Source organism: Gouania willdenowi, chromosome 2, assembly GCF_900634775.1.
Source record: "Gouania willdenowi chromosome 2, fGouWil2.1, whole genome shotgun sequence".
NCBI classification, from domain to species: Eukaryota; Metazoa; Chordata; class Actinopteri; order Blenniiformes; family Gobiesocidae; genus Gouania; species Gouania willdenowi.
The window spans coordinates 1,997,949-2,066,967 of NC_041045.1; the positions used below are offsets into that span (position 1 = coordinate 1,997,949).

General features: G+C 38.5%; 8 protein-coding genes across 16 annotated transcripts in view; 3 read left to right on the forward strand and 5 right to left on the reverse strand.

Moving 5' to 3' along the window:
- gtf3c3 (general transcription factor IIIC, polypeptide 3) overlaps positions 1-1,534 on the reverse strand; it is a 9,814-nt gene extending 8,280 nt beyond the window's left edge. For both annotated transcript variants that reach the window (XM_028465025.1, XM_028465019.1), the window contains exons 1-4: positions 1,258-1,534; positions 534-609; positions 100-458; positions 1-19 (exon numbers count right to left, since the gene is read on the reverse strand). The exon at positions 1-19 is cut by the window's left edge and continues 105 nt beyond it. In XM_028465025.1, coding sequence (XP_028320826.1) covers positions 1-19; positions 100-458; positions 534-609; positions 1,258-1,350 — 547 coding nt within the window. In that variant the 5' untranslated portion in view covers positions 1,351-1,534. The remainder of the gene's footprint in view (positions 20-99; positions 459-533; positions 610-1,257) is intronic.
- A 3,228-nt stretch (positions 1,535-4,762) lies between these two features.
- Positions 4,763-16,634, reverse strand: arhgap1 (Rho GTPase activating protein 1). Of its 4 annotated transcripts, none has more exons than XM_028465322.1 (13): positions 16,541-16,634; positions 11,512-11,699; positions 11,072-11,170; positions 10,869-10,956; positions 10,641-10,772; positions 10,474-10,560; positions 9,201-9,299; positions 9,019-9,126; positions 8,867-8,943; positions 8,685-8,762; positions 8,484-8,612; positions 7,779-7,882; positions 4,763-7,070 (listed from the first exon to the last, which is right to left on the reverse strand). In XM_028465322.1, the coding sequence occupies exons 2-13, from the start codon at positions 11,633-11,635 to the stop codon at positions 6,903-6,905; spliced, it is 1,293 nt and encodes a 430-aa protein (XP_028321123.1). In that variant the 5' UTR covers positions 11,636-11,699; positions 16,541-16,634; the 3' UTR covers positions 4,763-6,902. The 4 variants fall into 4 exon arrangements, with proteins under 4 accessions (XP_028321123.1, XP_028321131.1, XP_028321139.1 ...); XM_028465330.1 differs by having other exon boundaries at positions 11,512-12,065; positions 16,541-16,620; XM_028465338.1 differs by having other exon boundaries at positions 16,481-16,588.
- A 1,357-nt stretch (positions 16,635-17,991) lies between these two features.
- Positions 17,992-20,300, forward strand: arl6ip6 (ADP-ribosylation factor-like 6 interacting protein 6). Its single transcript, XM_028465708.1, has 4 exons — positions 17,992-18,388; positions 19,264-19,317; positions 19,380-19,524; positions 20,022-20,300. The coding sequence occupies exons 1-4, from the start codon at positions 18,235-18,237 to the stop codon at positions 20,113-20,115; spliced, it is 447 nt and encodes a 148-aa protein (XP_028321509.1). The 5' UTR covers positions 17,992-18,234; the 3' UTR covers positions 20,116-20,300.
- A 708-nt stretch (positions 20,301-21,008) lies between these two features.
- Positions 21,009-26,927, reverse strand: slc19a2 (solute carrier family 19 member 2). The gene is made up of 6 exons (XM_028465287.1): positions 26,725-26,927; positions 24,878-25,429; positions 24,038-24,284; positions 22,962-23,154; positions 21,847-21,988; positions 21,009-21,777 (listed from the first exon to the last, which is right to left on the reverse strand). The coding sequence occupies exons 1-6, from the start codon at positions 26,845-26,847 to the stop codon at positions 21,613-21,615; spliced, it is 1,422 nt and encodes a 473-aa protein (XP_028321088.1). The 5' UTR covers positions 26,848-26,927; the 3' UTR covers positions 21,009-21,612.
- A 1,666-nt stretch (positions 26,928-28,593) lies between these two features.
- On the reverse strand, positions 28,594-34,822 carry atg3 (autophagy related 3). Its single transcript, XM_028465539.1, has 12 exons — positions 34,598-34,822; positions 34,468-34,509; positions 34,328-34,377; positions 32,766-32,836; positions 32,566-32,673; positions 31,452-31,504; positions 31,292-31,370; positions 31,176-31,210; positions 30,944-31,096; positions 29,993-30,120; positions 29,861-29,929; positions 28,594-29,769 (listed from the first exon to the last, which is right to left on the reverse strand). The coding sequence occupies exons 1-12, from the start codon at positions 34,667-34,669 to the stop codon at positions 29,688-29,690; spliced, it is 942 nt and encodes a 313-aa protein (XP_028321340.1). The 5' UTR covers positions 34,670-34,822; the 3' UTR covers positions 28,594-29,687.
- On the forward strand, positions 34,227-41,608 carry cars2 (cysteinyl-tRNA synthetase 2, mitochondrial). 4 transcript variants are annotated; one of them, XM_028465200.1, is made up of 15 exons: positions 34,227-34,544; positions 36,067-36,117; positions 36,271-36,388; positions 36,464-36,535; positions 36,837-36,942; positions 37,093-37,176; positions 37,603-37,732; positions 37,805-37,938; positions 38,805-38,872; positions 38,945-39,011; positions 39,091-39,229; positions 39,325-39,448; positions 39,709-39,807; positions 39,890-40,105; positions 40,176-41,608. In XM_028465200.1, the coding sequence occupies exons 3-15, from the start codon at positions 36,341-36,343 to the stop codon at positions 40,275-40,277; spliced, it is 1,389 nt and encodes a 462-aa protein (XP_028321001.1). In that variant the 5' UTR covers positions 34,227-34,544; positions 36,067-36,117; positions 36,271-36,340; the 3' UTR covers positions 40,278-41,608. The 4 variants fall into 4 exon arrangements, with proteins under 4 accessions (XP_028321001.1, XP_028320993.1, XP_028320975.1 ...); XM_028465192.1 differs by lacking the exon at positions 34,227-34,544 and adding an exon at positions 34,788-35,396 and having other exon boundaries at positions 36,073-36,117; positions 40,176-41,606; XM_028465174.1 differs by lacking the exon at positions 34,227-34,544 and adding an exon at positions 34,788-35,396 and having other exon boundaries at positions 40,176-41,603.
- On the reverse strand, positions 41,071-46,236 carry ddrgk1 (DDRGK domain containing 1). Of its 2 annotated transcripts, none has more exons than XM_028465570.1 (8): positions 46,103-46,236; positions 43,756-43,905; positions 43,461-43,591; positions 43,284-43,385; positions 42,511-42,633; positions 42,405-42,443; positions 42,227-42,332; positions 41,071-41,944 (listed from the first exon to the last, which is right to left on the reverse strand). In XM_028465570.1, the coding sequence occupies exons 2-8, from the start codon at positions 43,826-43,828 to the stop codon at positions 41,784-41,786; spliced, it is 735 nt and encodes a 244-aa protein (XP_028321371.1). In that variant the 5' UTR covers positions 43,829-43,905; positions 46,103-46,236; the 3' UTR covers positions 41,071-41,783. The 2 variants fall into 2 exon arrangements, with proteins under 2 accessions (XP_028321371.1, XP_028321364.1); XM_028465563.1 differs by lacking the exon at positions 46,103-46,236 and adding an exon at positions 44,561-44,773.
- A 14,546-nt stretch (positions 46,237-60,782) lies between these two features.
- atp1b1b (ATPase Na+/K+ transporting subunit beta 1b) lies at positions 60,783-67,527 on the forward strand. Its single transcript, XM_028465551.1, has 6 exons — positions 60,783-60,978; positions 63,630-63,758; positions 65,365-65,520; positions 65,599-65,780; positions 65,857-65,940; positions 66,028-67,527. Exons 1-6 carry the CDS (start codon positions 60,888-60,890, stop codon positions 66,286-66,288), a joined length of 903 nt encoding a protein of 300 aa, XP_028321352.1. The 5' UTR covers positions 60,783-60,887; the 3' UTR covers positions 66,289-67,527.
- The last annotated feature ends 1,492 nt before the right edge of the window (positions 67,528-69,019 follow it).

The window sequence follows — 69,019 nt, forward strand, 5'->3', positions numbered from 1 at the left end:
TGCTGCCTTGGCGACGCCCCTGTAAACACCCAACACGTCATCATTAAATCATTAAATCCACGTCAGAGGTGGATGGAGGATGTTTGTATTCCTGCTCACCCGCATCATTTTCTTGCTTTCTCGGTCCAGCTCCATCTCCAGCGCAAACACGTCTCCCACCGTCACATCCCCTTCTTCTGCTTCTTCCTCTTCATCCTCATCTTCGTCGTCGTCTTTTTCTCTGTCCTTCAACTTCTTCTTCGTCTTTCCTTCTCGTTTCCCCCGTCGCTTTTTTCCTGCCAGTTTGACCTTCTTCTCCTCATTCCCTTCCACTACGTAGTCTTCATCATCTTTATCGTCAACATAGCTTAAAGTGTCCTCTTCCTTCTCCTCGTCCTCTTCCTCCGAAGATGGAGTTTGAGGGCGTTCCCCCAACATGGAGGCGAAGGCTAGTTGCACTCCGGGGCTGATGCCGTCGTCTGTAAAGAGTAAATTATGGTTTATACTCGAGTATAGTGAGGATTGTTCACCATGACGATAGACTTTAGTCGTACCTGATTGTACCGGCTGCTGTTCAGAGGTGGAGGGCTGAGCGTCATCCTCCACGATGTCAGCCCCGCCTCCTTCCTCCTGATAACAGACCAATCAAATTTACAAACATTGTAATGATCCTGACCTTAAACACATGGCGGGTTCTTTAAACCTACCTGAAAAGTGTCTTTAATTTACTATTATATTTTATATTACTAAGAATATTAGTATTACTGGACAGTTAAAATCCTCCAGTGTCCATACCGCTGCTGAAAAATGTTTTTGTACATATAGTTTATTATTAACCATAGTAATATACATATCTCATAACTCACTCATTGGTTTATTGTATATTGTTAAAATATTTAGTTGATATATAAACTGTAACAATTACAATTCCCATTAAATTTGAATTCTTTACAGGCGAAAAATGGGCTTTGACCCTAAAAGGCCACCGTAGGAACCTAAGGCCTTAGCAAAATGTGTCAAAAACCAACATTTTATAGTATTTTATGTTTAGGTTACTTAAAACTGTACTATTTGAATTTAATTATTAAAAATTAAGATTTTAAAAGTGTCGTTAAAAGCAAAAAATAAATTAAAAATATCTCGTCTCGTGAACATTAATGTCAACTAGTATCGAGTATTGCGTTTTACCTGCTTTTTTTTTTTTTTTTTTTAATCAAAGAGTAACAGACTTGGTTTAAATATGATGTTTAAAGATGTAAAGTTGAAATAAAATCCAACCTTTGTTTCCGACTGGTCTCGTCTTCGGTCAAACTCTTCGAAGGTAATTCTACCTTCAAGGTAGTCCAGGAGCTCCGCGCTGAAGGCAGACATGTTGCTTTTTCTGACGTTGACCGACTAAAGTCACTAAGATACACTTTGCATCCTGTTACTGCTGTTAAAAGAGCACAAAGAAGCACTAAAGTAACAATAAATACTCATGCTTTTATGCCTATGAAGGAACGAGTCTTTCTTCTTCGCTGTGAGATTTTAGGCAGTTGGTAAACAAGTTGTTGCGTTATCGCCACCCACTGGCCGCTAATGATAACTGCTACGTGTTTATATAAGAGCCCACTCAAATGAATATATTAAAATAAAAAATAAAAGAACTAATAAAAATTAATTTCAGATAAATTCAGAGTGAATACAATTATATATTTAAAATAGAAATAGTCTATTATTTGTTCGAGAAAAAAAACTATAAACAGTTGACAAAATAAAATGTATACACTATAGTAAAAGTCACTTAACAAAATAAGATAATATAGCAATACATATTAACAAAGCAGATTAGGCACAAGATATCTATTGATATACTGTATATACTTTTAAAAACAGAGACCTCTAGTAGTCTATTATTATTTTTCAAGGATTTGCAATGTAGAGTAGTTCAAATAATGTGCCCTTGATTTTTCATTATAATAATATAATAATAATATACATTAGTTATCAATTTTTTTTTTTTTTTGAGCCCCCTTTGAAGAATAAAACATTTTCAGGGCTACAAATTACAATAAAATATAGGTAAAAAATGTAAGTTGTGCAGAAAAAGAAAAAAAAAAAAAAAAAACTCATTAAACAAATGTGTAATTACATATTTTAGAACAGTAATAATAAATATTGTAGAAAAAATACAAATTGCGTCGTCCCCCTTTTATGAGGTCACGCCCCACACTATGAGAAAGTAAACAATGACACTATGACAAAACTGTGGGTTTCATTCTTTAATTCTTTGTTTTTTCACACTGATCATACTTCACCGTTGTACATTTAGAAGACTGAGATCCACAACATATCAAAAGTAGCCTAAATGATGAAAAATAGAGTTAAGAAAATAAGATCACTAACTATAAGACATCAAATCAATTCTCTCATGGAGAAATATGGTTCACTGTTACCATGACAACAGTTACAGTACAAAGATCCATAGATTAGAGGCTGTAACATCTAGAATGTTCTCATATTGATGAATCATCATTAAATGACGAGGGGAGGAGGGGTGGTATGTTCTTCTGACGAGGGTTTCTCCCCAAGCCTGCCGACGTGCCTTACAGCCAGGGCAGGTGGGAGGGTTTAACACCTACAGCCCTTAATACACGTGGAACACAGTCACCCACGACACCGAGTGGTTTTTAATCTATGGCAGAATGGGCACTTTGATGGCTGATCACACAGGGGGTGGATAAGGCACGCACGCACAACAAAGCCTCACTAACATGGTGCAGAATCCAAAATATCATCACGTCATCAATGAAGTGTTATGTTGAAAAGCTGTTGATGCTTTAACTTTTTTTTTACTATTTATTTATCTTTGCTTTTTAATGTTTAAATTCTAAACTCTCACCAACGCCCAAACTTAATCCAAAGTTTAATTAAATAATGTATTTATTTATTTATCTAGTTTCCCACGGGTTTTGCTTTTTTGCTGGAAACCGTCAGTTTTGTAATTGTATCGTTAAACTGTAAATAATAGGAAAAAAGCAAGCGCAGGGGCACCGACATTTTGGTTTCAAACTACCCACCTGTGGGGACAATATTAAGATTAATATTAATATTAATATGTGATCTTATATGGAAAACACAATGAATTAAAATGTACTTTGGGTATGGAACGCCAAAGGGATGATATTTTGCTTCTTTTATTTCAGTGGGTTACACACGTTTGTATAAGTTTTTTTTTTCACGTATGTGCGTACAATTATAGAGTAGAATTTGCGTGGTTTCGTAAAACTTTAAGTGAGCACCTAAAATGGAAGTAAAAGTTTTACGCACTTGCATAAAAGTTTCACGCACTAAAAACATTTTTGTGCGTTCTCATATTATTATTATATAACGCTATTGCGTGAGGGCGAAAAAGTTTTCAGTGTGTAAAGGTTACGTGAGCACGTAAAACTTTTAGTGAGCGTGTGGAAGTGTTTTGTGAGCAGCTAAAACGGAAGTCAAAATTTTATGCACTCGCATAAAAGTATTACGCACTTGCGTAAAAGTTTCATGCACTAAAAACTTACGTGACCGCGCAAACGTTTTTAGCGCATAAAAGTTACATGAGCGCATAAAACTCAAGTTAAAGTTTTACGCATTGAGTGTGAGTTTTTGCACTCACGTAAAAGTTTAACGCAGTAAAAACTTTTGTGCACTCACTTAATATTGTATAACGCTATTATGTGAGCGCACAAAAGTTTTTAGTGCATATAACGTGAGTGCTTAAATCTTTAGTTTGCGTGTGAAACTTTTAGTGAGCGTGTAAAGTTTTACGTACTCGATTAAAAGTTTTTGCACTCTCACGTACAAACTTCTGTGCGCTCACATAATATTGTATAACGTTATGTGCTTAAAACTTTTACTTAAGTGCGTAAAACTGTTACGCGAGTGCTTAAAACTTTCATACGAGTTTGCTAATCTATTAAGTGAAAGTGTAAAACGTTTTCGTGAGTGCGTAAAACTTTTATTCACGTTTACGTGAGCGCGTGAAACTAATTGAGTAAAAAAATAAAATCATGTCCCAGGAGCTCGAGTATTTTTTCCTGAATGAGGCCCTAATGTGTCACCTTACACACAAAATCACACTTTAAAAAGAAAACATATATACATACATATCTATATTTATGTGATTTGAGCAGAGTTAACACTTCTACATAAACACATTTTTCATCACTAATGTATTGACATGACTGTTACACTATTTTCTCTCTTTTTTTGTTTCAGTCAAACTGAATTTGGGATTTTTCTTTGTTTTTCAGTCACATAAAAAACTATCTACGATATAGCTACATTATACTAACACTTCATAAGTTCATCTCTTTTTTGGGGGTCAAATACAGAAAAATAAAATATCCGATTCGGCTAAAAGACTTTACAGAAAATGTTACTTACAGACGACAAAGCACATGTTAGCAAACTGATCAGTTTGTGTTGATGGACGGATATTTACTCAAACACTTTGGTGAGAGCTGATATTAGAGATGGTGGTGACAAAAAGTAGCATTTAGATATCAACAGGCAAAGCCGTTTCTGGCTATATGCGGACTAAATAAATAAGGAAAATGAACTCTACCTGTCTTTATCTTTAATATGCTTTTTTTTTTTTTTTAAAGTAGAATTTTAACAGGAACAAAAAGAAGGAATAGGAAACGTTTTTTAGCCTAAAGCAGCCTAAAACACAGGAAGCAATTAAAAAAAAAAAAAAAAAAATTAAAGAAAAAAAAAAACGTTGAGTGAGAGAAAGGTTAAAATGAGGAAAAAGTGACACATTTTACAGAAAATTATATATTTAAAGTCAAAGGGACTAAAATGTATTTCAAAGTACAAACATTTATTATTAATAATATTATTGATAAATAAAGATTAAAGAAAATGTATAAAAAGTGAGCAAAAGACCAAACGGGAAAGCTTTACAAATGAGTGAATAAGGCTAAAAGCAAAACAAACACTCTTAACAAACTTAGTTATGTTATCATTAAGACAAATCATGATTTTCAGCAACAAAAAAAAAAAAAATCAGCATGACACAATACCAAAGTGTGTACATGTAGCTCTGATAAGAAAGGTTGATTTTATGCACTACCTTTAACGCTTTTTTTTCCTTTTCAAATTGCTTTTGTTGATTCATTCATTTGGAATTTGATAAAAAAATTAAAAAAACTGGGTTTGGATTAATTTCCATGTCTGTGGTTGAAAAAAAAAAAAAAAAATCACAGGGTTCGGACGACTTGAAATTCGTGGTTGTGTTATGAATTAACTGGCCACCATTTTATCTAGTGACGGCTTTCCGTTAGCGTAGCAAGTTGCTGTAGTTGTCACATGTACAAACAGTGTGTGTGTGTTTACCTAAATACATATAGAATGTACGAGCAGTGACAAAGATGTTTAACTGACAAATCAACATGATGACTAAAACTCTCAGAGCAGCTGAGTACACAGATCAGAGTACTAAATATTGGGACGTCCCAATTTTTATTTTTTAAACAAAAAATAACCTCAAACTTCCTCTAATTTTCTATATAAATTTGGCAGATTTTTTAATAATAGTGTTTTTTTTTTTGTATTTTTTTTAAATGGTAAAAGGGTTAAAATAAAATAAGATCCTAATATCAATCCAACTTTATATTTTAATACTAACATATATACTGCCTCATTCTTTCCAGCTCTAAAATTACCCCTAAATATTTCACTGATTTATAAACTAAAGCGTATAACTATTACAGGGTATTTATAGTTCAACTTTTTAACAGTAGCCGATTAATCAGATTTTATACTCTTCACTAAGCATATTAATGGATGGAAGCTGACCATACAAAACCTTAATTTGGTCACTTTACTGACTTTAAACGATATAACAAATTAATCACAAAAAAAAAAAAAAAACATAAGCTGCCACCCAAACAAATAATAAAAACAACTTGAACAAACTCCATTAAAAGCAGCACAAAACTTAGAATAAAGGCCACTGCAGACATAAACAGATATAGAAACAGTTCATCTGAGCTACATTAAACCAGTAATATTACAAGGAGAGAAACGTGTTTAAATAAAGATAATTGTGATTTATCTCATCTTTAGTGTTACTTCAAATCATAAATGTCTTAGTGTTAAAAAAAGCTGTTGTAACTACGACAAGGTGAAGGGAATTAAATGCAAAGAAAGTCATTTAACTGAAAAAAATCAAAATACAGGCACTAAAGACGCAATTTCGCAAAAGCTCCGAAAGATCAAAGTGAAGGGCAGAGAAAACGTTACTTTAGCAAATACACATTTACAATTTGTAGGGCTTTAAAAGAAAATATATAAAAATAAATGTAGGAGAAAAAAAAAGACGAATCAATATCAATAATATTAATAATAATGCTAATATAAACAGCTACTGTACTTTTTTGTTTTTTTTTGTGTGTGTTTGTACTTTTAAGTATGAAAGAAAGAAAAGGTGGGATGAACAAAAACTAAAGAAAATATGGGATAATTCGCAAACTATTGAGGATGAAAAACATGGGAAAAGATGGATGCAACACAGAATATTCCCCATTAAATTAATCCTAGAGCTGCAGTGAACCTAATCCTACTGAAGTTACAGCGTTTCAGAGATTGTCTGCAACATTTGGTACCAAGTTCACTGTTTTTGTTTTTTTTTTTTACAGTTAACCTGAGTCTTTCACTTCATCCGTCCACAAAGCTCCAGAGTGTGTCATTTTTTCTCTTTTGGCACGACATAAAGAACATGACGGATACACGACAAAATAACACTAGAGACGGGGGCGTCCATGCAGGCGAGGCTGTAATGAGTTGAAATGAAAGTGCATGGTGGTGGTGGAGCAGTACTGCAGTACCTTACTGTGGCCCCTGATCAGTCAGGGGCCAACCACTGAATGTTCAGGGAACAAGGGGGACCACAGTTAGGGGAAGACCAGATGCTGCTGGTCCAGCAGCGTTCTGGTGAAGTTGTTGATGGGTCCGATGGCGCTGAGTGACATGGCGTTGTCCCGCCCCCACAGCAGGTTGGGGCCAAACACCACGGCCAGGTTGCCGTTGGTCATCTTATTCACCTCGCTGTTAGCGGACACCTGGATGTGATGGTGGCGTTTTGGTTACAGAGAAAGATCAAAGTGAGAAACAATAAAAGTTGGTGGGTTTTTTTAGGCAGATTAAAGGCTTTTTAATTCATTTCAATATGAAAAATGTATCCAACATAAGTGATTATGTGCTGCATCACAGAACAAATCCATCCATCAGTTTCTCCTCATCCATCCATCCATTCATTATTCCTCCTCATGCATTAATCCATTCAGTCATCCAATCATTCAGTCGTCCATCCATCCAGCATTCCTCCTCATGCATCCATCTATCCAATCATTCAGGTATCCATCCATCCATCCATTCATTATTGCTCCTCGTGCATCCATCCATTATCTCTCCTCATCCATCCATCGTTTCTCCTGAATCACCCATCCATCCATCTCTCTTCATCCATCCATTATTTCTCCACATGCATCATTCATCCATCCATCCCTCCGCATCCATCATTTCTCATCATACACCCATCCATTGTGCATCCATCCATTATCTCTCCTCATCCATCCATCGTTTCTCCTGAATCACCCATCCATCCATCTCTCTTCATCCATCCATTATTTCTCCACATGCATCATTCATCCATGCATCCCTCCGCATCCATCATTTCTCATCATACACCCATCCATTAATCATTGCTCCTCATGCATGCATCCATCCATTATTCATCCATCCATAATCTCTCATCCATCCATCATCACCTGTGCCAGGAATGTGATGAGGTATCGCAGTGATGCGTAGTTTTCCTCGGGCAGCGACTCCACCAGGGTCTTCATCGCGGTCACCTGACTCTCACTGGGGATAGCTGGAACGCACACGCACAGTGTAGATAAGAACAACAGCAGAGAGGATTGGCTCTGGATAACTTATGTTGTGGCAACTCTGACATTCATCTTAAAAACATTTTCACCAAACCAAAAAAAAAAAAAAAAAAAAAAACACAAACTAAATGTGAATGCATTTCTACAACTTGAACAAAACTGAATCACAACTTTGTATTTAAACAAAGCTGAATTGTCCGTTTGTTTTGATCATTTAAAGCAGCGGTTCTCAACTGGTGGGTCGGGGAAAGCTGGTGAAAAATAAATACTTTATGTCTCTCGTGTTGGACTTGTCTTTTATTTTGAAAAATAAACTTCTTTTGACAGGCACGCTGTGAAATGCATGTTGCACAGGAAAACATATACAGTTGATTTATGTTTTAAAAAAGATTATAGATGTGTGTTTTCAACAGCTATTTTTGAAAAACTAAATTTGGTTGGTTGAACTCTTGAACCCTGATTTAAAGGGCGGGGCATGATGGTGACTCAGCCAATCATAAGCGATTTCTGTGTGAGGAGAACTTAGGCTTGAAAAGAAAAGGTTGTGAGTCTTTTTTTAAAACTCAGCGCTTGTTCTAAACATACTGGCGAAGTTGACAATGTCGTTGTAAAGCTGGTAGGTCAGCAGAGGCTCGGGAAGCTCCCTCAGGAACGTCTTGAGAATGACGGCGGCCAAGTGGACGTCCTCCATCCCTCTGAAGTCCACTGACATGCCTGTGGACAAAGTTGTTTTAAGTTTTGCTCCTCCCACCAGATCATGCAGTGTAAGGCTCTAAAGAAACATACCTGAGTTGTACCTCAGCTGGACCTCCTTCACTAGAGTCACGTTAGCGGAGCGTCTGAAGATCCCCTCAATGTCCAAACCTGACACACAATCACACAAAGATCTATTTTAGTTCATCTACCAAGAGCCGATCAGACACTTTATTTATTGATTGTGTTTTTATCCTCAATGATTAGACGAGTACCTTGCTCTGAAAGAAAGCCAATGGTGTCCCTCATCACCACCGGCACCAGATCATCATTCACACTCCTCTGTCTGAGCCTGACACACAGATAACAAACATTAGCAGGCACCTTGCCACTGGTTAGCCTTTAGCTCCTCCACTAACACACTCACAGATCCAGTGGCACCCCAAACATCTGGTTAGGAAGGGGCGGGCTGCGAGGGGGTGACATGGGAGGGTGGGCTGACGGTTTCAGGGAGGCTCTCAGTTTGTTGTCGTACCTTCAACAAAAACAACAGCGCACTCATCAAAGAGTGCGTCCGATGTGTGCTTTTCAAAATCTGGAGAAACGCACTCTTTGACCAGCGCTGGAATCAGTAGCTGCTCGCACTTCACCACGTCCTCCAGCTCACTCAGATAGCTCACGTAGTTGATCTTCCTGCCAAACTTAAAGCTGGAAAACAGGTGGAAACTTCATTAAACGCTTACTTTACACCAGTGGATCTCACAAAACGAATGGAACCACTGAAGAAATGAAAGAAGCATCCCTCTATGAGATACAGGCTTATAGCCTAATCTGATCTGTCTGAAGATCTGTTTTGCAAAACCATCAGTCAACAATGTTGGGCCTCTGATTTTCCATGATTTTGGAAAACAGCTGGGAATTACAGAATTTACTGTCTGAAAAATAAATAGAAAAATCAATAAACGGCTCAACAAACCGTCCTTTGTGCCAAAAGATGGTAGTCACATGAGGTTTACCATTTGAGAGTGGTGTGGGGCCTGTCTCTCAGATATTGGAAATTTGGGATGAATAATCAGTCGTATTCTTTTGAATCAGGGGGTGTTTTGGTCTTTTAAACACCCAAGACCCTCATCAAAGGTGGCCAGCAACAGAGTGATTAAGCTTACATCCTATAACTGTTTCCTATTCTCTCCTTTAGGCCACATCACATTCTGTCTGTGCCCTATGTTCTTCTTTTTCTCCCGAGAAGTGTTTGCTCTTTGATATCTTCCTTTGATCTCTTCTTTTGATGTTCTGCTGTTTAATCTCTTTCTTTGATGTTGCAGGGTAGAGTCCTCTACTGGCATTTCTGCGGTTCTACCAACCTCTCTAGTGCTGATGTTCCACGAACTGTGGTTTTGTACCCGTCGCTAATGCTTCAATCGCCTTAAGTGACTGGTTGCTACATAAGTACTGGTCAATAAATTATTATCTTTTCTCTTATTCTTATTATTATCTTACACAAAATCCAGCAGAACTTGCAATATATACACAGTCTAAACCCTCATTTACATATTACATATTGATATTTTTTGCCGTAAAACGAACGCTGAAAGTCTAGCAGGTGTAGCAAAAACAAACGGACAGGTTAAAATTCACGCTACGTGAATCTTGCGTGATTTCACCACGTGCTTTTCAGCAAAAGAATATGAAATTAATAACAATAGTTTACTTAAAAAACTATATTAAAAGCCAATTTGATGCAATTTTTTATCGAATTCTAAAACTTGTGTTTAAATAAATGCTAGAACAACTTTGAAAAAGGTATTGTTCGAATTATTTTAAACCTCAAAAAACAGACTGATATTTCCAGAGGGTGAGGATATGAAAAAGGTGGAAGAACCTGATGATTGGTTTGAAGAGGATCAGCAGGGTCTTGATGAACATGGTTGGATGGACAATGTACAAGGCTTTGATGTTCTTCTTGTACCTGAAAAACGCAAACAGCAGCAGAACATGAGGAAGTGAAAACTGAAACACAAAGAGATAATCTGTTGGTCGATGACTAACTTTCTGTCAAACTCTCTGTAAGCGTCCCGTAACCAGCCGAGGGAGGGTTTGTTTTCACTGGTCAGACCGCGGTGGAAGTAGATCAAAGTGTAATCGCTTTCCACGTACTGATCCAGAGTTCCTTTAAGGTACCTTTAACATAGAAACAAATACCACAGAACATTACTGAACCATTCATTCCTCTATAAGTACATCACAGCTATGGATCCTGACCAGCATCCGACTCACATCAGCAGCTTGTGATGGTCCAGCTGATGATGAGGAGGCATCCTGCAGGCATTGAACACAATCACCTTCCTCCCGAAGTTATCATCGCCTACACAATGAGAGTCAATGTGAACAAAGTCATTAAACTTCATTGAATAAAGTAACGGCTGCACATTAAAGCCGTCTGATTTCCAAACTGGTGATTTATGCGGTTATTCACTGACCCGCCACTTCAATGATCTGATGCCTGGCGATGTCATAGAATGGATGGTCCCATGGTAAGTGAGGAGAGTTCACATCAAACTGCTGGGAAACATCTGTGGCTGAAACACAAACACCAAGACACACAAACAGTTTGAACAGGTTCGGATCGCTCATTGGTCTGTCCTTAAGACTTGCTTATTGGTCCGCCTAGAGGACAATCATTGGTCCACGGGTAGAGGACAATCATTAGTCTGCCTCTAGAAGACGGTCATTGGTTTGTACCAAAGAGTCGGACATTGGTCCGTGCCTAGGACTCGATAAATGGTCCCATCTATGACTTGGTCGTCGATACATCAGACTTGGCTTTACTCTTGGATAAGCCGTCAGGAACATTCTTAGCGTTATTTCTTGGAGTCTTGATAAAAACAGGACATGGGGTGCATGTTGACCACCTTCTCACCCGACTTGCTGAGTGTGGACTCATCCGGTGGCCATTGCTGGTCCTCGATGGTGGCCAGCTTCAGTTGTCCGAGCTGTGCCGCGGTCGAGTCCTCACTCAGATCTACCAGCAGCTCCGAAGACATCGCTCACTCCCTTCGGCGATGCCTCAAATACACAAACACGCACTCACACAAAGTGAGCAGACACCTGTCAGTGAGAGAAAGAGAGAGGGAGAGAGACACTCAAGTTTGGCTGATGATGATCCTTGTTTGTGGAGCAGCTTCACGAGGGTCGCATCCTTCCTGACTCTTACTCCTCACGCTTGAACTCTAACCATATTTCCTACAAGATTCATCATTAATGGCCCAACCCCCCATTTCTTCAGCACACACACAAACAGGCCCTCTGCTCGCTCTCTAATGTGTGATGTTATGCTGTCTGACAGCATGTTGCTTTAAATAACTATCTCCACTAAGCAGCCCTTTGCTGCTGACCACACACACAATCTAGAAAGCATCGGTTAAGACAAAGGCTGGAAGACCGTCGCAGATTCCTCTTCCTTGTTTTTTCTTTCTGTGGTGAAAGCAGAGAGAGCAATATTTCAATGGCAGTCATTACCACGGGTGACGTCATAGCCCACAGTTCCTTTAATTGCACTGTAGGCGTTAAAAAATCTTCAGCATTATGCACATGCTTGCACTATTTAATAAACACCATGAAAACAAACGATGTAACTAATATATTTGCAGGTTGAACAACACATTTCTTCCTCTTTAATTATGTTACTCTGCTATGTACTTTGTCACTATCGCTGACTTGCTACATTTAGGTATTTCCTTTCAATTCTTTATGTATCTATTTTCATACTACAGCACAAAAACGAAGATAATAACAAAAATAAACAAGTATAACTGGCATACGTTTAACACATACTGTAATAAGATAATATCACAGAATTAACCTCATGACATGAAAATAGCTATATGCTTTAATCCCCTATTAAGCATTTTGGGCATGATATTAAAGTAAAGACAACTGATTAAACAATAAAGCTGCAGTATGTTTGTTTTTAGTGTAGTTTGGTCAAAAATCCATAAAAGTCGATGCACGTTCACGTCCTACGGGTAGTGAAAGTGCACTGGCAGGAGTTTCGGCAGAAAAAGTCCCTGTCGCGATTTTATGCAGAACCACTTACACAGCAAAGCAAGCCAAAAAATGGAAGAACGACGTGGAATAGCTATAGTCTAAAGTCACAAACATAGTCGGGTGGAATGGACTCCGCAACTGCGAAGGGTCAGTGCCATGTACTGGTGTCACTAGAATGTATTGAAGAGGGCGGGTCCCCTGTGTCAAAAGGCAGGTGTTTCGGGAGCCAATAGACAGTTGCTGCTACTACACTTCTTTTTTATTTGTCCATATAAACGCCAACAAGAGCCTTATAATCCATATTTGTCAATTCTTCAATTCACCTCTTTTTGCTCAGACATCTTTATGCATCCAAAGTTGCCGCAAGGATGACCCGCCCAGCGTCCAACACTGCCTCTGGTTGGCTCTGGCCTGGAAAATGTTGGCATTTTAGGTGACAGTCAAAAAAAAAGAGTAGCAGCAGCGACCGTCTATTGAGCGAGTAAAAAGTGATGTCGAGCGTGAGCAAAAAGTGACGACGCGCATGAGAGTAGCCACTGAATTGACCTGATCTCATAGAAGGAGCGCGTACCCACTCGCTAACCACGGTTTTTATGCGTGCTGTTGTTTTCACACGTGTGGCTTTTTAAACTAATGTGACGCCATACTCACAGCAGCACTCGCAGTAACTACAGAGTGATACACGCTTTCAGTCTCTAAAACATCAGAAAACTCTTCAATAACATAAGAAACAGTCCCTAGATGTGTCAACCGTTGCTTTGAAGAAAGATGTTGGTAAGAGGATTTGTAAAGTCATCAGATTTAGCAAGAAAAGTTACTGCAAACAGCGTTCATGAGGATGCCGGTCGATTGGAAACAGGGAGGGGAGGGGGAGCATGATTGTTTCCATTCCAGTCTCACGATACATACTGCAGCTTTTTAATAAAATGCAAATATGAAAATTATTTAAATGAATGTAGGAATATTTGAAATAGAAAATTGGAGAGTCCGTTATTGTCACTTGTCTGGACTGCACGGCATCGATGCCGGAGACAACCGAGGAAACACTGCCACCTGCTGGCAGATTGCTTTACTACATAATAACTAGTATTGGCTGATGAAGCACATCTAGAAAGAAACAAACGTGTTTCTCTCACTGATGATGGATTCCAAACGTGTGACTTTTGATAATTGTGATTTTCTGGTTAATCGTCTAATAATATACTCCCACACCAAAATGATAAAATATAATAGTGAATAGGGATGTGACGATTAATCGTACGGCAGTTAAAAATCGATTCATAGGTATCACAATTCACATCAATACTGTGAAAATTGAATCGCAGTACTTTTTAAACCAGCAGAGGGCGCTATCCAGAAGTGTTGGCGGCGGGTGGAATCTGATAATACTTTCTTTCTGGCCACCTTCTACTTTTAAACATGTTCATAAATGATTCCTTACCCCTTTTGGAACCAAAAAATATCTGTAATATTACGTGAATATCTGTAAAAGTCACATTTTTCTATTAGCTCTGTCTGCTAGCATAGCATCTCTTCTTCACTGCAAGATATCTTCATGCCAACCGACCACTGGGTTACCAGCGCCCTCTGCTGGTCCAAACAAATATCTGACATAATTACAGTGAAATTACGGCTCAAAATACATTTTCAGTTGCACTTTTAAAAAGAACTATTATGCAGTTTTGCATTGTTTACTATAGAACCAGAATTTAAATTAATAGGCTTCTTCTTCATTTGTATTATTCCTTTATTTATTTATTTCAAGATTTATTTTTAGTTAAATTGCATTGTTTTTAATAGTTTATCAAGGGATTCTTTTGACAACTAAAAATAAAAGGAAAACAGTATAGTTTTTTATAGTTTTTCCCCCCCAAAAAATAAGGGAATATTTTTCGGTCATCATTTTTCTACAGTCCCATTTTGTTAAATAAATCGTGAGAGAATCGTATCGTGAACCCAGTATCGTGAATCGTATCGGGAGTTGAGTGAATCGTTACATCTCTAATAGTGAATGAACAAATGACAGATACATGATTGTTTCCTACGAGCACAAAGCCATTTGTCTTACTTTAGCAAGGGATTATATTTAAAAAATGTATTCAAATGTATTGAAGGTATTAGCATGTAGAACTTGAAGCTCGTGTGTGTGGGTGTTGACAACACGTTAGCAAACAGTGCACAAATTGAAACGTGTCGACTGATGCAGCAGCAGCAGCAGCAGCCTGACAAATTATCTTCTCCTCCTTCATCATAGTTCACAACACACCTGAAATACCAAACAATAATCACTGTGGGATGATCACTGCGTTGTTTAAGCTAAAAAAAAAAGCCTTGATGGTGAAACATTGACAGAAAATTCTGCTAAATTTGTGACGGATGAGTGAAAGAAATTCACCACCCACACTTCCAACTCTGATGTTACAGCTGCACTGTAAAGTGGAGGCAACTACTGAATTGATGCTTTGCTTGTTTAACAGTAAAAAGCAGCCATTTAGCATTAAATATAAAAACTGTTTAACAAAAACTAAAAAAATGTTCTCATCCAAAGCAATAAATTATTTCACTTTAAAGATGTCCATGAATTGGGCTCTCGTAATCATTTTAAAAAAAAATAAAAAAATACATTCAGAAAATGGTTAGTAAAAATAATGCCCAATCAAAAATAAATTGTGATTTTCTATTTTTTTTTTTTTTTAAACAGACAAACTTTCAGTGTCCAATTTGTAACAGTTTCACAGTACTTTTTCCTTTCCAAACACGACTGGGTGTTGTCAACATTTTCAAATGATTTATAGAATAATCAATGCAGTATATTTGCTTAAAATGAACTATTGTGGAAACACTTATCAACACCAATTTCCATAAAAAAGAAAATCCCTGACTTTAAGTGAAGTACAATCATTTCTTGACAAATATGTATTTTTTTTTAATACAAAAAACACCAAACTAACACCACCAACAAGTCTTCACGACGGAAGAATATTAAAACCTTCAGGATAAGGGGGAAATCCTTAAAAAAAAATACAGGTTTTACTTTATGTAAATGTATTTTCTGTGTAAACATCAATATCGGTTCATATTGAACATCCCTAGTTTTTACATCATTATTCGTTTTTCCTGCAATTATCGCCTCCAACAAAACGGTCCCTGGAGCCAAATTAAATGATTTTGTGGGCTCGATTCTGCCATCGACTTTAACAGGCTGACTTTTAATTCATATAAGTAGAAAATGAGCGGAAGTTTCCTCATCATTTAAATTAAATTCGTGACCATTTCATGTTAACGATTTGCTAATGTTAAAAACAAAGAACAAGCTCGTAAAATGTAGACAGTTGTGAAGAAAAATGCATCAAACAGCGAAGTCACAGCCGATAAACGTGAATAGAAAGGTTTATACTTCACCCACCAAGGAAACACTGGTGCAATGCTGAAGCTAAACATGCTAATTTAGCCTCATTAACGCCCCACGGTCACGTAGCTAAACTCAGACACTGACAATGACAGGAAGCATTTTTTGCGAGTTTGTTTAAATAAAAATGAGCTGGTTTGGAGTTTGTTTATCGAAACGTTTTGAAGTTACGCTTTAATTGGTGTAACGGACAAAAATTGCGTACGTTGTATCTAGTGATCAGCTTCCGGTAGTAGCCTTCAAAGTATTGTAAAAATAAAAGCAAAACGCCAAGTATGGGCAGCAACTACCGGAAGTAACATATGGGTGACACAATAACCAACAGATTCATTACCCCGTCTCTGCAGTGCAAAAAAAATCCACGTAATCGCTACAATCAGTTCCACGAAACAGAACAGCAATGCACAAGCACACAAAATCAACCCAGTCTAACCTTGACGTAACAAACGGCTGTAAGAATAGCGAAGCAACCATATGGAGGAAGTGCTTTTACCGTAAAGCGACAGCTGATCAAGGACTTTCCCAATGCGCTTTGGAGACGTTTGATCTGTTGACAGCCAAACACCAGCGTCCACACCTCTTCCGCTTTGGCAGTTTCAAAATAAACCTACGTCACTGGACGGAAGCGCTCATTGCATATTTTCTTGTTTTTATGGGCACATAAAGTTCGTTTTGGATTTCATTACAGGTCCCGATTTTTGGTCAGAAAATAAGTTTGGTTTAAATAAATAAATAAATGATTTTTGTACAAATCAATTTCAACTGCTGCCAATTTGTTCATTCATAAATGTAGATATTTTAAAATAAAGCCCCTCAGCCATGTCATATTTTTTTGTTGTTGAATGAGTTAAAAAATTTTCCAACATTATTGGAAATTTGTGTATTGGGCCATCTGTGTTTTTTTTCTTAATCGTTAATGTTGTGCATTGTGCTTTGATCAGTCTTTGTGTATTTTATTAATGTAGTTGTAATAATAATAATAATAGTTATTTTGTTTTGTCCCAACATAGGTAATAACACAAATATACAAACAAAATATTTTCACGTATATAGTTTTATTTATTTACTAGTACAGTGCCCGTCGGAAGTATGCATTCATGTGGGAGCATAAGTAGAGTTAATTATGGCCAAATGAGTATGTGTTTGAAGGTTGGATGTACAAAGAGGTGTACATACTCTGTACTCTGCAGTGTTATAAAGGGGTTTATTTGCGGGTGCAAAATAAAACAGCGTGTGCGATTTCCCTGGTTTAATTCTATGGGACATGAACATGATAAATGTGGTTGTTTTTTTTTTTATTCACTTTTATTTATTTTTTTGTTTGGTGTATCTTTCTGTAATGTATGTTTTTTGGAGTTATGTATATTTGCAGATCTTTTTGTTGTATTTTTGTGCATTTTTTGTATAATTAGTTTTTTGCTGCCATTGTAGTATGATTCTGGAGTCATTTTATGTAATTTTGTTACTTTGTTATTTTGTGTATTTTTTTGTATAAATATTTAGTTTTGCATATTTTGAGTCATTTTCATGTTTTTAGTGTATTTCTCTGTAATGTATGTTTTTTGGAGTAATGCGTATTTTTTTATCTTTCAGCGCATTTTTAGTGTTTTATTTTACTCATTTAGTATATTTTTATTTTTTATTATAAATAAATAAATACCTTGGGAGAACATGGAAACTCCACACAGAAAGAACAAAGTTTATTACATGCACAGGAATCAAACTTGTGTTCACATTTCTAACAATAAATAAATACAGTTGTAAATGAAGGTCAAATCTATAAACATGAGTTTAAAATGTTTGTTTTCAGAGTTACCTTTATTTTGACAACTACCCGTGACGTCATCTAAATGCTGTAGAAAAACGTTTTTTAAAAAAAAAACAAATAAAACTCGTGTCAAGTGACAGAACCTGAAAAAGAAGAATAATCTGTTTTTGTTTGACATTTGCTAATTTTTCGAGTAAAATTAAGATTAATAGGCGAGGTTTGTCAATATTTACCAACGGAAAACCCCGAGGGACAATTTAGTGTGTAGGACGGAAGTAGGACGGAAAACCCCGAGGGACAATTTAGTGTGTAGGACGGAAGTAGGACAGTTCCTGGTTTGTAAAACTCCGCGCAGAACTCATGACGTTCGTGCGTAGAGACGTGAGGGGCCAAAGCTGCTAATTCCTCGGTGAAACGCGATGGCGCGTGGTGTCACCGAGCGCGCGAGGCAACACGACAATCAACCCGCGACCAACGGACAGAAAGCGAGGCTCGTGCTGTCCGTGCTGGCTTCCGCCGCGGCCGCCGCTTCTGTCGGGGGCGTGTGCGCGCTCCTGTACCCTGTGATCGGAGGTGAGCGCAAGCACGCGCACGCTTGTGACGTCATCGCGTCACCCAGCTGACGTGATTAAAAATGCAGCGTTTTAACTGGAATTATGACATTAAATCAAACAATGCAACATTTAAAACAATGAAACAGTTTATTAAAAAAAAAGGTTTAAAGCACTTTTAAAATCGACAGTAAAACGTCATTTCCTGCATTGTGGTCATCAATGGGAATATTTTTCTCTCAGTTTGTGTGATTTTGGAGTGTTTTTTTGTGTGTATATTTCTGTCGTTTGTTTATTTTTCTGTCAATTGTAGTATTGTTTATTTTATTACTTTGTGTGTTTGTTTTGGTGTCATTGTCATAGTTTTGGAATAATTTGTGTATTCCTGCAGGTTTTGAAAGCATTTTGTCTGCTTGTTCATTTTTCTGTAATTGTGTTTATTTTTCTGAACATTTTCATGTACTTCTGCTGTTGTTTTGTGTATTTGTCTGTCATTTTTTATATTTCCCTCCTTTTTGTGTATTCGTGTGGTTTGTACACTTTTATCTGTCAATTTTTGATTTTTTGTTGTTTGTATTTTATTGGTGTGTGTGTGTGTAGTAAGTGGGTCAAGCTTTGCGTTTTCGTCATCGATTTCACTAATATTTCTGCCATTATTGGTATTTCTGTGGTTTTGGAGTAATTTTTGTGTGTTTTTGCTGGCTTTTCAATATTTCTGTCTTTTCTTTTTTTCATTAACATGAAAAATTAAGTTTTATAAAAGAAAACAGTGCATTTTAACAACAGAAGATAGGCTTTTATTTTTGTAAAAAATAGAAAAAAAGATTATATATATATATATATATATGTAAAGCAAGCCCCTAAGGAAAAAAGTCTAATCTTTGGATTGTGTTTCAGAGCTGCGAGCCGAGCGTGTGAGACGAGACGATGGGACTGAGGAGAGAATGTTGGGTAAAGCTCAAACCCTTTTCTGACCAATCACAGAGCAGGTGTAAAATAGTCCTTGTGTGTAGGTTTCTGGAGTATCCTGGTCTTATGCCTGTTAGCGTTCATCATCTGCTCCAGCTTCTCATTGATGCTCACCTACCTTAACTCATACAGGCCTGGCATGGCCTTCCCAACGTTCCCACTCCCAACTGGGAACCATCCATACTACAGGTACAAACCACACAGCAAAACACCATTTATCTGCCTGGCGTAAAGTTTTGTATTTAATGTATTTTTCTTTTACATATTTTACGTTTCAACACTTGCACATGTTTTTTATTTTGTAATGTCAATATTATTCTTTAGAAAGCGCCGATTGGACATGATTTATAGCTTATTTTTATCTGATTCATATGTGTCAAACTCAAGGGCTGGGGGCCAAACCCGGCCCTTTGGAGCATCCAATTCGGCCCGCAGGAGACGTAAATATGGAGAAAACATGAATTATTGTGTACATTTAACTGTTTTCCTGGTGCTTACATTACATGATTAGTACTTTTTAATGTTAAACAGTTGAAAAAAACTCAAAATTCCTGAAATTCTTAAATATTTTCCTTAATTGAATAGTCTGTTGCTCTGATTGGTGCAGCCCACGTACCTGCAAAGAATGAACTAGAAATGAGTGATGTTGATATGAAAATGAAGGTTTAACGCTTGTTGTGTTATAGGGATGTATCTGGATACGATGTCCACTGGAGCTACGGCGTCGCTTTACTCAACGGTGTCATGGCAACGCTCGCCGTCATCTGGACGCTTTTCTGACGCTCAAATAGAAGCACGTGATTGGCATTTATCAGGACTAGAATAAGCTTAATAAGTAGATGAGTTTTAATTCATATTTCGCCCAGAGCCTTTATAACAAGCTTCCTTTTAAGGCGTTCAACAAAGAGCTAGTTTTTATTTTTTTAAAGTAAAATAAATGGAAATAAACTGGATTGTTTGAAGTACTGATGGATCTTCTTCCTTTCTTTGGGTTCATTTTCAAACTTCTTTTTTAAATAAAGAAACTTTGCCCATTTTCTTAACAATATAGCCTACACAATGATCCCTTTATTCCCTCTAGATCAGAGGTTCTCAATCTGTGGGGTTATGGCCCAATCGTGCGTTGGGAGCATTTGCTTGGACCCAATAAAGAATATGTTGTGCTTTTACATTGTGAAGTGTAAATGTATGCAGAATAAGTTCAGACTATTAAAATTAAAACATTTACCCATCAATAATGAGATTTATATGAATTTCTATTATTTTGCTGCTATTACGCGGTGGATGTTAAGTGCTTTCTTGTTTTGTGTATTTCTTTGTTGCCATAATTTGTGTTTTTGGAGTAATTTGTGCGAGTATTTTGGTTATTTTGTATTATTTTTGTTCCAGTAATGTGTATTTTTGGAGTTATTTGGTGTATTTTTGCTGTTTTGTATATTTCCCTGTCATTTTTTGCAGCAGTTGAGCATGTCTTTATCTACCATCTATCTACATGTTTAAAGCTAAGAAGTTGATATAAATGATTCCAAAGACATTTCTGACACAAATTAGTAACAGTTTTATTAGTTTTACGCCGATCATTTGAAGTTCATTCATGTGTCGCTTTAACAAACTACAGCAAAATGTATTCCTAGCTTAATTAAAGTCACAGCATAAATACTGAAGAGCAAAAATAGGCTTGATTGTACATTTATTACATCTTTTTAAATAGAAAATGACAAACAAACACAAAAGGTCCCGTTATAAGTTACATGTGAGTAATTCTTTACTATCCTTTAGTTGTTTCCCCCGTAGCCAGTACCAAAACTAAAAAACAAACAAAAAAAGATCCTCAAAGGTTAGAAACCCATTGAAAAGAATGAAAACCAATGACCTGATATTTAAAGGCACTTTGAAAACTGTTAGACTTGTAATTCCAGTAAGTGCTCTAGGTGGTGGTGCTGAGTCATTTTTAAGTGTCTTTCCAAATTAAGGGTTTTTACTAGTGTGATTTGGAGTGTTAAACACCAGTAGGCACAATTACAATGTGATAAATAGCAGTTGTTGACTAAACAGGAATTAAATATAAAATATGACAGTTTGAGGTAAAAGGTTCTAACGGTAACATAGTTTAAGTGCTTCTTTGTTCAACGGTACTGATGCACATCACAAACCTCTGACTCACCATGATGTGTAGCTAACAGCGAGCTAACGAGCCTCTGACTGAGTCGCGCTACTTTTGTAGCCGCCATGAAGGTTTTTCCATTGATGCACATTTGGTTTGGCAAACGCATGCTATCAGCTAACGTTGCTACAGGGAGAGGACTCGCTCTCTGCTGAGGTTTCTGCGTGGCCGTTAGCGAGCGCCTCCTTCTCACAGCGCCTCCTCGAGGTCACTTTGAAAAGCCAAGCGAAGAAGAAGATGACGGCGATGACGGAGAAGTACGCTCCGTAGATGAAGAACTGTGGGGGGGGGACCAATCAGAATAAGTTATGCTGAGGCGTGTTTTTACGTGCTGATGAGTTTCTCACCTGGGTGAAGATATCGAGTTCGAGCCCGACCGAGTCCACCACGACCAGCGTGAGTAGAGACTGCAGCAGGAGGGCCACGAACGTGTTAACCCCAAACACCAGGGCAAACCGCTGCATGCTGAGGTTAGCTGCAATCTGATATCTGCTGAGTCACAGGAACACCATGCTGAGCTCAGCTTAGCTTGTATCTGCCTTCCTCGCCTGGCTGCTTTAAAGCAATCCTCCACTGTTTCTAACAATGTGGCCTAAAACATTAAGTACAGTATTCATGTACTTATTAGAAGATCTATGCCTAACAAAACGCATTATTGCACCATATTTGTTCAAATGGAACTACTTTACCATGATTGATGTCACACACACCCATTTGCCTGTAAACATCCCCATTGTTTGCTATTAGAGTGAGAAGAAGAGCTCTCCTAAGGGGCCTTTACTCTCCCTTAAACAGTTTGTAGACATGCTCTGGTGGCTGAAGTTAGCGAGTAAATTACAGAATGTTGAAGACACAAACCCTGAGGATAAAAGTCCTTTTGTGTGAGAGTCCTTCAACAGTCAGTGATTTAATTGCAAACTTCAGCCACCAGAGCATCGTAAAGATCCCTTAGGAGAGCTCCTCTTCTCTGCTTCATTGTCTACTACGAAACTGCAGAGTTGGAACTATCGCCCCCTGCGGTCATATCATTTTTCGGATCACAACTGTTTTTATCATCTTTCGTTAAACAAAAGAGGTTTACATGAACATCTTTAACTTTTCCTGATTATTTCGAGCAACCAAAAGCAGCACAAATTGCATTTTGACTGAAAAAGCTGCTAAACAATCTAAAAAGCAGGCTGAAAGCTTCACTCCAATAAGAAACAATGGGATGTTTACAGGCAGAGGGATTAATGTCATCATTCACAAGATTTCAAGATGGAGGAACACAGTAGTCCCATTTTTAAAAGTTAATATGGTGCAAGATAATGCATTTTGTTAGGCATAGATCTTCTAATAACTACATTTCAAAGGTTTTACACCACATTTGTAAAGAATCACCCAATATGACATTTGAAAAATACCCTAGAATTTCTATGTGCAGAGGTAACATCCGATAGGCCACTGCTGGCTTTGTACTCACGTTGCCACGGTGATCAGCAGCATGTACGTGGCCCTGAAGCAGATGTAGCAGCCATAGGATGACCAGATGTTACCCAGGAGGTCCATGATGAAGACGCAGGCAGCCATTAGCAGGGAGAGCATGCACAGCACCAGCTCTCCCCACATGGACCAGGACACGGGCAGGCAGCCCGCTAGCAGTGCTGCCAGAGCACCTGAGAACCACAGCTACACTCAGTACTACACAGACTCCACTGGATGACATTCTTTAATAACTAATAAAGTACGTTAATATTACAAAATAAAAAACTAAAAAAAAAACTAAACCCTCCACCAAATTCAAATTTTCTGAACAGATTTAGATAAATCACAGAAGTGGAAAATTGACTCTATGTCTAGAAATATTTTAAGGGAACAAAGCAAATGCTTCTGATTGGCTTTGCTTAAATGGCTTTGAATAGGTAAACATCAAAGACTCAGCAGCCAATCAGGAGAAGGACCAGAGACATCAAAGGAATTGCCCTTGCAGATGATTGACAATGAAAACTATCTTACATCATGTTTAAAAGCAGTATATACTGTCTACTATATGCTATAATTATGGTTAGGATGGTGATCGTTCCCACTGAAGTATACTTCCAAGTTTCCCAAAATTCATTTCAAACCTACAACAAAAACCTGAATCACCCTGAGGTTCAATATCTGTTGATTCTCCACCTTTACTTTGAAAGTTCTAAAAACATTTTAAATGAGAAAGTGAGCAAGTAGAATATCAACATGTGCTCATTTGATCCATAAAACTCAATATATACATATTTCATGCCGACATTTCGCAGATTTTTGAAAACTCTTCATTGTGCTACTGACTGAACTTCAGATTAACTTCAAAACGTTAAAAAAAACTAATGGAAAACAAGAGTAGATGACTAATGTGCCCACCGTGCATACTTCAAAAATCTCCTGAAATAGTATTTCTCACATAGTCATTCTTTCCATACTATCTAATGTGAACGCACTACATACTCATAGCATGAGCAGTACGTTGTCAGACGTCGATAAACACGCCGCCTAGTGGCTGGCCTAAGGAACCACGCTTACCCGCTAGCGTCGACAACATCTCAACGTAGCCGTTGTAGATGACGTAATCCGACGAAGGACGGACGTTTTCCCACAGGACTTGTGTGTAATTGACGATCTGAAAGTGTCCGCAGGTGGCGAGCGCCCACCACAGCGACCAGGCCAGCAGGGGGCGACAGCGGTAGCACTGTAGAAAATCACTGAATAGAGTTCGCAACACCTTGGAGAGGCTGATGCTTTGGCTTTGTGGCTCAGTGGAGACAGACATCTGCAGAGAGACATACGGGGTTATAACTGTAACAGTATTTCTGTTCTAATTGAATTGTAATTAAGTGCAGATAATCGACTTTGTAATTGGAATTGGCATGGAAATTCTATGAAAACTGTCAATTAAAATGTAATTAAATGCAAAACTGTGGAACTATGCGACAGTTTTACGGCTTACACATATACGCAATAAAAAATTATTAAAATGTGTTTCATATCATGTTTATTTTGCCACTTAGATTAAAAACGAACCAGATCAATAATATTTTTTAGTGTATTTTACAGTTGATTTAAAACATTGGTCAAACTGACCCGTTATCATAAGAGATGCTAACAGGAAGCTAGCACACGAGGAAAGTTACTTTTTATGGGGTTATTTTTTTCAGGCTCAGTAATTGTGATTAATTGAATTTGAACTTCAGTAATTGAGAAAATAATTGTAATTGATTTTCAGGGGAAAATTATGATTGAAATTTTAATTGTAATTGGGAAAAATGCCAGTCACTGTATTCATAATTTAGTTGTAATTGAACATGGGCAATTGAAGATGTAATTGTAAATTTAAAATGTAATTGACTCCATCTCGTCACTCACCGAAGAGAAGTGGTCAGTGTTGAGAGGCACTTTAATCTCCTTCTCTTCTTCTGACTTCTCCCCCGGGGAGGCACCGCTGTTGTCCACCGACCGTGAACTGTTGTGGAAGAACAAGCTCCTCTTGGGCATGGGGAGGAACCAGGGGAACACGGAGGCCACGCACAGCGACGCCAGGGTAATGATCACCAGGTGGACCAACGGAGTCTTGGCGAAAGACAGCAGGAGCTGCCCGATCAGGCCCCCGGCAGCGGCTCCACAGAGCGTGACGCTGCGGCAGTAACCCGTCAGCCTCTGGTAGTGCTCGGGCTCCACCACGCTGTAGATGTAAGAATAATAGGCCACGTCGGAGGCCGTGGCCAGACCGAAGATGAACTCCAGGAGCTGCATGGCCAGCTTGCCCTGCGCCTTCCACAGCATCACATACGTGACCACATAGCTGGTGGCCTGCAGCACCAGCACGGGTTTGTAACGGAGGAAGTCGGTGGCCAGGAAGATGGGGAACAGGAGCACCAGGTAGGAATACGTCCATATGGGATAGATCTCATTCACCACCTGGAGGCAGAAAAGCAAAAGTTAAAAAAAATAATAATAAAAATATCTAAATCAAGGGTTCTCAACCTTGGGGTGGCAAAACCCTGGAAGGGGTTCACCAGATGCCTTTAAGAAACTAATAATATTTTTTGAACAATTTGAGCGTACGTACCTGCACATTTTAGTGAAAAAGCAGAAAAGGTTTTAAAATAAAAAATTCAAAATAATAAAAATTAGCGGGAGCATATCGATATTTGATTATGGAAAAAATATCGTGATATATCGCTGTATCGAGATATCGTTACACTCCTATTTACTCACTTTTAACCCATTTTATGGACTAAATCATTATATCACAAAGACCCCCCCCCACCCCCCCCCCATTATATTTTGTAAAATTGGATTATTTTTGCATGGATGCTAATATTTATATATGGGTGTGTCACAGTTGTTGAAAATTACTCCCAATTTCCAGTTAATATCAATAAATAAATATATAAATAATTTTCTGTCCCTTTGCAGAGGTAGATTATAAATATATATATTTACATGTAGTAGATTGTAATATCTAACAGGACGTAGTGAACTTCCTCCTTCCTTGGTGTAAATCTGATAGCAGCTCACAATACATCATTGTCTTGGACCATTTCACAAGTATTTCACAAGTTGACGTTGAAAAACTTGCCAAACATTAGACACCACCTGGTCCTGTTCAACAACGTGACTAGAGCACAGCCAGTGTTCCAGATGTACTCGTTACCTTGCTAATTTGTGTCCAATCTTCTGCTGAACTTTGTGACTTAAGTTATTTATATATTTAACTTAAAACGAAGACCTTTTAACGAGGAAGTAGTACATAGTGATACACAACATATAAATATTTCACTTTTGGGGCATTACTGCAGATTAAATAGGCTGCATCATTAGCGTGGTTGGTATAAGCTAATATAAATATAATGTAAATACACAAACTACAGACATTTTGTTGACATAATCAACCATTTTATTAAATTCGGCTCAATAACTTAAAGTGCTAACTTAATGCAGGTGAAATTTTAAAGCTCAACAGCATTTAACTCAACAACGCAACACCCGGAAGTCATTACTTGACAAGGTAACCAGTGAATCCGTAACACTGGTATTGCAGGTCAGGGCAGCAACCTTCAGCAATGGAAAGTTTGACAACGTCAAGATTTAATGATTAGTATTAGCTAAAAAATAGATTTAAAAAATGCGAGTTAACTACATTAGGAGTGAAAGGACGTGGTAAGAAGTGTGTGTGTAATTTCAGGCTAACCGCTAACCGCGGGACGCACCTGGGTCTCCGTCAGGTTCTTATCGGGTCCCAGCAGGAAGGCAGTGAGGAAAGGCTCCAGCGGCCGCAGGCTGGAGAAGAAGCCGTAACCACAGAGCAGTAGAGTGGGGAACAGAACAGACATGTCGGGCACTACATGACCCGCTGCTGCTACCGCTGCTCTAGTCTGGTGGAGTGTGGACGGTTACAGGGCTGAACACCGCCATCTACCGGTGTGGACAGGGATGACAGGATAACGCCTCAACGGATTAATGAAGCCCACTTCCGCCAGTAAAAAAAACAAACTAGGAATAATACAATAATAATAAAAAAATAATATAATTATTACTTATTCATAATTATTTGAGATAATGTCTTATAATTATGACTTCATAATTTTTTCCTTATAATTATTTTATATTTCCTAGGTTTTTTTTTTTACTGGCAGAAATGGGGACTTCCATACAAATCCCAAACCCTGTATTATAAAAATATATATATAAAATCAGTGTCATGTATAAATGTAAAATGACACATCTGATAATCATTAGTGTTAGATTTGGTAATTTAATACAGAACATTTAATTTGGTTTACCTTTCTGATAAAGGGTTGATTATAATTTTTCCCATTTCTTATTTACAGTGACGACCTGGAATTCATATTTTGTCACGTATTCACAGACATTTTACAGAGCTCTGTATTTGTCTCGCTTAAAATGTCGCTCTGATACAATATTGAAGATTTTTGTACATTTCTCCACATCAGTTTGCAATGAGTCATTATTGTCAAACTGATTTGAAACTGGATACAAGTGTCAACATGTTATAAAACAGGTTGGGGCTGTTACGGCAAAATTTGCGGTTGACCTCATTTGGAGACATGATTTATTGCTCTGGTTAAGTGATGAAGCGAAGCATTGATGATTTTATAAAAAAGGTTTATTATAAAACTAAGTAAAAAGGGTACAAAGTGGAACAAAAATTGGTGACCGCCCGGCCGGACTTTCGAAGGCAGAGTGAAACACGGTTCTAACTCAACACGTATATTCCCCCTCCCTCCAGGAGATAAAAAGTACAGGGTGGAGGTGATAGGAGAGAGGAAAAGAGACAGTTTCTTCATTGGGTCAAAACAACCAGTTCTGGTATCTGCTGGTTGTCATGGGAGTGGAGGTGTGTGCGTTTATGTGTATGGGGTGTGTATGTGTGACTATGTGAGTGTGTGTAAGCATGTGACTGTGTGATGCCTCCGTGTCTGAGAGATAAAATGTGTTTTGGGAAGCTGACCTCGAGAAGAGAGCAGAAAACACGAGACAGCAGAAATGAAAAGTCTCAACTTAAAGCCTATAAAAGAATAAGGTCTATGAGTAAATAAGTTAATAAACATAACTAACAATTTTGGCCCTGACAGGGCGTAATAGTTAGATTTCACAGATTTCAAATTATATATGTGTATTTTAAACTCAGCTAATTATTTTAAAAAAGCGATTACATTTAAGTATTAGTATTTAAAATGCAATTAGGGGAACATTGGTGGTATTTTGCATTATCTTTACCAGTGTTCTACCTTAAAATGTCTTTAAGTTACACAAAAAAAAACAAGAAACTTTTTAAAGTGACGACCTTTTAAAAAAAAAAAAAATTTAAATAAAATAAACATATTTAACGTGCAAATGTAAAATCTGTGTGAGAAATCCGTCATCCATCAGATTCTGACTACACGTAACCACACGCAGTTACCTGTAAAACCTAAATCGCACAAATTAAACCGTTTACACAACAAACGTTTTTCCTTGCATGCCAAGGTTCTAAAAAAAAAAAAAAGAAAAAATATGCAAATATAAAGAGAAAATTTCTTGCAAGACTCTTTCAAAATCTCACACAAACACTTTTCTCATATCTGGAGATTATTTTTTATTGATAAATGTACATCGCTTCAGAATGGCCAATAGTCACCATCAAGCAGTTTATACAAGAAGACTGGACAGTTAACAACCGACTTACAGAGAGACTGAGCGGACATTTGTTTAGTTTGCTGCTGGAAACACAGTAGAAAAACAACACAAATATAATCTTTATAGATAGATTTATGTATTCATTTATTTATTATAGATGTGTTTAAGCTTAACTAAAGTGCCTGGACGTTTGTTTGAATTCATGTTCAACAGTAGCACATAGAGGACTCAACGCGGCAGCAGCAGCTGGACATTACTTCTATTAGAATAATATTATTAATGCAGCATGAAGTCAATGTGGGAAGACTAAAACAAGAAAAAAAAGGGGGTCACAATGGTATGAATAGAGTCTAATGCATCAAAGTTGACCAAACTGAAGAAGGAACAAACTTAGTGTATTTGGAAAATGTTGATTTTTCAACCGTTTCGTCAAACGTAAAAGTATGAAGTGATGCTGGGATAAAAACTTTTTTCAGTTCCCATGACTGAACAATTAGTGGAACTTTGGTTTCGATGGGGAAAAAAAATAAATGTGTGCGCAGTTATTCTATCTACCGTTTGTAGCTATAGGCGTGACTGATAGAAACGAACAGAAATAGGATCAAATATGGAGAATAGTTAGATATTTGTGTATTGTGTGTATGTTGCTTTAAAAACACGTCAGACGTTTGGGTGGATTATCCATGACTGACTGTATACCGGCCTAGAATAGAGTCGTAAAGTGGCAAACTTTAATTTAATTCACTGTAGGTTGCAACTGTTCTCGAAGCTGTTGAAATATCAAGGAGCGCAAATGTTTCTAAAGTAATATACCCACAAACATGTCACTGCGGTGTTTAATACTCATGTCTGATATGAGCTCAGAAAGCGTTGGTCCGGACCTTCTCCTGCCATCGTTGGTCTGTAAAAAGGTGAAACTGCCTCCGAGTGGTTTCAACTATTTGGCCACATTCCTCATCACGCAGAACAACAACAACAAAAGCAACAAAGATAAAGCCCAACAGGCCACAGCAGGTTCCATCTGTGCATGAAGCTACATGGTGAAGTGTCGCGTGTAGTCGTATTCTATCGTAGGAATGACAGCCTGCACAAACTTGAGGAAAATCAGGAGATACCTGTGAGTTTGGGTTAAAGGGAAACTGCTGATAGAGGGGAAAAAAGCACCCGACTCGGAGGAACCAATATCGTGTTAGCGTGGAAGGATACATGTGCACGCCGAGCTCGCCACCTCCTTCCGCCACCGTCTCGATGATTTTTTTCATCACTTCAGCATGCCTGAAAGCAAACAGACGTGAGTTATGGACTCAGGGGAACGGGAACATTCCTCGTCCCACTTACCGACAAGGGTGGACCGAGCACATGGCGGGTGGGGGCAGGTGGGGGTGGTTCTCGATGGTGACCGTCTTCTTTACGTGGTCCTGGCTAATGTCCTCGTACATTTGTTCTACAGTCAATGGTTGTCTGTCCTAGTACAAACGATAGGGTTAACACGACATCTGAACCTTTTAAATCATAAATCTAATAAAATAATAATAATAAACCTCCCATCAGGGTTTTAAAGTCAATCAATGATGAGGTAAATTTCCCAGATTGCTACTTGTATCATTTAAAATCTAGAGCAGACAATAGAAACTGGCGGCCCTCAGTCTAAAGTTGTGCGTCCCCCTATTTAGTGATTCCAAACACACGAAATGCAAGACACACACACACACACACAAAATTTAAGGAAAAAATAAAAATACACAACATGACTCGTGACAAAAACAACAAATATACATAGAATGACAGTCAAACATACACAATTACAGATTAAAAAACAATACACAATGATTCCAAAAAAAAGACAAGATGACAGGAAAAATACACAAAACTACTTATTAGATTAAAGAAATACAAAAGAATGATAACAAAATGACTCCAAAAACCTAAAAAACAACCCAGGACAAAAAAAACAAAACAACAAAAATACACAAAATGACTGCAAAACCAAAATGACAGAGAAAAATCACAAAGTGAGAGAAATATACACAAAATGACGTATTGGATTAAAGAAATGCAAAAAATAAAGACAAGAAAAATATACAAAATAACAAATACACTAAAGACATCGCTCACAAATTAACCACAAAAATATACAGAGATATACAGCACCATCTCCTGTTAGAAATGTGAATTGCACATAGCTATTCTTGCATAAATCTAATGAATGAATCAATAAATGAATTTCCCAGCCCTTAACCTGTGGCTCTTGTTGAAACAGTATTGCTGGTTACTGACACAAACACACACCTCGTCATATCCGAACAGCCAGAGTCGGGGGGTCTGGTAGTATTTGTCGTAGGTAATGTACAGGTCGTAAGTTCTTGTCTGAAGGATGGCATCCTCGCTCCCAGACTCTACGTTTGCTTTGGTTTCTGTCATCTTACTGGTGTCCAGGGTTGCCTAGCAACAGGAGAGAGCGGTCAGGTGATGGCTAGACAGACGCACATGGAGAGAAAGAGAGAGAGAACGATGCAAAGACCTCGTCTGTTTCCAGCAGGCCGCTCTCCTCGTACTCTGAAAGGACAAGACAAAGCAGTGTTAGTGTGAGAGGACTCACACACACACACCCACACAACAGGAAGGACACGTGGATACCTTCCATATCTGCTGCCTCATCCTCCTCATCATCATCATCGTCACGGCACGCTGTGGATGTGGCGTTCATGTTCTTGTCCTGAAATCATCCCAGAACTTAAACTGAGACCACAGCAACACAACAACAGAGAAATAGAATATGTTTCAAAGTAAAACTCACCTTACTGTTGTCCAGACAGAGTTCCTGCACAGTATCCGTGACGCCTAACAAACCTGCTCACACACACAGACACACACACACACACTAAACAAAATTACACAAACTGCATTCATGGAGAAAACACAAGTGAGAATATTGTATGCTGGCAACAGCTGTGTTTATCAACAGACTCTCCTCAGCAGCCAAACAGGAGAGTTTGATTTGTTGCCATGACGTCAGCGTGTGTCCTTTGAGGTGGGCACCTCGCATTATTTCCAAAAAAAAATGTACAATATTCAAGATCTACAGTGTAAAAGTAAAAACCAGTAAGAAAAATTAGAAAACAAAATGAAGGATTCTTGTTTTCTTTATTTACAAACAAGTCAAAGTTGGAAAAAAAAAAAAGTTATTTAATATGATAATATTCCTGATTATATACATGGGCACGACTGGTTGCTGTGTGCCATTAGGACTGTTGCCATGGCAACAGGCATGCTAGCATTTGTCCTTTAAAGTGGAATCTGCAAAAATTGTTTATAAAAATGAATCGCAAAATTAACAAATTTGACAGCATGATCAGACAAAAAAACTATAATAATAATTTAGCGAATTTTCCGGACTGTAAGTCGCATTTATTTAAAAATGTATTTCACAAAATCCAAGACCAAGAATAGACTCAAAACATTACAAGCCATAACCATCCAAACTACAAAAGAAGTATGACTTATAGACCGGATAATACGATAATGTTGAAAAAAATCTGAATAAATCAGTCAGTATGAAATGTAAAGCCACATAAAAGGTGGATCACCCTGATTAAATCAGATAAAAACATACAAAATATATAATAACAGATAAATTATGAGAATATTTTACAGCTTGTGTGAAAACTTGTGCTTTCTATTTATAATGCAGAACATTTTAAATAAAAGTTAATGATATACATGACGTTTGAATATATTTTTTTTCATGCAGGCAACCAAGCAACTAATCTCTAGTTAATCACAGGGAAATCATCCAATTAATGATAATATTGTGTGTAAAGCAACTATCTTAGATGAGGAGCTGTTTTCTACACTTAAATGTGATTTAAAATGTGGTTTTTGCCTCTTTCAGGCTAATCTCTCCCCCCCACCTGCATTGTGGTACGTGTCCACCCAGCCTCCGTCTCCATCGTCCTCCTCTATGATGGCCTCCAGCTCGTCTGAATACTCCATCTGTTTACAGCGCTTGTAACAGGGCACTGTGTGTGCACACAAAGCCAGAGCCACAGGTGATGCAATCAGCCACAGAGCGACGCTACAGGAAGCTACACATTCCACAGGCTTCTCTCACCATTACGCGTCAGGAGGAACTGTTTATCCGGAGGCAGGAAGGGCTTCACCTTCACATCTTCTCCAGTCGCCCTGAACGTGGAACAAACCACAGGAAGGTGTGATTTCCATCTGATGTCATTACTGGCTATTAATCAATACGGTTGGCCAACTATTGTTATTATTTTACGTTTCAATGCTTCAGATTTGAAGTTAAACGACACAAAATTATGATTCGACTTCTGTCCAGTTTGCCTCACTTGCTAGAAGGGTTTTTTTTGTGTCCGCTATTTTTATGATACTAAATTTTGTCAAAATGCCAGATATTGTTTACATTTCAGGAGGATAAGTCCATCATATTGCAATATATCATAGTGAGATTTGGCATTTCTGTCTCTGGAATGCATTTAACCTCAGACATACACACCGTTCAATTGGGAAAATTGTATTATAACCAGTGATATTGGCTCGGGGTGGGACATTACACCAAATTCACGATTTTGTTTAAATACACTAAAAGTGTATTTCCATACTTGTATAAAAAGGAAAAACAGGATTAGATCATCCTACATTAACAAATTAAGTGAATCTCTCTGGGGATGATTTTTTTTTTTCTCTCAAAACGATTGCAGGAATATTTCACCATAAATTGTTCAAAAAAGCTTCATTAAATTTTCACACAACAATATTCCAATAGAATTGTAATCTTTTAAATGATATTGTCATTCAATGAAGTAGTCGGTTTCAATTTCAAGAGAGTTTGACTGATTGTTTACCATTTTAAATAATGTAAGTGACTTATTTATGTTTTTAATACATGGAAGTTCAAACTAGGGCACAATCATGTGGATATTGTGACTTTTTTTGGTCACGAGATCAAACTGGGTCGTATGTGGCCCCTGAACTAAAATGTCTGACGCCTTGATTAAAATTATGTTTTAATATCACGTGTAGGGCTGGGCAATATATAGGCCAAAAGGAAAATCTTGACAATTTTAACACAATTTTTTTTTTTTTTTTTAGCAAAAACACAATTCTGGCTGATTTTTGCTGATGCAAAATGCAACACAAGCACGTGTATTATTAACAGCAGCACAATATGTGCACATTGGCTTTTTCTCCTACGAGGGACAGCACATGTGAGTGAGCTCCGTAGTGTGGCTTGGGTTGGGACACACTCAGCAATCCATCCAACTGTGATTATCAGAAAGCAGCGACCCCTAAAACAAGTATTTTAATTTAAAAAAAAAATCAGTTACAAAGTTAAAATATTTCATTAGAGGCGACATTGCAATTTTCTATATCACCAAAATAGAAAACTCGATATATCTTGAATCTCAATATATTATATTATATATTATATTATAGTAAAAGGCAGGCAGTACTTTTGCCTCGTGTAGGGGGCGCACGTGAGTCCAAAAATTCTTCTTCTACGATGCAGAGTAACAGGAAGTTACGTTAAATTCAGTCACTACTTTTCCGAATACTTTAATAAATATAATTAAAAACGTAATGTCTCGCCAAAAATCAACCTCACCGTACACCACACACAGTTATCAACAAGCCGTTAAAGCGTTAATTTACCATTTCCACGTCGGACAGTGATGAACCAGGTGATCTCCAGCTGCTACAAACTGAAAGTACAGAGAGAGGGAAGAGCACCGCGGTCACGACGAGCCGTGTTCACAACACCCAGAGCCGCTGTGTGAGGTTAACCAGCTCACCTCCTCCGGTGTTATCACCCCCGTCTCTTTAAACTTGGATTCCTGCGGAAACACAGGAGGAGAAGGAGCAGGGCTGAGTCAGTGTTCCAGAGCTACGACACCTGACACACACACGCACACACAGTTTTACCTTCAGCACCGGAGTCAGGAACTCCGCCACTCCCAGCGCGGTGCCTTTCACCGAGTTAATAACGTTCTGCATTTCAGAAAACAAGCGAGAACCGGGCGGTTCTTGTTTTTTTTTATCTCAGCGGGCTGTCAACGCTCTGTTGCGGGTTATTTGGACATTACTGCTGAGGCACGGCCGGTCACATGACCACAGCTAACGCGTCTCATTCCGTACTCTCGCGAGAACTTGAGACGGAACTGTACTTTTTTTTTTTACAAACATGTACTACTTTCTTTAACAAACATAAATAACATATATTCCCAAATCTCCCAAAGGCGTAACATTTGTAAACACAAAAAGCAAAGTAAAAACCAGGCAAAAAAAAAAAAAAAAGACGATATTCTAAAGACGATTCATTGGTCACGTGGTGGCGATATTGCACGTCAGATGGATTTTTCTTCACCGTGAAGAAGAAACTGTCACATTGAAGGAAGAAATGCACATTAAAAGCAACATGTAGTGGCCTTTTGTGTATTTTATTAAATAAAGGTTGTATTGGTGTGCTAGCCAATGCTAACGTGCTAAGCTAAACTAGCGGCGCTATGAGGTCGCTAGCATGGACTCCAAAGCTCCTCCGCTGTGTCCTCCGTCCGACACCGGTAGCTTACACCGTGAGGACCCGGACTGCGGGTTCCAGCTGTGGGGTAGCGAGCCGGACCTGGAGGACACCGACCGGCTTTGACACCGGTATACAGACCTACAACAGCCTGAGCAAACAGAAGGAGCCTTTGGTGTTGGCCAGGGACGGAGTGGCAACTTGGTACGAACCGTACACCAGTGTTACACTGAAATCGGTCACCCATCAGATTCTGTGATTAATGCGAGATTCACCATGGCAACCTTTAATCTTTAAAAAAATATATATATTATTGTCGTGTTTAAATTATAAATGTTAATTTAGAGTATGACATTTTAATGGTCATACGGAAACGCGCACCTTATTGGTCAGTTTAGGTGCTGTGATAGGTGCACCACGTGACTTAAAGTTCTGTCAGTTTTATTTCAGCTCATATTTATTTTTAGCTAACCCTTTTATTTTATCCCTAACCCAGGAAATACCCTAAAATTTTTAGTTTTTTCGTATATGTATTTTTAAAGGTGGAATTTGCCGTGTTAAATATGTTAAAATGAAAAAAAAAAAAATATGACAAAAGTGGGATTTGAACCCATTACTCAAGGAAGGATCCTTGAGTAATACGTTTCCGTATCAATAGACACTTCGTATTTTAATTGAGCAAATTTTTAATCATTAATACTACATGTAAACAATTAAAATGGTCAGACGCTTAATAATAATAATAATAATATTTATTTATAAAATATTGCCGATTTACTATTTTTTTTTTCCTTTTGCACATACGTTTGCTTGGTTTTAGATGCCATGGTTTGACATATCTGAAAAAATTAATAAAATGTCAAAATGTGTCCAGGTACAGCTGTGGACCAACTGTGTACGACCATGCTCACCTAGGACACGCATGGTATGTAATAACAGTTATTGTTTAGTATTCATTCAAATGTTTTTTATTTAAATACGTTTTAATTGTAGAAACATGTATAAATACTGTGACGTGACTGTGATGGCCAAATGTAATTATTTTCATCCCTATTTGTTGTCATTTTTCCCACCTCAGCTCCTACGTCCGGTTTGACATCCTGCAGCGAATCCTATCCAGACTGTTTGGGATCACCGTGATCCACGCCATGGTCATCACTGACATCGATGACAAAATCATCAAGAGAGGCTGGGAGGTAAACAGCAGCAAAACAAACAGCAGGCTGCTGTTGGCTTGGATCAGGTTCACGTTAAGCTTTTTTGTCTGACAGGAGAACCTTCCCCCGGCCGCCATCGCACGAACCTATGAGGAGGAGTTTAAGAGGGACATGCTGGCATTAAAGGTGTGTTTTAATACAATAAAAAACCTTGGGATAAATAAGATAAGATGCACCTTTACTCATCCCACATCTTTAAAAATTGTGACAAAACAAAAAAGAGTGGAAGAATCATGAACCATGGTATTAAGTCACATGAACCTGTGTGTGTGTGTGTGTGTGTGTGTGTGTGTGTGTGTGTGTGTGTGTGTGTGTGTGTGTGTGTGTGTGTGTGTGTGTGTGTGTGTGTGTGTGTGTGTGTGTGTGTGTGTGTGTGTGTGTGTGTGTGTGTGTGTGTGTGTTTTGATGTTTCTTCCTTGTCTTGCAGGTGATTCCTCCTGCAGTTTACCTCCGGGTCACGGAGAACGTGCCGCACATCATCGCCTTCATAGAGGGCATCATCAGAAACGGACACGCCTACGCCGCAAAAGATGGTGGGTAACTTATTATCAACTAGTCAAATGTACAAACGACAAGAATAATAAAAACTAATCAACTCAATTCATTTCGAATTACAGAAGAGACATGTTTACCGGTTACGGATGAGGATAAATAAGTAATTTGTTATTAATATTAATTTGTTGGAGGTGACGTGTACTTTGACATTCAGTCCATCGGAGGGCGCTACGGCAAGTTTACTGGAGCTGTGGAACCTCAGGGAGAACCAGGTGAGCTGCACCACAGCATTATTGTTTAACCCTACCATTATCCTTGGGGTCAATTTGACCCCATTCAATGTTTATTATAAAAAAATAATAGATGACTTTGTTCCTCTTGCTAGGGTGATACTTTTGACCTGATTCATGAAATCTTAGTAAAGTCATTCAACAATTTAAACTTAAGAATAACAAGTTAAATAGTTTTTCATGCTATGATTGTATTCAGAAAACTTATTTGTAATTTTTTTTTTTTTATGAAAAAAGTAACTTGGTGTGTCTCGTTTCATTAATTTGTATTATTATGGGAGAAGCTTTAGTTTTTTTTTTTAAACACGTGTGTGTGTTTTCATTATTAAGTTATTTATAATGGTTGATTGCTTCTTCTGTCAGAAAACTGTTTCTTTTAAGCGGCTCAAACTCGACGTTTCTCTCCAGGTGACTCAGGGAAACGCGACCCGCGGGATTTTGCTCTGTGGAAAAAGTCCAAAGCTGGGGAGCCGTACTGGGAGTCCCCGTGGGGCAGGGGGAGACCAGGCTGGCACATCGAGTGCTCCACCGTTGCCAGGTTGGACCTCGTTCTGCACCTTTCCACAATCTGAGTCTCTACCTGTTAAATGATTATTTCTGCTGTCCACAGCGCCATGTTTGGGAGTCAGCTGGACGTCCACTCAGGAGGGATCGACCTGGCTTTTCCTCACCACGAAAACGAGATCGCACAGAGTGAAGCCTTTCACCAGTGTGACCAGTGGGCCAACTACTTCCTGCACTCAGGTGAGCAGGAAGTGTTCCTGCGTCAACAGGAGTCTTTGAAACGTGACCTGTGATTTTAAATGTTTCAAAACAATGTGTTATATGTTAATTTATGAAAAACATTCAAACATTAAATACAGAAACTTTGATAAAATACTTAGAAATCGGTTGCTATGTTTACCTAAAAATAATGTACAGCTTATTGTTGCATAACGTGAGGAAAAAACATACGTTTCTTTTTTTAAACTTAAATTTAGCACTGTGGTTGTGTTTATTTTGGCAATGTCGCTTATTAGGCCTTTTATTTAAGCAATTCCTATAGAAAAGGTCATGAAATTGAAATTATGTAAGATTTTTGCACTATTTTTTTGTACAATAAAAATCTTTGTGCATAACAGATAGGAATTTGACGATGAAGCATAAAGACTGTAAACGAGCAATTTATCTTCTACGATTAATCGAATAATTAATTAGAAAATGAACAACTGATAACTAAAATAATTGTTTACTGCAGCTCTACTTTAAAAAGTAGCCAAACCCTAAAGTTGTGGCTGGAAATGATTTGATTATGGGCGGAGTTAGTTAAGACACGCCCAGTGTACACTATCAAATCCCCAATTAACTATCTATGCTATGCTAATCTGCTACTCATTACTCAATATACCGCTCTATTCATAATTCTCTCAATCCAACCTAACCGTCACAGATTGCAGTGTTTTTATTGGAGGAGGCGGGGCTAAAAGTGATGTCAGAAGCCAACCAGACGTCACATGAAATACTTTAACTAAAAGAATCATCATCAACAACACTATTTTGTATTGAAATACATTTATTTTCAGCAGGATAAAGGGGTCAATGGTAAAGGTGTGTGTGTGTGTCTTTTCCAGGGCACTTACACCTGAAAGGCAGTGCAGAGAAGATGTCCAAGTCGCTAAAGAACTACATCACCATCAAGGTGAAGCCCTCCAACTCCCACAGGTCTCCCTACAGCATATCTAATACAACCCGTCTCTCTGTCCTTCCTCAGGACTTCCTGCAGTCCTACTCTGCCAACGACTTCCGCATCTTCTGTCTTTTAAGCAAATACAGATCAGGTGAGTCAAAGTGAACGACTGGCGGGTATTAGAAAGTGCTGACTCAGCAGTTTCCCTTTAAAAACGTGTCCGTCTGCAGCCACAGATTACAGCGACAGGAGCATGTCGGAGGCTCGCAGCACCTCAGAAACTCTCTCCACCTTCATCCACTCGGCTCAGGCCTACATGAAGGGTCAGCTGGTGTGTGCGCCCGTACAGGAGAGCTTCCTGTGGGAGAGGTGACTCACTCATCCACCCGTTTGTTCCACTCATTCCTCCTCCCGTTCCTCTACCAACGCCTTCTGCCCACGTGTGTGTTCTGCTGACTCGTCAGGTTGGCCCAAACTAAAACCAACGTGGTGAAAGCCCTGGCGGACGACTTTGACACGCCGAAAGCTGTTGGGACACTGATGAACCTGGTTTACCACAGCAACTGCCATCTTCAGCCAGTTACCATGGTAACTCTTAGTCAGAAGATAAAAGCACATCAGCTTGTCTCCATAACATGAATGAAACGATGGCTGTCACACACTGAAGCACACATCTACTCCCTCTGTTCACTTGTCTTTATCGTATCTCAGCAATTGGATGTTTTCCCATTAACTAACCTGATTGGCAGCACCTACAGCCAAAGTCAGAACTTGATGATCCAATGTGGGAAATTTCCACATAATCTAACTGTGACTAACGATGACTGTTGGTGTTGTGTTTCTTTCAGTCTGATGGAGCCGTCCGCAGCCCAGCGGTGTTCGGTGCGATCACAGCCTACATCCAGGACATGCTGGATGTGTTCGGGATCCGTCTGCTGCACAGCGAGGTCAGCTCAGATGTCGTCAATATTCAACGTTTCAAGGCTGTTCAAACTGTTCCGATGAATTATTTTTGTCTTCCTTCCATAGGAAGCGAGCGTGCAGAGCAGCAGCTCTAACCTGCAGGCCATTGTGGAACAGATGGTCGACTTCAGAAGTGAAGTGCGAGCGTTCGCACTCGCCCGCCAGGACACGCCCACCGCAGAGTTGTTTAAAAAACCTGGGTTATACCCAGAGAGAACCCCTCTGCTTAAAGCCTGTGACGCCCTCAGAGACGACCTGGCACCCCTAGGTGTGCTGATTAAGGTGAGCTGGGTTGGTTGAACACAGTCAGGTGGTTTTGTTTTTGAGCTCATTAAGTTTGTTGTGTTTTTAGGACAGAGGAGTGACCTCCACGTGGGAGATCAAACAAAGTCGGGCTGTAAAAACGCACCATGACGACGACAAAGGCCAGGAGCCTTCATCTTCTCATGTCTGAGGATGGAACCGCCACAAAGAACTTAAATGTGATCCTGGTCTATACAATGTGCTAATTTTTTTTATTGTCTATTGACTTAAAAATGCTGAAGCTGGTGTCAAATTACAAAAGGAAATATCTGTGGACTGGATTTATATTCCAACAAACATTAAAGTGATGAAAAAAACAACAAAGCATAACATTTAGTAATTAAAATGCAAAGAGATGATTGAAGTATTGAAAATATGAGTGTGTTGTCTATCAGTATTTCTCAAATGGGGGTCCGTGTACCCCAAAGGGTACGAGATGGCACTACAGGGGCTACTTAAGAGAGAGAGAGGGGAAAATAAACAAAAAACCCCAGGTGTGATATGACCAGATATGATAAAAATGAGAAATCTATTCAGGAGCCACTGAATCACTTGTTTTTCAACCTTGGGGTTGGGATTTTTTTAATCGTTATTCTTTTTTCTTTTTTTAATTAAAACAATACACAATCTTAACTGTATTTCTATATTTTCACTTTGTGAAATATAAATCTAGTTCAATTAAAATCTGTGCTCAAACACGATCATCAAAAACTAACTAATCGGTAGAAAGTTGATATAAATGGAGTCATGACCCCAAAAAAAAAGGTTGGGAACCACTGCACCAATGTTTTATTCCACTTAATTACAAAATGAGATTCTTTAAAATGTGTGTCATCAGTCGTTCATTCCATCATTATTCTCTATAGTTATTTAAATAGTTTTCTAAGCAAAATGCAGTAGTCGAACAAAGAGGGGACTTGGATTTATAAACAAGAGAAAGGGGGTACTATCAGATGTGTTTATTGGAGTTGTAATGTCACTGTGGGCTACTAGCAGCTAGCAACAAGTCAATCACATGAAAATGGCTCAACCCACAACCACCCACAGTAGATGATTGGATCGGAGTAGTCTTGGAAATCTTTAAAATGGAAAGGTTGACTTATATTATGAGGATCCAAAAGGACAGGTTTTATGTTATTTGGAGCAAATGGATCACATTTATTACCCCCATGAAATCAGATTTTGTTTAACATCGCCCCACACGCACCCCATCCCTCAGCACACTCTCCTGGTTCTTTTAGAAATAGTTATGAACTTCAAAGTTTAATTTGCAATTGTGTTGAGTATAGCAGTGGTAAATTTTATTTTTAAGTGTCAGTGGGTATAGATGTTGATATATAAAACTATGTACACCCTTCTTTTTCTTTTAGGATGTAATTTTGCTTTCAAAGCCCACATGTAAAAGAGGGTGTTGAACCTCAGAAACCTTTTTTTTTTATTTCTCTCTGAGTTTAATTTAAAAAAAAAAAAAAAAAGGACTTGTAAAGATCACAGGCATCTATATACTTTATTTTTGTATCTGTCATATTGTGTTGTATGCCACCTTATGTTAAGTCTATTTGATTGTTCAAACAAAAATACAGAAAAATAAAGAATTAAAAAAAAAAAGGTAATGTCACTGTGGAGCAACAGTGTCAGTCTATTGCGTGTTTACGTGTCAGGCGGCGCTGCTGCTCTCTGGTGTGAGGTTGATGAGTGAGTTGCTGGCCTGAACCAGTTCACTGATGGACACCCGGCCTCTGCGTCTGATGAACTGAGCCACTGATTCCAGTTCTTCTGGAGTGATGGAGATGAACTTCCCCCTGTCGTCGATCACGCCTGCAAACACAGCACAGGGTGGAGGTCAATTGCATTATTTTCCAATTACAATTAAAATTAGAATAATTTTTCTTCTCCTGAAAGTCAATTACGATTATGTTCTCAATCACGCATGTGTAAGTCATAAAACTGCAACAAGGTTTTCCCAGGTTTGCATTTAATGAAATTGTAATTGATTTCCATTGTAATTACAAGTACAAATGCAAAAATCTGAACTCAATTACAGTTATAACTACATCATAATTGTAATTAATTCTCAAATACGCCTCTCCTCCTGCTCACCTGTGAGGGACCCCTCAGCCAGCAGTTCCTGCACTCTGGTAATGGCGTCCTGGGTCCTCATCCCAAAGTGAGAGGCCAGATCCTCCAGTAGAACCACCTTGGAGTTCTGCGGGGGGGCGGAGCCTATTGTTAGCGCCACAGGTTTGTCAGACATCAGAGCACTGAGGCTCAAACTCACCTGGATGTGCTGGATGAACTCCTGCAGCAGGTTACGAGACTGGGAGACAAAAGAACGACACGTCAGCGGATGATGATGATGATGATGATGATGATGATGGTCTTACCTGGTCTTCTGACAGCTGCTCTTCCTCCCCCTGGTCCTCGATGACGAAGGATGCTTTCAGTTTTAAATACTCCTCCTCCTCACGTCTTTCCTGCTCTTCTTTGGCTCGCTTTTCGTCTTCCTCCTTCAGAAACACAAATGGAAAAATTCAAAATAAATCAGCAGGTTGTTGATAGAGATCATATTTTAGAGGAAAAAAAAACAAATTAGTGAAAATACAGATTGTTATTCTGTTAATTAAATTGTCAAGATTTTTTTTAAATATATTTTCTCCTTATAACCTACTTACAAACCGTTTGAACCAAGGATGTACTCCACATCGCTTCATTTATCACCATGCATAGTTAAACAATAACATCCACTCATTCATACACATTTCCTCCCTTTCTTTTCACTCGTGTTCTTTCTTTTTTTTCTGTTTATATTTCTATTGTTGTTTTAACTTGTAAAGTGTCTTTGAGTGTCTTGAAAAGTGCTCTTAAATAAAATGTATAATTATTATCATCATTATTATTATTATATAAATTTACATAATAACAAACGTTTTATAGTGATGGAATGGAGGCGACTTTCTTATTATTTTATTTTTTAAGTGCAGCCTATGTTCCTCGATTGGAATTTACATATTTTTCTTAAGGAATCATGGACACACTGTGATGTATCGATGTTAATCCCCTCTTATTTTCATCGATTGCATCTAATTCTAGGTGATTCATAACTGATTAATCCTTTTTAAACTGAGAGCTGTATTAGGTGCGTTGCCAGGTTGGTCACCTGTTTCTGCTCCAGCTGCCGCTCCTTCTCTTCCATCTGCTGTCGTTCCTGCTCGCGGAGCTCCTGCATCCTCTTCCTCTCCTCCCTCTCCTCCATCTCGGCCTGGAAACCACACAAACACACACACATTGTTACACAGCCTCTCGCTGCTGTCAAACAGCAGATGCTGGTGCTCACCTCTCGCTGGGCTTTCTTGGCCTGCTTCTCCTCCAGCTTCTTCTGCTTCTTGGCTCCAACTTTAGCCATTGGCTGAATGTTCTGCTGCTCCTCCTCATCCTCCGCCTCTTCTTCCTCCTGCTGCTCTTCCTCTACAAACCGACAACACAGTAAGATTATATTGATCTATTTAACTATGTTAACTGATTAAAAAGAGATTATCACCTGCCATCAAAGACTCACATAAGGAAGAAAGGAGAACGTTTTGTTTAATACTTGTGTCTGAGACAAATGACTTTATAATGAATATGTTTACCCTGTTCTACAACGTCCCTCTGTTGGCGCCTGTTGGCCATTGCGGTTGCCAGGTTTCTCCTCCGACGCGGCATTCCGGCGCCTCGATCCTCCGCAGCCCGCTGAGGAAGCCCCGCCGCCCGCACCACTTCTCTCTGCTGGGCCACATCAGCTGAACACACAACAACAACACAAAAGTAATGGAAATTGTAATTGTGGATTAAAAAAAAAAATGATAATAAATGTTATGTTAGTCAATAAAAGGCAACACAATGTTATTATAGGAGTAACAGGATTCTGCATCTGCTTTTTCAAATGTAAATTACAATTATGATGATGAAAACTACGTTTGAGGTTTTTTTTAATTGCTTTCAATACTCAAGTATTTTCATTTATTTAAAGACTTTAGTATTTTCACTTAATTAAGTTGTCCTTGTCCACATTTGGTTAATTATACATAAGGGTTTGTTCTTTCAATTATAAAAGTGCATTAAAACTAACAAATAAATATATATTTACTGTTTTATTGCAGGTTAGACTAATCGTACAGTGTTGGGCCCATACATCTTCACAGAGCGGCCGCTTTTGACCCGCAAGCGTCATGTTTATCACCCTGAGTGACAAGCGATACGCTGACGTAGCCTTCTTACTATTGACAAACAAGTGGACGCGTATTGGCAAAATAAATATCCACTTAACATCTGTTAATTGAGCTAAACGTCCTTTTAATGTCTATGTTATAATTACGGAGAAAGCTGTCAGAAAGAACATCAGCTCCAGCTGTTAGCATGTTGGCTGTTAGCATGCTAACAGCTAACAGCGCTCACCTTCCTCCGTTTTCTTCCGTACTTTCACCGCAAACACGATGAGGACGATGAGGATAGCAGCAGCTATCAGATACAACGCAATGTCCATAGCTGTGTAGATAAAACACGAAATAATGCACAATAAACAAGCACACACGCAAGTTTTATCCTCCTGCTCAGCACCAAAAACTACAACTGCCCTTCTTCGGTGGTAAACTGTGACAAAAACTACAACTGCTCTTCTTCGATGGTAAACTGTGACAAACACAAGTAAAGCTCCACAGTCCACCTACTGGCCATGGGTTAAAATAAAAACCAGGAAGTACTTGTAAACAGTCAAGCTGGAAGCAGAGGTACTGTAATATTTTTAGTTCAAATTAATTATATTGCACACTAACACTATTATTCATTTTTATCATATAGGCTGACTATTTATGGGAGTTTCGTGCACAAAAATGAAGAATACTACTAAGGATATGATTCGGTGATTAAATACATAAAATGACATTAGAAATTAAAATTATGCCTCCAGAAAAACTAAACAAAAATACACCAAATTCCCTTCAAAACACACAAATTGACTCCAAAAACACCTGAACTGACAGAAAAATCCACAAAATGACAACCTAAATGCACATTATGACTCCAGAAAAACAAAAATATACCAAAATGAATCCAAAAACACATAAAATGACAGAAGAATACACAGAATCACTTCAAAAACACACAAAATGACAACAAAAATGCACAATATGACTCCAGAAAAACTAAACAATGAAAATACACCAAAATCCCACCAAAAAAACATAGAAAACGACAGAAAAATACACCAAAATCACTCCATAAACACATGGAATGACTCAAAAAAACACATAAAATGACTTAAAATACACCAAATAACTCCAATAACACACAAGATGACAACCAAAATGCACAATATGACTCAGGACATACACTTTGTTCTTTTTTGCATTAGGCTCAAATTGGTCATTATTCTAAATGCTGACACGAATGTCGATAATGTGGCCCTGGGATGAGAGACAATCACGTTTGCGCCCCCCCCCCCCCCCACTGTGATAAAAGTTGCTTATAGCTGATCTAAAACATGCAGGACATGAGCTTTAGGACATTCCATGCAGTGCAGGTTGGCAGCCTGTAGGGGGTGGCATTGTGCAAAGGTCAAATATGCTTTACCACACAATTTAATTGAGTGTGGCTCACACACACACACACACACACACACACACACACACACACACTGTTCACTTCCTGCCTAATAAAGGCCTGCTGCTGACAGGCTCTGTGATAAACAGACAGTGATGATAACCTTGATAGATTATTCACTGTATAAATGATTTATCTGATGTACATGTCGGGCTTTGCCTCATGCTTTGACCTCTGTGCAGAGAAGATATCTGTGTTATTACAACAGATGCATAAAATGACTCCTCAGCACTATACTGAAGACAAATAACCCTGTCTGTATAGGAGCCTGGCATCATAAAGCATCACATCTAAACATAGCACCATGAACAGTGCAGTCAGCATGTTTTCTAACCCTACAGTAGAAGCAGAAGAGTCGGGGAGGAGGATGGGAAAGCGATGCCTGAGCGACTGTAGTTTTCCATCATCAGTGACATCAGGAGGACGCGTCCTTCTCCTTCTCCTGTCACTGCAATCTGACACTGCCAGTGTGTGTGTGTGTGATGTATGTGGAAATGTTGTGTTGTGTGTCACAACAGCGTCCATGCTAGCCAGAGAACACCTTCAGATTACAATCTGAGGGAAGGCAGGTGGAGGAGAGGTGAAGGGGAGGCACATAGTTTGAAGGGCACAGCGCTTGCCGCAGTCCGGATGTCCGGGTTTGCTGCTCAGGTAGTCCGTGGAGGCGGAGCCTGTGCAGGAACAGGAGCCCAGAGATAAACCTGCACTAAGGGGAGGAACCAGGGGACAAAAAAAAGGATCAAACATCACCAATTTCTCTCTTCTTCGTGGCTAAAAATCAACTGAAAAACAACAGTTACAATTCAAAGTCAAAATAAGATACTATCGTATCAAACAACCCCCCCCTTCCCCAATTTGTTCCTGCTCCTGCATAGGCAGAGTTTGACATTCTTGCCAGGGGGGGAAAAAGATATGCTATTATTGTCCAATGATACAGATATATCGATATAAACCCCCCCCCAACCTAATTTTAGGTCACGATATATCTCTCTATAGAAATAACAGGTTAAGTCTACTTTTAATGTGATGCCCCACTTGGTGTAATCTACAATTAAACAATCTGTGCCAAATAAGATTATTTATTCACCTTTTGTAATGGAAAAAAATGCCATATTTGTTTTTAACAAGTTGTCTCAAACAACAACACATTCAGTTTTTTTTCAATATCGATGCTGGTGTCAAAGAATATTACATTTTATGGCAAAGATCTTAAATTAAAAGAATATCCTGCACAGTTTACAGTGTTTTCTCACGGCGTGCAACAACTCTATGAAAAGCTTTTTTTTCCCAGTCCAAGATTGTGCGTTTCATGTGTGAGCCTTTCACCATTAATGAGCTGCAGGAAGTGCTCTCGACTATTCTCCATGTGGGTGTTACAAACACTAAACCTCGCCCACGCCACTTCCAGCACCCGACAGGTGACAGGTGAAGGGCAGGTTGTCAGCAACAAACTGTCCTCTGAAAACACACTTTGTTGACACTGTTTGCCGCTGGCTGGTGATCCGTAACAATCACTTTGTTGCCTTTACAATAGAACTAATGACGCCCACCGTGTCACAGATGCATCTACAGGCTTCATGTTGATAAAACTGATAAAGCTCTGGATATGATTCATCATCACTATGGCTTTATTTTGAATTAAAATCAAAAGTCATTAAAACACACGGATATATGAAAGCGGTAGTCAATATTAGTGTGACTAATTTACTACACAGTACTCTCTTATCTATCCACACGGGTCTGTTAATGGTTGTGTGTTTTTATGGCTGCTGGTCAGCATGGCTGCGACTGGGTGTGTCGTCTTACTTTCACCTTGCTCTTCAAGGACAACGTGACTTCAGGTCGACTCACAGAGCTTCCTTTGTCTTCCATTCCAAGTAATACACGACTATTTCAGGGAACTCTGTGCTGTGACCTGACAGAGAACTGACCAGGAAGTGACGGTCGGACACTTGTATTACCAGTAATACCGATAATAACTTAGATTTAAAGAGCGTTTTTACATACAGAATCCATTACTCATTCACACCAGTCACACCGGTGGTGTTAAGCTACAATGTAGCCACCAATATTCATGCCCAATTCCAAATCTGACATGGTTAAAGCTAGCTAAAGACAGGACTTATCGTAGCCTTCTTAAAGTTTTGTTTTGAAATCATTTGCCCAAGCCAATTCATGCCCTCTGCTTTGGATGTTTGATTAACTGATTAGTAATAGCTTGTGTCAAGCTACACTTTGCTTTACCCGAAGCTAAGACATTCCAATCCTAAAACCAAGCTAGCTGATGCTCGTCAAGAACACTCACTAGGTGTCGTGGTGTCGTGTAAAAGCTACGCGCTAACAAGTTTCCCCTAAAGGGTGAAGTGGAGTTACTTCTTTACTGTGGGATCAAACTTTAAATCCACTTTATAACCACTGTGTGGGACCATATAGTGCTAAACTGTTTCCAGTTCAAAGAGCCAGAGTCTTATTCCGCAGATCAGGTTATCTATCTGGCTCAAATATTAACCATCGCATGAATTATTGGTTGGAATGAGTAGTAAACTTTGTACTGGGGTAAGCAGCAGCTGAAAATGCGTGAGATGTGGATTAATTTGTAACCAGCGCTCTGTTTCGCAAGAGCATATATTTCACCACAGCATGGGGAGGGTGGCCAGTTAAAGAATATGCAGGCCTGGAGTACGGCTATAGCTGCAAACAGGAGGAAAAACAATGAAAGTTTAATAGGTTGGGTGTTAGTTTCACTGTGGACCAACAGACGCGCAAAGGCACTGATAGCAGCTCAAGTCAAAGGCTTAAAGTCAGGCTGGCTGAGTTCTTTATTCCTGCCTGAGGTGTTGCTTTCTCTTGTTTCTTTTAGAGGAGGGATCCCACTACAGTGCACCTAATAGAAGTGAGATAAAGATACTGAGGAAATGCACAGCAGCCTTATCTGGCACCTCCCTTCAATCTGTCATGACATCACATCCCGATTCGAAAGGGATTGGATGTTAAAATGCCTGAGAGCAACACGTTCACTGAGCTGAATGTATCAGCAACGGAGCGAGACGAATGCATGTGGGCATGACCTGCTTGGCCTTTTACTGCTTTGTGGTAACTGGTGGCTAAATTTGAAACAACTACACAAAACGATTCCAAAAACACAAAAAATTAGAAAAAAAGTAAAAAAAAATGACAAGAAAACTACACAAAATGACTCCAGAAACACCTAAAACAACAACAAAACTATACAAAATGACACAAATATTCACAAAATCACTTTTAAAAGCAAAATAATACACAAAACACCCAAAACCACAGAAATGTGATTTAAGTGGCTTATTTCTGCTTTATAATATTCAAACATCATACGATTTGGTCATCTACTCAGTACAATAAAGCTAAGGCTGTCAACTAGTTCAGAACACAACACAATAAATACAGAACGAGACTAAAAAACACTTATGACCAGGTTTGGTTACATTTTGAATGATTTTGTACATTCACAAGTGTTAAAATTTTCAGATTTTAGGAAAAGAAAAAAATCTGAAAAACTCTTGAATACTTCTTCAACAAACAAAGAAAACCATATTCCCGTTTACCTTGCGTTGCTCATACTCGGTTAAATATGTGTTATTTTCTATTACTTTCTGTTGACATTGATTTTTGTAGTTTTTGCTGCTTTTAAAGTGTTAGCATTAGTATTTTAGGACAAATTCAGTGTTACAGTGCACAGAAAGTTTACTGTGCTAGCATGAGCTAGTTGCACAAATGCAAAACCTAAATATACTGTGACTTTGATCAGTGTGGCCAGATTGAAAAGTGTATCTCTCGTGTATCTCACTCATTGATATTACTCGGCTGGAGTTTGACAGAGCTGGAGTCAAGCCAGTAACTTGACACTGGGAGAGTCACTCAACCTTACATAATTATACCAAAGCAAAAGTACATTTTTAAATTCAACAAACACACTATCGCCTAGATGCACCTTCTGGCTGTAACCTGTTAATGACAAACAAATGTTATGAAATGAATAGAATACAACATTTTAATAAAATACCATTTGGCATATTTCCCTCAGAACTAAGAACTTTCCCTAGAACTATCGGTATGAATTTGTTCTGGCCAGATTCGTGAGACCACAAACCAACATCTGATCAGATAAAGCATTAATAATGTATATTATGCTATGTTTAAAGGCGACTGCTGAGCGCCATATACATTTACTTTTCCTATTGGGGCACAGGCGTCAAGGACCAGAAGCTCCTGGCCATTTTCAGCGAGGACGTAATTCAAGCCGCTCACCACTGCCATCTTTTATGTCACAGGTTTAGAGATGTCCGATAGTAAATATTTGTAATTATTAGTTCGTAAAGGTGGGGGGATATATTGTGCAACAAGATATCGCAATATTAAAACGTCACAAGATGTATTGTCCATAACGTCAAGGGCACAAGTGATATTGCGTAGGGCAGTGGCTGTCGATTGTCGGATAAAAAACGATCTACGCATTGCATCATTATCGCAAACCCATTATGATCTATTGTAATGTATCTTAAACTGTCGTCCCACCCTATACAGTATATTAGGTGTTATTAGTTTATTATTAGTCTGACGTTACAGATTTTTGCCGACTGCTGAAATCTCTAATAAAGTTTTTCATACTCGTCCTTAGGGAGAATACAATCATTTGATTCTTTATTGCAAAAACAAAAAAAACATGATATCTGTGAAGAAAAGATTGCACTACATGTAGTGTCAACCTAAGAAAACAAGACGGCAAATGCCGACATTGAAGAAAAAAAGGAAAAAAATATTGTTGGAAATAACGATGCCTATATTACAATTTATGGCAAATAATGGCCGATAATATCAGTGGGCTGATTGTATCGCCCATGTTAGGTGCATAGTACGGTGGCTGGGAAGTGTCAGGTGAATGCATTTACAGAAATGAACACGAATGCAAACCGGCCACAACGGAAGTGTTTCCGACGGACCGGTATTACAGTCGGACGGGTATTATGATATGATAGCCTGATATGAAAAATATAAGACTATCCTAATCAACTTTCACTTACTTTCATACGCGTTTCGATGTCTTCTTCTTGTTCTTAACTGTTCTGGTGGGTTAAAAACATCCGCCAGAAACGTGTCCGTCTGTAATACCGGTCCGTCGGAAACACTTCCGTTGTGGCCATTTTGCATTCGTGTTGTGACCTTTTTGCATTTGTGTTCATTTCTTTAAATGCATTCACCTGACACTTCCCGGCCACCGGGTTTCCGCAACGGAAGTGTTTCCGACGGACCGGTATTACAGACGGACACGTTTCTGGCGGATGTTTTTAACCCACCAGAACAGTTAAGAACAAGAAGAAGACATCGAAACGCGTATGAAAGTAAGTGAAAGTTGATTAGGATACTCTTATATTTTTCATATCAGGCTATCATATTATAATACCCGTCCGTCTGTAATACCGGTCCGTCGGAAACACTTCCGTTGTGACCGGTTTGCATTCGTGTTGTGACCTGTTTGCATTTGTGTTCGTTTCTGTAAATGCATTCACCTGACACTTCCCAGCCACCATAGCATAGTGATGACATAACTAGCACAATCTAAGTTACTAGTGTTTTCGGTGGAAAAACTTTATTATTTCTTCTCTTTTCACATTCTGGTGGTCCATTGTCCTTCAGTTTACTGTTCACGTTGCATAACAGATCTTTAATACTGCTCTGCCCTCGGCAGGATTTTAATAATGCTAGCCTTCAAATGCAAATAACCTCTCCGGCAACCAGCAATCTCACCTTTGGAAATTGCATGGCTCGATGTTTATACTGGATTCATCTGCTGCACAACAGTCTATATATGTTTCCTCATTATTTCTTAGTTCCCATAAGGATCCAGGGCTTGGAGGTTTGGATGAGCCACTGTTCCTTTTCACAACACATTAACTAAAGCCTTTTTGGAAGGGAGCATTACATTTAAACTTTCCATTATGATCCTTTGTCAATTATTGACGTCTGGACACTGTTATAGTGTGGCCTTCAGGTATGACTGACTGACCAAAGGATTTTAATCATTCTATATGCAGATTCTATACAGAAAACCATCTCTTCTTTTTCTTTGCTACTACTTAACATTTGAGGGTCTTTTCAACAAGAGAAACCAAAAATCTATTACAATCTCTAATTAGGCGAGAAGAAACTACATAGATTACAATGACAATCACATCAGGCAAGCGTTTTTTCCACTCTATGTTGGCTGAAAACAAACCTTGCCGGTGAAACCCGCTTCATCCCCCAAGCCAAGGCTTCTACTGAAATGCCACACACCACTATCCAACAACAAACCCTACTACGACATTCCACTCCGTGTTTCGCCTATAAACAGCTGAGTTGTACATGTGCAGAGCAGAACAGTGTATCCAGCACGGTCAAGGTCAATCTGCAGGAAGGAATCGGACAGGCTGATACGACTGAAACCTGATAATGTACCGTACTTTTAAAGACATACTCCCACACTAGCTCAGAACCAACTGTGCTCCCGTCAAGGATCTCAGAGCTAGCACTGATAACTGGTCATGGAAAGTGTTTAAAGCGATACGCAACCATCACATGAATGCACTTTGGATCAGTGGTTCTTAAACTTCAAGTACCCCCTTGTGTCCAGCTACAACATTTTGCTCTGTATTCTGTGAAATAACAACTATAAAGCATAATGATGGAATGAATAAGTGATGACACACATGTGACCATAAGTGGAATGAAACAGTATTTGTTGCCACCTGAATAGATTTATCTCTAAAGTTTCTCTAATGTCCTGTCATCTCCCTCCTGATGTCAGACCAAATCTGACCCTTGTTTTATTTTATTTTTTTATTATTTTGTGTGTTTTTTGTTGTCATTTTTGTGTATCGTTGGGATTATTTAAAGTATTCTACCTCAGTGTGTGTGTTTCTGGTGTCCATTGGTTGTTTTTAATGTCATTTTTGTGTATTTTGTAGTGATCTTGCGTGTTTTTCTCTCATTTAGTGTGTCTTTGATGTCATTTTGTGTGTTACTGGTACTAGTAAGTTTTTTTTTCTTAGTGTGTGTGTGTGTTTTTGGTGTCATTTTGTGTGTTCTGCTGTTGTTTGTCTGTTCTTTTTATTATTCAGTATATTCTTCCACTTATTTTGTGTGTTTTTGTTGTCGTTTTGTGAGTTGCTGGTAATATTCAGTGTGATTATCGTTTATAACTAAAAAAATAAACGTTATAAAACCCCATATTTTGTTATTTCTCATCTCTCTACTCAAGTACCCCCTGTAGTGCCATCGCGTACGCCCATTTGAGAAACACAATAAATTATAAATAATAAAACTTTGTTACTAATTCATGTCAGAAATGTCTTTGAAAGGAATTTATATAAACTTTTTGTCTTCAAATACACGTCATATCTATACATAGCATTGCCATTTTGAAGATTTCAGCCAATCAGCATTCACATTTCATGGCGTTAGTTACGGTTCTTATTTAAAATAACATAAGAGCCATGATTAGAAGTTGTCCTACAGTAATATCCTCTAACAAAGGCCTAATGAATAGCAAAATAACAGTTCTGTCAATACGCTGAGGCCTATTTCCTGGTAATAAAGTGAACATTACTGAGCTAATCTGATACGAGAAAGTGATTCGAGTGGATACATTCAGCCGTGAACAGATGATGTAGTTGTTGAGTTGTTTTTCCTGTGTGTGCTTAGTCTAAAGCTAAGTAATTATTGTTTTGCCTTTCAAAAATCCAGCCACAGGCAACAAAGCGACAAAACAAATAAAGCACCAGATTTAAGCAAATCTACAGAGTTGTGTAAACCTCTGAAGCGAATCCTGTGAAAGATACACAATAGACGCTTTATCCCGACTGAGATCTGATACCACAGTGTGCACATTCAAATACTTTTAACCAGGAAACTAAGTGACAGGGATGCTGATTGTCATCACCCTAATAAACTAGAAAGCACTCAGACAGCGCACTCAAGAGATCCTGAATCTAATTGTTAGATACGGGATATTGATCTGCATCCAAAATCTAATCACTTGTTCCTTATCCCATTTGAGATATTTCCTAAAAATCTGTCAATTAGCTTGTGATGAAATTTGTTGTTCACAGACAAATAAATAAACGCCAGAAAAACCTTGTTGGTGATGGGGGGGAAATCCTATCCTCCAATAATTTGATCAGCAGAAAACACAAAACATCCTTTGTAGTCATGGCAACAAAGAAAAAAGGCTCGCTTGTAGGTTTGCTAAGCGCAGGCAAATAAATGCGCAACAAAAAAACACGTAAATTAACGTAAATTATTGTTTGCCCTAATCTGGATTAATGGGCGGTTGTAAACCGTCACAGCTTTACCCACAGATGGCAGCAGTTATTGTTGGAGGAGGAACAAAAGTAGACGTAGAGGATGCAGCTTTTCTGTGGAGTCAACTTTTCTGGAATTAATACATTTTTTAAAAATTAAACATTTCTTATAAAGTACTTTTTTTCCTTTGTTCTTCTTATTATATCTGTTCCTATCCTCTTATGTATTTTCCTGACTTAATCTGGTTCCTTCTGCTTACATTCACATTTCATTGCTTTGAAAAAAGCCAATTGCAATCTATTAATGTCAATCAAGTGTCCTCGATTTCAGATCTTAGTTATCAATTGTATAATCATAACATAAAGTTAGAAAAAAAGTGGTTTTCTATATCTAGAACTACACAAGATTTTGATGAACTCTAAAAACGAACAAAGGAAAGTTTGTTCAACATTGTCCATGTTATATCTACTGCCTCCAGTAGGGGGGGGTCTTGAGTGTCAAATGTAGGACCAATTCATTAAAAAGTGCACACAGAAAATAATATATTCATATAATATAATAAGATATAAGATAAAGATCAACTTTTAAAAGACAAAGTCTCCGCGAGGACATTCTAGACACGTTTTCTGCTATCCAATGAACGAAAGAGTCGGGTTTAGATTAACCTGAAGTGTAAGTCACATAAAAACAAACTGATGAGTTACAATACTTTCTACATCACTGATGCATTACTGTCATGAACCAAAGCTAATTAGTGTCACGGCTCTCATTTGCCCAGCGAATTAAAGAAGACGCTGACTATAATCCTAAGCACTTTGTTAATTTACTTATTAACCTTTGTGACTCTAGTCGTAGCTGTTCCTACTCATTAAGCAGATAAATTAGATTTAAATCAAACAATTCAAAACAAACAAGAGAGAAATAGAATGTGCTATAATAAGTTAAATACTTTCCGAACAATAAAAGTATCAGATTACTGCTTCCAAAGGTTAAAACTATGAAAGGATGGCTACGTATTTTGAGTTTAAAAATTTCCCGAAATAATGTCAAAGATACTTAGAACTGGTTTTCGAGTTAACTATTGTTTTTAATTTCCTGTTTCTATTCCTGGGAAATCACGCAAGATTTTTAGCACAAGATTTGACATGTCCCTCAGCATTTGCTCGACTAGTTAGCCATCAAGCTACCCATTTTATAGCAAAAATATTCTGTAAAACTGTGAGATTTGGTCAAAAGATGCAGGTTAGGATTTTAATTTATGTCATATTCTGTAGCTATTTTGATTTTAGGAGGTGTGGTCCATCTATTCGCAAGATTTTGTTGTGAGATTTAGCGCAAGATTTCTGTTTTTTTTTCCCCATCCATTTACAAGCAAAAAATGCGTGTAAATACGTAATAATGTCCCAAAAAATGGACAAGAGGGCACAGGGCTAACAGACTTTTCCAGACTTTTTGTTCTACTTGTCTTTATTTTGAATTGGATTAGATTATTTGTTTAATATAGTGCGTTATAATAGTTTGTTACATGTCTGTTTAATAGAGAAAAGCTTTCATGCTAGTTTTTTCTAAACAAATGCAGACCAAAGCAGCTGAATTGTGACTCAGCAGATTTTTGAATGTGCAGATACTCAAGGTGACTTTGCTGAGCTGTCTTGAAGCTTCACGCTGTAAAAATGCTGATTGTAGCAAACAATGGGTCACTTTCCTGAGCCATGGGTGACTTTTTACAAGGCTGGCTGCACATTACTTCTCCTTAAGTCTTGAGAAACAACGAGGTTGTGTTTCCTTTCACCTTGAGTCCAACCTTTCCTCACTACTGTTTATTGTGTGCACAAGCCGACTAAAGGCAGCAGGGCGTGGCCTTTGTCCGACATCATCATTCTCAAGCTTGTAGATCAACAGTGGATGTGATAAAACATAAACATCCCTTTAGCACAAGGTCATCTTCAGCTCATCAGAATTAAAGATTACCAGGAGGCCAAGAACTTTATTCCCTAGAGTAGACATGGGCAACTGGCGGTCCGGGGGCCTCATACAGCCCTCAGTTTAATATGGTGCCGCCCCCAAATACGTAAAGAACAGCAAGTGATACAAAATGCCATCAAAAATGTTTCAAATTACTGGAAAAACACACATTCGCAACAAAAACACACAAAATGATAGAAAAATATACAAAACGACAACAACTACTACACAAAAGTGACACAATCCCGCAACGAAAATGCACAAAAATGGTACAAAACATACAAGACTGAGTGCTACCGCAGGTCATTCATTCCCACCGCTGTACAACTGTACAATAAAACATTCTGAGGCCGCTCTCCTTGTACCGTCTGTAAATATATATGTAAATATCGCTCCTTGCCCTCGCCCATTAATATGTATATATCTGTATCCTTTATACTTTTATATTATTTTTCTATTCATATATTGCCACTATTATTGTATTGTTTCTTTTATCTTCATTGCACAATTTTTCAAGTGTCTTTTGGGTTTTTTGTTGTCTTTTTATTGCACTTTATCGGATGTGAGCTGTCATGACAGTAAGTTTCCCCATTGCGTGATCAATAAAGATACTCTACTCTCGCTACTGAGACAACTACAAAAACACATGACGGAAAATTATCCAAAATGAGAACAAAAATTTACAAAATGACTCCAAAAAGAAAACACAAAAGAACCACACTCTTTTTTGCATGATTTTAAGGCTTCAAATACAGTCCATGGGGAGCAGCCATGTAAGGCCGTATGGGAAGTAAAGTTGTTAAGGTTTTTTTTTCTAAAACCTGTCCGTGACCATCTTTTGGGTCTACCACGAGACCCAAAGCAGTTATAAGGAGAAAGTGTCCAGTGCAATGCAGAACCAGGCACGGATGTGGCGGTAAAGGATTTACATGCTCCCATGCGAGTCTGTAAATGTGCAGCAAGCTGGTGTGTAATGAATTACGTGAACTGGTTCCAGGAGTCTTTTTATAGATCTTTCTTATGGGGTACATTTGTCAAGCTGTAGGCCTGGGAGCTTGTTGCAGAACACAAACACAGCGGTGGTAGAAATGCTTCTGGTGCTAGCCATAGCACCAGACAATTAATACAAGTTTGAACTGTGTGTAATCCCTGTGGGGTTAAGGGGCTTCACAGCACAGCACAGGACACCCACTAAGACTCACATATTGTGTGAATCTCTCAGGGTTTCTTCTGAACTAAAGTCAGCGTGTGGGAAGAAACGATGGTATTGTTTGCTCGGTAATGATTGTTTTAGCGGAGCCAGCGTCATTCAGAATTGTAGGTTGCGTGCTGCACTCTGTAATCAGGGATGCTTTAATACGTTGTAACGTCCAGCACGCGTCACTTAACCAGATGCGTACAGCTCCACAGGGACAACTTACAATGCAATAAAAGTTTCGCCTTAATTAATTAGAATTAGAGCACCACTGTAATCAATTGCTAAGTCCCAACAGGAAGCTTAAGTAATGGTCGCACACAACATCAGATTCATGCAGTCGTGAGCATAAGACAACCATTTATTATTATTTTTTCATCTTAAATATTGAATAGTTCTTAATTTCAAAGAACACGTGCACAAATATCTTCGCCTGTTCAAGCAAAACCATGTAATAAGCCTGCAATACTATCTTATTAACTCTTTTTTTCCACAATTGACCAAGCTACTCTATGTTTTTTTTTTTTAAATTAAAAGCCAAATGGTATTTTTTTTGGTCAGACTTGTATAATTAATTTAAAATAGTTATTTCACAACAGTGATTACATTGTAAACCAACACTTAAAACATCTTAGGTCTTAGGTTACAATAGCTATTGCAAGTCTTAGCCACATGAGCTAGCAAGTCCTTGTTTCAATTCATGCTAGCCCATTAAGACCTGTTTAAGCTGTTAGGTGTTTACACTATTCTCAAGCAAGACAAATATTTTCTTAAGCTTGAAAGCTAAATATGATTAAGTCAGACATTTACGGCTAGACTAGCCATATGATTAGCCTAGCATCCATCCTCTTAAAGGTGAATGTGACTTCAGCAACTCTGGCGACATTCAAAATTCATGTAAATGACGCGACGTGACACAACCTTCCCCCAAGCAACGCGACTTGCGCGATTACAGTGGCTGAATCACGCGATCTGAGTCACTGGAAGTCGACTTTGACTGACACTGTATCGCGACATCTCATCAGGAAACGAGTTTCTCCCCATGTCACTCCCGCGGTCATCACGTCACTGGGGTAGATGAAGCAATGAAGCTTAAAAAAAAAAAAGCGTGACTATGTTCAAGCGACTCATCACAGGTGATTTAAGCAACTACAGCTGCTTGAGTCGCGCTCGGCAAGTCATTGTTTCGATTTATGCTAATCCATTAAGGCTTAGCAAAAGAACCGTTGAAGCTGTGAGGTTTTTACACTATTCTCAAGCAAGACAAATACTTTCTCAAGCTTGAAAGCTAAATATAATTAAGTAAGACATTTACGGCTAGACTAGCCATATGATTAGCCTAGCATCCATCCTCTTAGAGGAAGATGGATGCTAGGCTACAATTTGTTACCTTGTTTTTTAAAAGGTAAAAAAAAGAAATATTTTAATAACAATAGAGCTACCATTCATATTTTAAAACATTGGTAGTGAAAGCTACAGCGCCATACTAATGATGATACAGAAGATACTTCAGCTATTGCTATGGCTAACGATAATAACTAACCCATTAGAGTGCTACTGGTCCATGGATATAGTCGGCACTGGGCTGCAAATCATTTTTCATTTATTCATTATTTATTTCTACGTATGTTCCAGTAATTATATTTATTTAAATTCTAACTTCCGCTTTTGCGCTCCCATCTCCATTACTTGACGTCATTACATATTAAAGTGAAATACTAACCGTTTCAAGGCCAAATGCCAGCTCCAGCTATTTAGTTTCAACCATTGAGTCATGGAGAAGTATCGGCTGCTTCTCTCACTTTGCTCTCCTGAACCATCACCTCTGACTTTCTCTACCTCATGTTTGAAAATACTACTACTCACATTCATGTGAAAAGACTGAAGGGTCCCAGTGTGGACAGTGGGGCCCCAGGTGTGGATATTTCCTGTGGGAGAGCCGTTGACCAATCGTTCTGTCACCCATGAGCTAAGTTAAACACATCAATGTTTTCCCCTTCACTCAACGTAAATATGTCTGTTCTGTTTATCACATGATATGCAGTGTGAGATCATTTTACGACACTATTTTTTTTTCATCTTGATCTTTATGAATTTGACAATTGGAAAAACACAACGTCTTCATGAAGATTTAGCTAAAATAGAAAGTCGGGAATGAAAAATGTGATGGAATAACATTAATGGCCAGTGCCAGCCCTAAGCAATATATAAAAAACAACAAATGAATTCATATATATATATATATATATATATATATATATATTGTACAGTCACTTTTTTATGGCATTTAAAATATTTGTATATCATGTACATTATATTAAAAACTGTATTTTTTCAATTAATTTGGGAAAACTGTAATGAAAACCTTTGCCCACTGGGGGGTGCAATGGTCCCTCTGCCCGCAAAGTTCGCATATGATACTGTATACTGCAGAAAAAAGGTTAATTAGCTAAATTATATCCCTTTTCCTATTTAGGTTTATTGAACTCAACCTCAAGTTCTAATAAGATGAAATAACATTTGCGATATTTGCATTGACGCGTCGTTTAATGTTGTAAATTCATGATGAAATCAGGCCGGCGGCCACTTTCTGCTTCCTTTTTGCTGCAGTACCATAACATGACCTGCTGGGTGCGGTGTCGCTTCCCCATTAACATTGTCAAGAATTACGCAACAGAAGAACAGCTTCAACAAATAACTTGTATTTTTAAAAGAACAAGAAATGAATTCATATATATATATATATATATATATTTGTACAGTCGCTGTGTTTTAAGGCACTTAAGATATTTGTATATTATATACATTACATTAAAAACTATATTTTTTCAAATTCATTTGGGAAAACTGTACTGAAAATTGTTCACAACTGGGGGAAGGGGGGGGGTATACTAGGTAATGCTCCATGGGGCAGAATTCAATTACACAATCTGATGGGTCTCTTGCGTGTCTCTTGTTTGTGTTTCACTTTCGCTTGTAACCCGTGCGCTGATCTGATGTTGACATTAACAGTTGTTTGTAGATGAAATCAAAACAAACGTACATTTGTAATATATTTGGTGTGTGTGTGTGGGGGGGCTGAGGTTTTCACTTTCGGGTCGGACATGTATCACACAATCTTTTCAAGGCAATAGGTAGAAATATGTGTTGACTCAATCTCTTTAGTTTAGGGTGCTTCATCAACCATTGGCATTAAAAAAATAAATAAATAAAAAAAAAACTTCAAATGTATGTTTATTTTTTTCTCAAATCCTGCCCTATGTTCCTTTAAATAACATATGCATATTTCCGACATTCTGCAGAGACATGAATTGTAAAAGTGATATAATTTCACCTTGGCAGAAAGGCGTTGTAGACATCTAAATAAAATAAAAAATAATATTGCATAGATGTTTAAATTAACCATCGCTTTGAAATAAATCTTTACTACGTCAGAGCCACGCAACCAGCCCCCGCTCTCTCATTGGCTGGCTCCGCTCCGCCCCTCCCCTCGCTAACCTGTCAGTGTGTGGGGGCGGAGCGCGCGGCAGCAGCGGTTTATATCGAGGTGAGCGGCTGCAGTGAGAACCGGGCGCAGCAACGGACCGGGAAGGAGCGCGTTAACAGCACGGAAGGGAACGGAGCAGCTGCTTTTTTTTTTAATCCAACATGCCGTCTAAAGATGAAGAGAGCGGATGGAAGAAGTTCCTGTGGGACTCGGAGAAGGGGGAGCTGATGGGACGGACTGGGAGCAGCTGGTGTGAGTGGTCGCCTCGTGCTGTAGTGGCACCTGTTTGATTTGACTTTGCTGCATTCAGGGACTAACGGTTCCACTGCGTCATTTCACTGAAAAACCCCCACTTATAATCTGCTTATAAGAACAAAATTCAATGTAATAACATCAGGTGTGTTTGTTAAACACATAGTTAAGGAGGGGGAGATGTAGGAAGATGTTTTTAGGCTGGAGCTGGAGTTTGGCCTTTGCCTCCTTCCAGTGGCCGGGCGGCAGTGAAGGCAGCGGGGCTGGTTAATGATTGGAGCCCGGTCTGCCTGTCCGTTGTTAGGGTAACCGGCTCTTCAGTGGACGGTTAATGGCGCTTAAGGGTTAAGACTGCATCATAGTCCAAGGTGAGCCAAGGTGATATGAAGATAGACCGATAGGGGCCTGCTTGTAAAGCCGGGGATGACTATTGATCCGTGTCGGGTTGCCTGTGATCGGGTGTCGGTGTAATCTAACGAACAATACAACTGATTAACTCGGTCGACCTTTCTTCTTCTTCTTCTCGAGTTTCCTTCACTGGCAGCAGCAGCAGCACTACTGCGCATGTCCTTCCTCTCAATGTCACTGCTTACCTGGACAGGAGGAAGGCGGCGTGTGCGTGATGCGTGCGTGACATGCCAGAGGTCACTTCAAAGTGCTGATGCAGCGCTCTGAGCAAAGTGCTGCACAATTAATCGAATGTTAATCATGATTAGGATTTTTGTGTGCCACAATTAAATTAACCAAATCGTCTGCAACACTGTATTTATTCAGGTAAAAAAAAAAAAAAAAAATCTTAATTCCATTTTAAAGCTTAAATTTTGCACTGTAAAAAAACAATTTCCCCCCCCTAATATGATAAATAATTGTGATTATAACGTGATTACAATATTAATACAAATAATCCTGATTATCATTTTGGCCCTAATTGTGCAGCCCTACTACATAGTATATTAAATATGTGCTGTATTAGTTCTCAGTGGTGCTCACTGACATTGCTTCATGCAGCTGAAGCAGCCCAGTGAAGGATGGAAGCAATGAACACACATACCTTCAAGGTTACACCCACCACACATACAGTAACGTGGTGCTCTGGTCTGCAGCACACTTGTCACGCTAAAGATTGATGATGATTGAGTAATGAAATAATGGACCTTTGGGGGAAGCTACATGCGTGTCACTGTCACATTGGTCACAAATGTAACAATATAACAAGGCAGCTTTTATTCCCAATCAGTATTTGTCTTTTTTTTTTTTTTTTTTAAAGATTTACAACTATTTCTCATTGTTACACTCGCAAAAATGTCCCGACTGCCTGCCAATCAAACTAGAAGTTAGTTTCAAATACGAAATGTAATGTGTTAATCAATTGAAGCACGTTGGTCAGGCAAACAAGTTAAATTTTAGTTTTGAATTAATTTTGAATAAAATGCTGACTCAGTTGAAAATAATGCTGACTACCGATTTATTTTTAAAAAGTAAGGCAAGCTTACTGTCCGGAGAGGAGGCTTAGGCGAGTATATAATAAATAGGATTTAAAAAAAGATAAAAAAATTTAAAAAAAAAAAAAAGCACTGGATATATTTTTGTTTTTAAGAAATCAATTGACATTTTTGCAGCCAACTTTGATACAATCATCCAAATTCTCAATCTACGCAAATCATTTACCAGGGAAATGTTTTTGATATCTTTTAAACTGCATTGAGTGAATCCTTTAGAAGCAAAACATATATTTATATGCTTGGTGAGTTACACTCCAATTTGTGCTAGGTTGTTGGCTGATTATTTTTCTAGAAACATTTGCCGCCTTTGTTTAGTAGCCTATCATAGAGGTTTCGTGTTGTATCACTGCTGATTAACTAGACAGAAGAGCTCGTCACGCCTACGACCGATTCAAACACAGATAACCTCAACATGCTTGTTTTTCAGCTGTAACAGGAAATAGATGCTATTACAGACTCTGTTTACAGTGACTAATGCAAGATCCTAAAAACACTAAATGAGTAAATAAAACATCGCACATTTCCATAGTGCAACACATTTTCACCAAAAAAATGCAACTTGCATCTTTAAACATCAGTACTGAACAACTTCTGACAACCATGGCCTGTTAAGTATAAGTAGTTCATCGTATTAACACACTTGGCATAAAAATATACCCACAAGGAATGGATACCAGTGGCACAAGAGGGTAAACCAAAGATGTAATTTGGCCAACGTTAACTATTAAAACTGTTTGTAAAAATAACAATAACAGGCATAAATTATCCGAGTGCTGCTGAAAAAAAGCCATCCAAGGTTAGCTGTTGTTGCTCACCCCCACTGTGTAAACAAAAGGCTAAGACGACGGCACAAAGGCATCAGATAAGAATGTTGGGATGACCTGAAAACGACCCCGTCATGCGAACCAAACTTTGAAGCCCCGTGAATGGATTTGATGCATTGAGGAGATCTTTCTAAGATGTCCTTGAACCAACACGTTGTGTGTGTCTCTCACGCCACACCTTTACCACACATTCATATGCTGCATATCTCCATGATCATGTGACTTCCAAATCTACTCATTAGTCTGTTTAATCTAGATTGGATACTGTGCTGTCATGTTTTTACCATTGGTTTCTTATTTTTGTGTTTTCCTTCTTTTTCTACAGTAAAAATCCTGGTGTTTTATGTCATTTTCTACGGTTGCCTGGCCGGCATCTTCATCGGCACCATCCAAGCCATGCTGCTCACTTTGAGTGACTTCAAGCCCACCTGGCAGGACAGAGTAGCGCCCCCTGGTAAGAAGAAGCCCAGACCAATCAGAAGATACACTAGTTGTACGGGGGAGTTTTTTGAAATGGAGGATTTTCTTATTTGATGTAATCACCGACAAACTACACATTCCAAAATCATGGCAAAAATGCATGATGGGGACTATTTAAGGTAAATATTGTAAATTAATGCATTTTTGATGAGTCAGAAGTCACAATCATACACTCAAATCCATAACGTTTAGGTGAAAGTAAAAGCTATTTCCCTTTCACAAAGTTAATTCCATGTTTGTCAACACAAAAGATTAAAAGCCTAAAACGTGAGTCAATTTTAAGTTTTAAATATCTATAATTTAGCAGTTTTAAGCAATCAGGTGACTAGAAATGGCTGGTAAATCATAAAATCAACTTGTGATGAACCAGTATTAAAAGATTGTGATGTAGTGTTATGTTCCTATAAGCAACACGAGAGCCAGTTTAGGATTTTTCTTATTCAAGGTTGCACCATTTAACTGTTTAAAAACAAAATCCAGTTTTCCCAGGTTGGTCTGGATGAAGTGACGTGGAATCTGTAAAAAGATCCAAACAACATCTTTGCGGAATTCAGAATCAGTTTTATCGCCAGGTGTTGTTGACGCAATACGAGGAATTTGTTTTGGTGGGATTAGTGCAACAAAAAACATTGACCAAAAAAGACCAAAGGATAAAAAATGCAAATACCAGTAGCAAATTAAAATAATAAAATGTACATAGAGACTTTCAAAGAAAAATAACTGTTATTTTCAGTAGTATATACATTGTTGTGCATGCTTGATGCAGATTCTTTGGAAGCACATGAGACTTTACTCATTTATCAATGTCCAAAATGTTCACTTGCAAGGTGGAGAGGGCCACTCACAGCTGAGTTTGTATGATTTACTTATAGAGCCAATATCGTCTTATGAACATTTCCTTAACGGTCCTCTAAGTCTGTTTTGAGAGCTTTACAAGTAGCAGGGCGTTGGATCAGTGAGGGCGTTACTAGTCCTCGTCCTTGGGGAACAAGGCTGAATAATGTAATAAGGTCTTTACACTGCAGCCTCCCATGTGTCCACAGCTCCAGTAGGTTTCTAAGGCAAATAAGGCCAGCTGGGATTTACCAGGACAGATACATTATGCAGCTACTGCACTGCTTTAGCCTGGAAGTTTGTGTTTATTTGAGGTCATCCAAACACGGTTGCGTCACTTGGAAATTTACTGCTAACGACCCAACAACTGACCACCTGATCTCTGGCGGTGTTCCCAATCCCTGGACGGGGGATTTAGTTCAACTCTGGACCGTTGGGAGGTCAATGCATTAGCTGGTGTTTTTAAAACACGCTGAATGAGTTCAGGTTCTTCTGACTCACCTGCAGATGTACGCTGGATTCTGCTTAATCAGCATGTTTCTCCAGCAAAACTAAAAGTGGGAGGAAACTTTACCCACATCATGATCACACAGAAATGACACAAAGGACCTTTACATTTAGAACAAATTGACAAAACTGATTAATTCCCCACACAGTTCTTGAGCAAGCTAACATTCTCATTGTCAGCATAACATGCATTTATATAAAACTGTGAGGAAGATACTTATGACTTGTTTTTGTTCCAGGCCTTTCGCACACCCCAAAAGCTGACAAAACCGAAGTGGCCTTTAGCCTCACAGACATTACTACCTATCTGCCTTACACCACAGCCTTAAAAGATTTCCTCGCCCAGTATGACGACGAGAAGCAACAGGACAAGATGAAGTTTGAGGATTGCGGACGTAAGTTTCACTCCAACATGGTTTGAGAAGTTTACACTGTCAACATTCTTCAGGAGCTTCCATCTCTGCTTCCTTCAGTGGAGCCCGCTGATTACAAGAACCGCGGGGACTTGGAGAGCGACCTGGGTGTCCGAAAGGCGTGTCGTTTCCCAAGGTCACTGCTTGGACCCTGCTCAGGCGCTGACCAACATTTTGGTTTCGACAAGGGCCAACCCTGTATAGTCGTGAAGCTCAACAGGATTGTCAACTTCCGTCCAAGGGTATGTCGATCACTAACAACTTAAATGTCCTTGGGGAGGTCAATCCTTATGTGAATGTTTGACTCTCTCTGCACAGCCTCCGACCTCTAACGCGACTATTCCAGAAGAAGCCCATCCCAAAGTACAGCCCAATTTGATCCCTCTCTACTGCACCAACAAGGTATGTCACCTCTCTGATGACACATTTGTGAGTTTAAAATGAGTGAGTAAAAAAAAAAGTTCCTTTTATGTGTTTCCACTCTCTTAGAAAGCGGAAGATGCTGGTAAAATCGGAGAGATCAATTATTACGGCATTGGGGAGGGTTTCCCCCTGCAGTATTACCCGTACTATGGCAAGTTGCTGCACCCCCAGTACCTGCAGCCCCTGGTGGCGCTGCATTTCACCAACCTGACTCGGAACCAAGAACTCCGCATCGAGTGCAAAGTGTACGGGGACAACATCAAGTACAACGAAAAGGACCGCTACCAAGGACGGTTTGATATCAAGATCCAGGTTAATGATTTATGACCGTCAGGGGGTTAACAATGTCTGACGACCACCGCCCAATCCTCCCGCCCCATTCCACCTCCATAGGCCCCTGACTACCAATCTGAAGTAGGAGAAAAGAAGTCCCTAGGTGGGTAGACTGTAGCGGTTAAATCAATCACTAGTCTTGAATGAGTAAATGGAAGAAGCAAGTTTGTTAGGGGACCGATGTGTAATCTGTACGCGCTCATCATTAGCTTCTACACGTAGTGTAATTTAGAGGACTAGCCATAGGCCCAATGAAAATATTTATTCTGCTGTTAACGACTTTTCGACAAGCCATGGACCATAAACAACCGCAAGATGTGATTCCATCTCCAACGTAGCGTTCCGTGACCGTTCCCCTGCCCTTGCATATCGCTGCCTTCTGTGGTTTCCGTAGATATCTTTTGGAGTGTGCAGTAGTGGCAAAATCCAATCCTTTACGAAACGCTTCAGCAGTTTTGTGACATGATACCCATTTTGTTAATTGTAAGAATAGTCAGGCACAGCTTCGGTGTCTGATCCGTGTAGGGAAAAGGCTGCACTCCAGGGAACGTCCTTCCTCTTTTCAAGTCTTTTACGTCTGATCACGGGAGACTACTTTTCTTACTGTTCTTTTGTTAAATCATCGTGTGGTGAGGTTTTGACTCTGGTTTCTTGCCTTTTTGATTTTTGCCTTGAATGTTGACTTATGTGTCCAGTTTGTTAGACACTTTGCTTTAAGAGGCCACAGTGCTACCGCAACCTAAATTCCTTTCTTTCTTTCTTTTTTTTTTTTGGCTGGTTTTAATCACACCTTTGTGGTTTATCTCTCTGAATGTTTGAACCATTTAGGATGGTGAGAGGTTTTTATATTTATGCAGTTGTACATTTTGTTTCTTTGCAAAATATTGTAACGTATAAATGCAATACCAAAGTGAGGTTTCGAAGAGAGTCTTTATCAGAAGCAATGCAGTACTCCATTTTAAGAAGTCCTCATGTTAAGTGATAAGTTTTGCCTGGCAAGCGTCCGGTGGGCGACTTGACTCGTTTCTGCCATGAACACAGTTCAGTGTAGAGTGAACTCTTGTTCACGCATTAAAAGAAAAAAAAAAACGAGTTCTACCTGAGCTCTGTGACTTTAGGTGAACAATAATGTTGATGTTTAATTCCATTCCAACAGTAGTCAACTTTCATCTGTACATCCACCTGTGTCAATTTATCAGAGATTAAAACAAATAAAATGTTGTTGGAACCGAATCACGTTTGTCTTTATTAATTTTGTATGAATGGGTTCGGGGAAGACACAAAAAAAACCTCACAATAGCATAAAGTGCTATGAACATGGTGGGGGTTCCATCATGCTTTTGGGCTGGTTTGCTGTAACTTAAAACAAAAAATACATCAGAGTTAGATTAAATAAGTTGTGATAGCAAACTTATTTCTGGATATCTTACCCTAAACATGATTATAGCCATAACTACAGTTAAAATAGCGGTAATGGCAGTTTTAGCGATTGGCTAATCATCAGGATATTTTTTAAATGTGCCGTCAAAGAAAACTCGAGCTAAACAGCTAATGTGCACGGATATTTAATGTTTTTGTTGTAATAAATATTGGTCTCTAAAATTCAGTGGACAGAAAATTTCAGGACTAAGTCTAGTTTAAAAAGTAAATACTCATTATTTAAGACTGTCTACAATGTACCGGTAACTTAAGACTTAAAACTGAACTAATTATAAGCAATACACAAGATGACTATATTGATACACAAATTTTAATGACAGAAAAATATACAGTATATATTGCATAAAATAGACAATACTGTAAGTAATTTCTCCCTGGGATTATTATTCTGAAAATGACAACAAAAATACACAAAATTATTCCAAAAACAAACAAGATGGCCACAAAATATAGAACATGACAAAAACATATAAAAATGAATAGAAACATACAAAAAGACATGTAACAAAGATACACATGAGAAAAAACAGCCACTAAATTACTCCACAAAACAAAAACACACAAAATGACAAAAATACACAGAATGCCAATGTACATAATAAATGCACAAAAAACTAAATAAAAATATATATGGTATCCCTATCCAAATATGCAAAATGACTCCCACAAAACCACATAGACTCCAAAAACAAATGAGACAACAAAATCATACATAAAAATGACTAAAAACACAATATACAGTATATACATAACTCACAAAAAATGACAAAAACAAACAATGCTTCTAATACTGACCTTTGGACACTGTTTACATTGTGTATCTAAAGGTTATTCCTGTGTGTGAACACCAGGGGGCAGCAGCACTGCATTGTTCTGGTTTTACACAAACTGCACAAGGCAGTGAATGAAGGTAAATAAAGATTCTGCTTTGTAATAAAATGGCAAAATAGTTATTGTGGCATCGCCAGCCTTAAATAAAAGAGCTAATCGCAAGTAGGCGACTTTTGCCAGACTTCACCGATAATATCTGTTTTGGAACATGCTTAATCTGGAACAATAGACGATAACTGAGGGTCATCTGGTACAAGCCCTCCCATTAAATATTGTTGCAAACATCCACCACTGATGACCGTATTATCTTAATTTTGTTCTTAAGCCGGTCTATTATGGGGCACCAATTGTAAAGTTGAGCATGGTGAAGTAAACAGCAACCTTTAGCAACGTTTAGCAAGAAACCACGTTTAAAAAAAGTGTAAATTATTTTTTGTGTTACTTCTGACTTGAT

Excerpts from the sequence above, each read along its gene's own strand:
- slc19a2 (XM_028465287.1), bottom strand. The coding sequence starts at position 26,847 with ATGTCTGTTCTGTTCCCCACTCTACTGCTCTGTGGTTACGGCTTCTTC. Across the intron at positions 25,430-26,724 it reads AGAACCTGACGGAGACCCAG|GTGGTGAATGAGATCTATCC; the intron begins GTGCGTCCCGCG and ends TTCTGCCTCCAG. Across the intron at positions 21,778-21,846 it reads AACTCGATATCTTCACCCAG|TTCTTCATCTACGGAGCGTA; the intron begins GTGAGAAACTCA and ends CCCCCCCCACAG.
- arhgap1 (XM_028465322.1), bottom strand. The coding sequence starts at position 11,635 with ATGTCTTCGGAGCTGCTGGTAGATCTGAGTGAGGACTCGACCGCGGCA. Across the intron at positions 8,944-9,018 it reads TTTGGGGTGCCACTGGATCT|GCTCAGACAGAGGAGTGTGA; the intron begins GTGAGTGTGTTA and ends TCTGTGTGTCAG. Across the intron at positions 8,763-8,866 it reads TGGCTTTCTTTCAGAGCAAG|GTTTGGACATTGAGGGGATC; the intron begins GTACTCGTCTAA and ends ATTGTGTGTCAG.
- ddrgk1 (XM_028465563.1), bottom strand. The coding sequence starts at position 44,648 with ATGGACATTGCGTTGTATCTGATAGCTGCTGCTATCCTCATCGTCCTC. Across the intron at positions 43,906-44,560 it reads ACGGAAGAAAACGGAGGAAG|CTGATGTGGCCCAGCAGAGA; the intron begins GTGAGCGCTGTT and ends TTGTGTGTTCAG. Across the intron at positions 43,386-43,460 it reads CCAAGAAAGCCCAGCGAGAG|GCCGAGATGGAGGAGAGGGA; the intron begins GTGAGCACCAGC and ends TGTGGTTTCCAG.
- cars2 (XM_028465174.1), top strand. The coding sequence starts at position 35,179 with ATGAGGTCGCTAGCATGGACTCCAAAGCTCCTCCGCTGTGTCCTCCGT. Across the intron at positions 36,536-36,836 it reads GGGACATGCTGGCATTAAAG|GTGATTCCTCCTGCAGTTTA; the intron begins GTGTGTTTTAAT and ends CTTGTCTTGCAG. Across the intron at positions 40,106-40,175 it reads CCCTAGGTGTGCTGATTAAG|GACAGAGGAGTGACCTCCAC; the intron begins GTGAGCTGGGTT and ends TTGTGTTTTTAG.
- atg3 (XM_028465539.1), bottom strand. The coding sequence starts at position 34,669 with ATGCAGAACGTTATTAACTCGGTGAAAGGCACCGCGCTGGGAGTGGCG. Across the intron at positions 31,505-32,565 it reads GGACACGTACCACAATGCAG|GTTTGTTAGGCGTCACGGAT; the intron begins GTGGGGGGGAGA and ends GTGTGTGAGCAG. Across the intron at positions 31,371-31,451 it reads TCTGTCTGGACAACAGTAAG|GACAAGAACATGAACGCCAC; the intron begins GTGAGTTTTACT and ends GGATGATTTCAG.
- atp1b1b (XM_028465551.1), top strand. The coding sequence starts at position 60,888 with ATGCCGTCTAAAGATGAAGAGAGCGGATGGAAGAAGTTCCTGTGGGAC. Across the intron at positions 63,759-65,364 it reads GGACAGAGTAGCGCCCCCTG|GCCTTTCGCACACCCCAAAA; the intron begins GTAAGAAGAAGC and ends TTTTTGTTCCAG. Across the intron at positions 65,521-65,598 it reads GAAGTTTGAGGATTGCGGAC|TGGAGCCCGCTGATTACAAG; the intron begins GTAAGTTTCACT and ends TGCTTCCTTCAG.
- arl6ip6 (XM_028465708.1), top strand. The coding sequence starts at position 18,235 with ATGGCGCGTGGTGTCACCGAGCGCGCGAGGCAACACGACAATCAACCC. Across the intron at positions 18,389-19,263 it reads CCTGTACCCTGTGATCGGAG|AGCTGCGAGCCGAGCGTGTG; the intron begins GTGAGCGCAAGC and ends ATTGTGTTTCAG. Across the intron at positions 19,525-20,021 it reads GGGAACCATCCATACTACAG|GGATGTATCTGGATACGATG; the intron begins GTACAAACCACA and ends GTTGTGTTATAG.